This window comes from Phoxinus phoxinus, assembly GCF_949152265.1.
Source record: "Phoxinus phoxinus genome assembly, chromosome: 10".
Classification (NCBI taxonomy): Eukaryota; Metazoa; Chordata; class Actinopteri; order Cypriniformes; family Leuciscidae; genus Phoxinus; species Phoxinus phoxinus.
This window is the reverse complement of record NC_136885.1, coordinates 19,184,841-19,256,929: the sequence shown is the minus strand read 5'-3', so window position 1 is coordinate 19,256,929 and position 72,089 is coordinate 19,184,841. Positions and strand designations below refer to the sequence as shown.

General features: G+C 38.4%; 5 protein-coding genes and 1 long non-coding RNA gene across 9 annotated transcripts in view; 1 reads left to right on the top strand and 5 right to left on the bottom strand.

Moving 5' to 3' along the window:
- adar (adenosine deaminase RNA specific) overlaps window positions 1-11,218 on the bottom strand; it is a 21,527-nt gene extending 10,309 nt beyond the window's left edge. The window contains exons 1-4 of one of the 2 annotated variants that reach the window (XM_079625585.1): window positions 11,102-11,218; window positions 4,073-6,225; window positions 3,596-3,800; window positions 2,675-2,823 (exon numbers count right to left, since the gene is read on the bottom strand). In XM_079625585.1, the coding sequence (XP_079481711.1) occupies window positions 2,675-2,823; window positions 3,596-3,800; window positions 4,073-6,102 (2,384 nt within the window). In that variant the 5' untranslated portion in view covers window positions 6,103-6,225; window positions 11,102-11,218. Of the gene's footprint in view, window positions 1-2,674; window positions 2,824-3,595; window positions 3,801-4,072; window positions 6,226-9,167; window positions 9,509-11,101 lie in introns of those variants that run through there. The other variant, XM_079625586.1, reaches the window with a different exon arrangement.
- A 1,106-nt stretch (window positions 11,219-12,324) lies between these two features.
- On the bottom strand, window positions 12,325-29,926 carry snx27b (sorting nexin 27b). Of its 2 annotated transcripts, none has more exons than XM_079625588.1 (13): window positions 29,428-29,926; window positions 26,077-26,308; window positions 25,786-25,978; window positions 25,605-25,669; window positions 20,613-20,717; window positions 20,454-20,532; window positions 17,378-17,541; window positions 17,201-17,290; window positions 16,349-16,498; window positions 16,075-16,203; window positions 15,940-15,999; window positions 15,799-15,861; window positions 12,325-15,709 (listed from the first exon to the last, which is right to left on the bottom strand). In XM_079625588.1, the coding sequence occupies exons 1-13, from the start codon at window positions 29,751-29,753 to the stop codon at window positions 15,665-15,667; spliced, it is 1,701 nt and encodes a 566-aa protein (XP_079481714.1). In that variant the 5' UTR covers window positions 29,754-29,926; the 3' UTR covers window positions 12,325-15,664. The 2 variants fall into 2 exon arrangements, with proteins under 2 accessions (XP_079481714.1, XP_079481713.1); XM_079625587.1 differs by having other exon boundaries at window positions 15,813-15,861.
- A 5,482-nt stretch (window positions 29,927-35,408) lies between these two features.
- LOC307005430 lies at window positions 35,409-56,906 on the top strand. Its single transcript, XR_013799276.1, has 3 exons — window positions 35,409-35,515; window positions 35,955-36,048; window positions 56,778-56,906. It is a non-coding gene; the product is annotated as an uncharacterized lncRNA (long non-coding RNA).
- LOC307006220 (ictacalcin-like) lies at window positions 41,418-43,873 on the bottom strand. The gene is made up of 3 exons (XM_079626980.1): window positions 43,748-43,873; window positions 42,089-42,219; window positions 41,418-41,835 (listed from the first exon to the last, which is right to left on the bottom strand). Exons 1-3 carry the CDS (start codon window positions 43,752-43,754, stop codon window positions 41,692-41,694), a joined length of 282 nt encoding a protein of 93 aa, XP_079483106.1. The 5' UTR covers window positions 43,755-43,873; the 3' UTR covers window positions 41,418-41,691.
- LOC307005429 (ictacalcin-like) lies at window positions 53,335-54,865 on the bottom strand. Its single transcript, XM_079625589.1, has 3 exons — window positions 54,548-54,865; window positions 53,830-53,960; window positions 53,335-53,581 (listed from the first exon to the last, which is right to left on the bottom strand). Exons 1-3 carry the CDS (start codon window positions 54,552-54,554, stop codon window positions 53,438-53,440), a joined length of 282 nt encoding a protein of 93 aa, XP_079481715.1. The 5' UTR covers window positions 54,555-54,865; the 3' UTR covers window positions 53,335-53,437.
- Window positions 56,907-70,028: 13,122 nt separating the features above from the next.
- On the bottom strand, window positions 70,029-71,850 carry s100w (S100 calcium binding protein W). Of its 2 annotated transcripts, XM_079626071.1 has the most exons (4): window positions 71,502-71,838; window positions 71,059-71,103; window positions 70,789-70,931; window positions 70,029-70,441 (listed from the first exon to the last, which is right to left on the bottom strand). In XM_079626071.1, exons 3-4 carry the CDS (start codon window positions 70,927-70,929, stop codon window positions 70,262-70,264), a joined length of 321 nt encoding a protein of 106 aa, XP_079482197.1. In that variant the 5' UTR covers window positions 70,930-70,931; window positions 71,059-71,103; window positions 71,502-71,838; the 3' UTR covers window positions 70,029-70,261. The 2 variants fall into 2 exon arrangements, with proteins under 2 accessions (XP_079482197.1, XP_079482196.1); XM_079626070.1 differs by lacking the exon at window positions 71,059-71,103 and having other exon boundaries at window positions 71,502-71,850.
- Window positions 71,851-72,089: the final 239 nt, after the last annotated feature.

Below are 72,089 nucleotides of genomic sequence, written 5' to 3'. Positions count from 1 at the left end.
AGGCTAACTTGAAAATGAGGTCCGATGTCCAAAATCCTGAACCACCCCTTTAATCGTAATTTTTTTTGCAATATTGGTTTTAATTATTTTTGATCAATTAAATGCAGCCTTGGTGAGAATGAGCAAAAGACTTCTTTGAAAAACATAATAAATATTACGACCCAACTACAACCAACTACCTCTACCTTCTTCAGCTCTTCAAATGTACTAATATTTGTTACACTGATAAAAGCACATTGAAACTGAGAATGACAGAGAAACAAAAATATGCAATTATGCACATAAGCATGCTGTCAATTCCTGGTTTTGCCAACTAGAGCCAAAAAAAGTTGCCTAGTTCGGCTAGTTTGGCAGGCAGTGCTACATTTACATCAAGGCCAGTAATCAGAATCGCTCTTTTGCTAAAGGCCATGAATATCCACTGGCACATGAAAAAACTATACAAGTAGGTTTGTGGAGGCTGTCCTGTCCGAAACCGAACAATACTCCGATTTCTCATTTAATAAGTTAAACAAGAAATGTGGAGAAACTACATTCATCAACTTCATCAAGATATTATACTTGGTGTATAGCTTTATTACTGCAGATATCATACTGCATCTAATGAATTGTAACTTACTGCTCAGTCCTAAAGTAAAATAAAGCTTTTTTCCTCCACAGAGATCAAGTTTCTCTGATTTATCTGTTTTGTGTTGTTAAAGCGTGACTTCTTCCACACTTGTACACCCTTCTAGTAATGCATTTGTTTTGAAATCAAATTGTGTTTTGAAATGTGATTTAACATCTCATATTGCTGCTGCTTAGATACCAAGTGTATAAAACAGGATAAGATATAAAATCATATTGTATTAAAGACTACATTGCAACAGAAATGTCTCATTTTCAATAAGCACCTCATATCAAATCTGACTTAAACCAGTTCCTGAGATGGGGTTTGTGTTGAGCGCTCTGAGATCAATGAGAACACTCTGAAGTAGAGGTCGACCGATAGTGGATTTTACCGATAACGATAGCTAGGTTGGGCCATACTTGCCGATAACCGATTAATGAACCGATAGTTTTTAAAATTGATACTGGATAAAAACAAACATAACACTCCAAGTAAAACAGTGCTGAACTTTATTATAAAAATAAAAAAAACTGTATTGAACCATGAAAACATGCTAAATGAAATAAATATATAAATGTGAATAAATATTTAAGTCAATAAAAGACATTCATTCAAACTGAAACAAAAAGTAATACTCTAAATAACAAATAAAACCAGTTACATTCAAAATGTAACTATTTAACTGTTCTTTTCAAGCCAACTTAATTAATAAAAAAGTAACAAAATTTGTATTAAAGTGAAGATAAAAAAAAAAAAAAAAACGAAATCGAATGCTTTTCTGATTCGTTTATGTTTCTGTCGGCTGTATGAACATCAGTTTGCTTACGTCTCTAGCTTTAAATATGCAACTTCTCTGCATATTTAATGCATAAAAGTGACCAGCTGGATATGAACTAATGCAAATATAGAGGTAACAATTGTGACATTAAACATTCGGGTCGGACTTACGTTTATGTTTGTCAGTGTTTTAACCGCTTGAGGTACTACTAATGTTAGCGTCCTCTCGGCCTCGAAGGCAAACAAACAAACTGTTGTGCTGTTCTTTCTCTACTAATGCAGCATTTAGTCAACAAATTAATCACTTTATAATGATATGACAATGTAGCCTACTGTATACATACATTTGAGCTGTCGGTGCTTTAAACGCGCGTCTGATGTCAGCGCTCTCCACGCAGCATGTGCTCTCAGTGCAGCACGCAGAATCACGTGTCGAAATAAACAACACGAGGCGATAGTTTTTATTACACCTCTAGAGGCCGCTCTTGTACTGCATCATGCCAGCAGACCCTTCTCAGCTCTTACACTGTGTAATGAATGACAGCGCGCGCTTCTCAGCCGCTCCAGCAATGGACGCAACCAGGAAAAACTATCGGTATATATTTTTGCCGATAACGATAGTTCCACCAGTCAACAATCGGTGCCGATTAATCGGCAAAACCGATGAATCGGTCGACCTCTACTCTGAAGCACGCATGCAGACTTTATATTCATTTAATTAAATATTCAGTTTAATAATCACATTAGGCCATATCACGATTTCGATCTTATTTTGATAGTTTCTTTTAATTTGTCAATGCAACTTCCTTTGATGCAGACTATGTTAAATGCTAATGGACAATATCAATAAAAGTAATACGATCAAGAACCAGGACAAAATAAGAAAGACAGTATACAGATAAAAAAGCATTTCGGGCCAGGATCAGACAAAGCAGGCAGGCATTGTTTCACATCCAGCAAAAATCCCACTGTATGGGGCAAAACGAAGAAAGGACACAGTAAAACACAAAAGAAGAACAGTGCTACCAAAACGACAGAATAAAAGCTCAGTAGGTTCTGTAGAGGCAACAAAGTGATATGGGGAAAAGAGTCGAGGACTTTAAAAAGGAAGAGCAAGAATGAGAGGAGATAGTACAGAATGTCCTTGGAGTTGTGGAGAATGTGAGGAGAGCAAGGGGACAGAGGAGCCTTGCAAATAGAGAAACATCAGGATAAAAAGCATGTGACTTTCTGTAGCAGGATTAAAGGGATGTAACCTAAAGTTTTTTACTGTGGGACACATTTTACCGTGGATCATGGGGGGGCCCTTCCTGTCCTGTCTTGATAAACTGGATGGCATTCCCACTGCGCTGACTGTGCTCCATCAGGACAGAAACAGGATTCTTTCCTCCAGGTAGAGACCGAGAAAGAGCCTGGGGCGGAGTATCAGTGCCACCCTTTAGAATTGATATGAAGAGAGCGCGAGAGGATTAGTAAATAAACTAATTAATAAAATTAAAGGATTAGCTCACTTCAGAATTGAAAAATTTCCTTATAATTTACTCACCCCCACGTCATCCAAAATATTCACGTCTTTCTTTCTACAGTCGAAAAGAAATTTAGGTTTTTGAGGAAAATATTCCAGGATTGTTTGTTCTCCATATAGTGGACTTCAACGGTTATCATTTTCTATATATATAAAATAAAACATTTATATACTTTTTAACCACAAATGCTCGTCTTGCACGTCAATGACTTCAGGCATTACGTAATCACGTCGGAGCATCACAGCTAATGCAAGACGAGCATTTGTGGTTAAAAAGTATATAAATGTTGTTTTTTTTAGAAAATGACAGATCGTAGATAAAGCTTTATTCCTCGACTGGGATCACGTAGAGCCCTTTGAAGCTGCATTGAAACTGCAATTATATGGAGAAAAATCCTGGAACTTTTTCCACAAAAACTTTAATTTCTTTTCGACTGAAGAAAGACATGAATATCTTGGATGACGTGGGGGTGGGTAAATTAACAGGAAATTAAAATTCTGAGGTGAATCAATATTATATTTAAATAAATATTATTATATTATATGTAATATACAAGATGCATATATTTTATAAATGTACATATATTTAAATGAAAGGTAAAATAGGACATCAAAGACATATGTAGGAGAATAAATGATCAGGTTTCATGCAACTTTGATACATAAAAAGAAAACAAACATACTAGCATATCATCTGACAGGTCAGTGGTTGACTCAGCTCCCTCAATGCTCGGTTCTTCCTCTTCCTCTCCATCTCCACCTGCTCCCTTCATCTCCTTCCAAAGAATCTTCAGGGTTATGGCTGCAGCATCTTTTTTGGCCACTTTTTTGTTTGAACCGTCAGCTGGTGGAAACCTGCGACCATCTAACATGACCTGCATCCTAAACCTGGAGACAAAAAGAAAAAAATCTCAAGCTATAAACTGTGTTTAAATGTAAACAGTTTGTTTCAACCAATTCTTAATCATGCAATCTCATTTCACCAAAATTCACTAACAAGAGAACATTACTTCTGTAACATCTCCAAAAATACATTGGCTGTTGCACAAATTCTTAAATTAATCACAGCTGTGTATCTGCCTTCACATACACAGCCAAAAAAGACAGAGGCAAAAACTTATGCTGTCATGAAACTATAAACAAACTTTTCATCTACTAACCGGGGGTCATGTGAAGGTCCAGACTGCTCCAGAAGTAGGAATTCACAAGTGTGTCCAAGATGCTGAGCAAACTCCATCAGCCCGCTAACTGGGTTCTTACTGCGGGCCTCCTTGAGTTTCTGGAATCTGCTTGTCTCCAGACTTTGAGCTGGGGGAGGGGGAGCAGCCAACGAAACGGCGACCTCAGAGCGGATCGTGTTCAGGAATTCTGGAATATCATCAGATGCCCACTGTGAACGTTCTCCTCCATTACTGGCCGTATCCTGATAGTATGAGAACTGATGGGGAGGAGGTTGGAAGTAGCGGAAGGTGGAGGAGGAAAGGTCACTGGGTTTGGGGGGTATTGGCTCAAGGCCAGGCATGTCAAGCTCTGCGTTACCAAAAATGTTGTTGTTGTCCAACATCTCCACCAATGGATTTTCACCCCCATCCATCGGCACTGCTCCAATATCACCTGAAAAATCAAATACATCATCTGCTTCCAACTTGACCGAAGCTACGTCTGCAATCCCTTCAGCTGCTAAGTTCAACAACTCTGCACTGTTCACATCCCGATTTGCAGTCGCTGCAGCTTTTCGTTGGCGGTCCATCTTTTCCTGCCGGTGTGCACTTAGTGACCATGTAGGTGGAGTAACTTCGGTGTTGCGCCTTACATCACCTTGTTTCTCCAAGGCATAGAGTGTGGGATTAACCTGCTTGGCACTGCGCAGGCCGAGGTTCTTGGCGATCACAAGCGAATTACCCGTACCCACTTCATAGAGGTAATGTAGGATCTTCTCTTTGCCATCTTTAGAATCCGCCATTGTTGACAAGGTTACCAACTGGACTACAGGTAAAAGAGTCTGTTGATCCTGGACAGGAATCAACGTTTCACAGGTATCGTCACCTTCAGAGTCCTCCGACTGGTCACTGATATTGCCGTCAGCCTCTATGAGGATCTGTGATGCAGAGGGAGCGCTGGTGCTGGTAAGATGCTCTCTAGCCTCTTGTTTTATGGATGAACTCTGACCTGGCTCTTTCACCAAATCCTTTGAAGACTGCGATTGGTCTCTCCCTTTGATTGGCTCGCTGTCCTCTTCCTTGCAGAGTCTCCACAGAGGAGGAATCTCACCTTGCTTCACTGCTTGGTTTGTCCTTAAGAGGGCATATAAAGCCTTATTAACAATTGTTTTGGGAAGACCAAGCTTTTTGCCCAAGGCTCTTGCCTGAATGGTCTCGTCTGGCCCGAGTGATGTCAAAAAAGCAAAGACCTGTTGCTGGATCTCAGGGGTCAAATACAGAGACTCTCTGACCGAGCCAGGAGAACTGAAAACCTTGCTAGAAATGCTACTGCAGGACAAAATGTCAGAGTTGTCTACCCTTGTTATCCGGTCACTTACACTCAGACTATGAAGGCCAGAGGACACATCATCTGCCTGTGCATTCCAGTAATGCTTAGCCTGTTGATTCGGATAATACTGTCCCTTCTGATGAGGGTGATTCCACCCTGACTTTTTCTTAGGTCCAAAGTTATGCTCCTTTTGCCAGTTTCCTCTGCCTCTTGCGTAGCAGTCTCTTCTTCCGAAACTGTTACCACTTGTTTTGAAGTCTCGATAACCTGTCTGGTAGTGGAGAGAACCAGTCAAGATCTTTTCCCCTTGGCTGGGGGTTTGGGACCCTCGCTGCTGGGGTGCTTTGAACTGCGGAGCCTGTGCACTTTGCCCCCTGAGGAACTGCACCTGGTATTGTCGGAAACTTACACCATTTGGGTCGGCGATCTGATCACTGCTGTGGTGGGGGGATCCCCACAGGGGTGAATCAGAGGGACTAGGGGGAAAAGGATGACCACGTGGAGGCACGCCAGGAGCACCCGGGTAAGAGGAGTAAAGAGAAGGGTGCGGATAGCTGCCGGATACAGAGCCGGGGCTTGGGACACAAGGGCCCCGTTGGTGACCAGTGGTCGTGTGGGAATGAAACTGGGGTTTTCCCTGTTGGGGAGGGAGGGAGAATCGCTGGCAATCTTTGTTAAACCCTCCTCTACCTCTGCTCATAGCGCAGGGGTCGGGGGCGAGGAGGGAGTAGCGTTGGGCTTGATGGACGTGTTAGAATGAGACTCAGCTGTCTGGATGTAATGTCACAATGATAGCAAAGGCTTAATCTGTGCACTGCTTCTTCTGCAGAGAGACATAGAACAACAGAAAAATCTATTAAAGAATGCAAAAGTGAAAGCAAGCTTTTTGATGTTGCAGTGTCACTGTACAGACCAGTGTTTCTCCTACAATGTATTCAGCAGCGCCGCAGCAAAATCTTCACATGATCAGTAATATCACGACATTCACTTACACACCTAAAAACACTGAGACATGGCGACCGGCGGCGCTGCTAATGCGGTGGCTCTTAATCCACTTGTTGACAAGAAAGGAGGTAAGCCACATATGGAAATATTTTTGATTAGGCTAATGTCACGTTGACACAAGGAGCGCGTTTTTTAGCGCGTGCATTGCGAATTCTCGCGCCTCTGTGCGTGGTTGCATAGCAACAACAGACGCCACAGGAGAGCAGAGCAAGCGCTTGTGGAAAGGAGAAAGCGGTACGAACTGCGCTCTCCATGATGACAAGGAAGTATCAGCAAAGAAATAATTGATTTCTAGCCCTTGCATTAGCTTTACTACTAGATATATTTATGGAGATGAGAAATAAAAAGCCACCCAGTACAGCTATGATCAGCTGTTCGGCCGAGCTTTCGATGTTGTTATGGCCTTTTCAGATGAGATGTTTTAATCTCGCCACGCACCAACAATTGAAATAACGAATTTGCGCGCAATTTTTTTTTTATTGTTAGGTAATTTTATCTAATGTTATCTAACAAATGGAACCATATTGTAAAGTGTTTTTAATACTACAGTTTCCATCTTTGTAACCGTGATTTACATTTACATATTAAAGTGTATTCTAAATTAAACTTTGGTACCGAAATTGGTACAGAGAACCGTGGATTTTCACGGGTATTTGTACCGAATACTGAAAATTTGGTACCATGACAACACTATTAGCTAGTTATAAATAAGCTACAAATGTCCATTTCTTTCCACAAAACTTGCCAGAAGTCATGGTTTAAAAGGTAATTAAAAATAATAATATTCCGGAGGTGCATGCCCCCCTGCGCCGGCACGTAACAGCACCGCTGCTGGGAAAATTTCTAGGGGAAACACTGCAGACACACAAATTCTGTGGCAGATTTCTTGGCAACAGAGCAGACTGTAATTTGAACACTTGGTAAAAGGCTCACAGATTAATTATTCATGCTTATTTTGACACAATCAATTTATTTCTGGCTTAGCGAGTAATTTGCGGATCCTTATGGTGAGGGAAAGTGTTCATGGGTTTTAGAGGAAAGCATTTTCAAGGACATTCTCTCCCAATGTGAGCAACTATAGTAGCTAAAGCACAATGATGAGTAAATCTGTTTTTAAAGAGACTGGAAAAACATTGGAAGAAAAAAAGTGAACCTAACACTCGTTTACAAAATGCAGTACTCTCTACTACAGCATAGTATATGTCTGGTGAATTGCTGTGAGTGAGAGTTTAAAATAAGTTGCTTATTAAGATTCAACAGTCCTCACTCACAATACAGCAGGTCAATAGAGAGTTTAGCCAGCAAATTCATTATTTTTGATAGATTCAGGCAACAATAGCTCAGAAAAATAGCAAGGTTATCACACATTACATAAGACACAAAGTAAACCAAAATTAATGTGAGAGCATTTTTCTAACCACATAATTTTTGCATGTTAGCTACATTTTGTTACATTCCAGTGTACAATGAAAATTAATATTAAAAACACACATACCTGACATGAAATAATTCAGCACCTTGATGCAGTTTCACATTTAACTTCAGACATGACTAGCACACTCTCTAAATAAGCTTAAGCGAGAGGGAAAGTGATTCTGCTGCTCAATCTCTTTCCATGTGCTCCTCCATGAGTCACACTTGTCACTTTGATATCCAAAATACAAATCTGGCATTTTAGTGGCCATTCCTTTCTAAATACAATGAGGTAACAGTATGGAGATGGTACCAGATTGTAATTCCATCTTATATTTATATATACCCAGTACCACCAATACCACGGTACTAACATGTCACTCCAAGGTATTTTAAATAATACCATTTTCCTTTTACCAAGGAAAAGCCTATTGTAAGAGCAGAAAGTTTAGCAAATTAGCCATTTAAATAAATCAATGTCTTCAAAATTGAGAGTTGAGGTAGATAGGTTATTAAACACGTATTTAAATATTGGAAACAATGGGAAATGTTACATTTAATCTAGGGCTGTTAAACGATTAATCGCATCCAAAATAAAAGTTTGTGTTTACATAATAAATGTGTGTGTACTGTATAATTATTTTGTGTATATATATATATAAATAAATACACACGTTCATGTATACATTTAAGAAAAATGTGTTATATATAAAATATTTATAGCCTAATTGATATATAATATCAATTATATATAAATCTATATACAGTACATACATGCAAATATTTCTTAAATAAATACAAGCATGTGTGTGCATTTAAATTTAGAAAATAATTATACACAGTACACACACATTTATTGTGTAAACTACACAAACTTTTATTTTGGATGTGATTAATGGCAATTAATCGTTTAACAGCCCTAATTTAATCTCTTAACAAATGGATTTTCACATTATCATAATAATTAGTTTTGCATTCACACAAAGCAATTTCTAACAATATTTCTAAGAAAACAAGTGCATAGCCTATACGCTTGAGACAAATGACTTCTTAAGGTTTTATACATTACCATGAAATTCCCTGATCTAGCTAGGTGTTCTATGACCGTGGAAAGATGGGAGCCCACACATTTTGTATATTACCCAAAAGCATAAGTGGGGCCCTTATATGATGAAAATAATGGTGTTTATTACAATAATCTTGCATCTTAAAGCCTTCTTTAAAATGAATCACTGACTCTTAGTTTTAGCACATATTCTACAGTAATGGTTCAGTCACTTTGGCAACAATGGTGTTTACCTACACAAGTAAAAACCCATTCATACGAACCCAAAAAGTTATACATACCACAAAAACACCTGAAGATAAAAGACAGATTAACTTGACAGATAAACTAGACAGGCTAAGGCCCAGACTCGTGCACTGATTAAAAACTGTTCCGCATGCAAAATGAAAATGAAATAGACGGATTCAACTCCAGCAATACTCCTACGGTTCCCGTGTGGCCTCTGCAAATGGTTTAGATCCACAAACTCCACAAAACGAGATGATCCTGAAACTTGTCTACACTTTTGGAAAGTGTGTTGGAAAACGATACGAGCAATAAAAGAAAATAGAAACCATGCGTAAACGCAGAATGTTGCGAACTAGGCACAGACCACTTTAAGTTTCGTTTTCTATTCTTCTCCAAGCTCTCAAACTAGTCTCTAAAATTCATCAATAACCCGCATTTCGCTAAACTGACAGCAGGCGGCGCCCTTAGTCAGAAGCGCTTGAAAGTTTCATAGGCCTATTTTACAGTTTCACAAACTGTAATTACACCATTTAGTTATAACAACATCCCAATGGAGTAAAACGTACCTGAAAACACAGATACCAAGAAATCGTTCATAGGTTAATAAACTGTGAAACAACTCGTGCGGGGACGACTGTATTCATATTACTGCATATCAGTTAACAGCGCGACATATTAATACTGCATCGCACTACTCATTTTATCATAGCCGTTGAACTATTGGTTTCGTTTCAGATTTCACCAGCCAGCAGACGGAAAGCAAACCTCCACCTGCGACCCTCCCAGATGCATAATACATGAGGTTACAGTACTGTGACCGACATGAAACTGCACTGCAGTTTATAACCTCCTGCTGAAGCCTGAGGTGGCTGAACATCTTCGTGTAAAACAGTTCTGAGGATGCGCGTGCCTCGACTTAACTTCTCGAAAAGAAAAAGTGTGGAAAATACGGGTAATGTACAGACAAATGTACCCAAGAGGCGCTTAATAACACCGTTTATCCAATACACAGAGTCACCCAAAGTTGAAACTTAGTAGATCAGAGCTTTAGGCTACAGAGCATCACAGACAGAATGACAGCAACTGCTTTCAACACCATATTCAAGAGTTGATGTAACGTTAGCCTAACGTTATAGCCTAAGAGTATTCTTAAATTCATGCTAATATATTATTAATATTACTGTCATCTTCATTATTATTATTATTTTGCGTCACTACATTTATTGTGAGTTAAGCTGTGAAACGAATAACGTACTTTTTAATTTGACGTTACGTTAAATGGCTTCATACAGCAGTATTGTGGTGATAACAGTGTGAAGTGATTTTATAAATAATTATTATGGTAGTAACTTTTTTTTTGTTATTGACCGGAATACCTATTAGAATTTGAATTGTTTGATTTTTAAAATTGTATTTAGTAAGTTTAGTAACCGCAGAGATATTAGATTGCATACATCAAGGAGTAACGTTACATTTCAAGAGTCCCGTACAAAAAAGCAATGTGGTAACGTTACTATGTCTATGTGTTTGCATTATGGTAAAATCATGGTATTATTTTTGTTCTTACTCAACAAAAACATATATTTTTAAACTAATCCCAAATAATCGTCTTAGTCCAGTATCAACAAGCCCTTTAAGTTATGAAAACCGATAACTACTTACAAGGACATCGGAGGTTGCTCAGTTTGAATGAAAACATCGCTGCCTACGCAAGTAAGCAAATACAGCCCGCTATAAATCATTTGCTAAGCTATAATTCAACTGCAAGCATGCAACAGCATATAATTAGAGGTAACTAGGGCGAAAAGACTCAATGGACACGGTGTATGGACTATTCTTTCGACAGCCAACAAGAAACCGCGATCGGAGAAGCTTTTGAGGCATTTCTCTCACTCCAGGACAATCCAGTTCCCACTCCGTTCCAAAAACGCGTTGATATACTAAATAACATAAAGCTATGTAAGTTACATGGAGTAAATATACTTACATGCGCAGACGACGTAAACAATCCTGCAACGTCCCTGCAAGAGGCCACATGCAGATTGAAAACACAGCGCTGGTGAATGACAATGAAATGTGGCGCGTAGCTGCGACGGTGTTTTTGTCGCTCTCTGATGACGTATTCGCAAGAAACCGCAATGTGATCCTGAAAACACGATCGGTTATTAATGAAATCAAACGAAGTAGCGCTTTGTGTAATGCGTGATTTGAAATGGAATTTAATTTTAGTAAATAATGCTCGTTATGGTTTATAGCTAGGAATATTCCCAGTGTCGATGAATATGAAAGAATGTAGCCTAATATGACATATAAATAATGATTCAGTTGTCAGATTTTCCTGCCCTTTTCCTCACTCTGGAGCTTGATATTTCAAACTAGGGGGACCTTGGACAAGTTTAGAGAAATGCAGTGAAAACATGTAAAAATGAATAATAATTAGGCCTAGAATAGGATTAAACCAACCAATAGTTAAATATATAAATAAATGTAAAATAAATCAAGATGAATTAAAAGAAGAAGAAGAAGGAACAATGATGTAACATAATAGGAAAAATTATTTTACACATTTAAAATAGGCCTATATTTTTCCACAGTGTTAATTGGGTCTTTTACATAAAAATATGTTGCTGCCTTTAAAAATGTATATGAGGATCACTATAAGGATTGCAGGAGTCATAGCCTATTTGGCAGTTCATGGCATCTAAAAGATTCAAAGATAACCTGCTCTGGAGGTAGCGATATGTCCAGACTGTCCGCTGCAGCCTTGTTTTGTCTGATTTGGTGAGCAAACCTAACCAGACAGTTCTAAAGGTGTACATGACAGACTCTGTGACTACTTAATAGACCCGTATCAGCAGCTTCAGTGGCAGGTTGAACTTCCTCAGCTGGCAAAGGCAGTAGAAACTTGTACTAGGCCTGACGCTCACGCTGCTGCTGAAGTGACACACGCCGTCTTGTGTTTCAAGCCCCATTTGTTCTTTAATTGTTAAATGCCTGATAAAATCACTGGGGTGAAGGTCAGTGACATGACCCACAGAGAGCAACACTACTGTTACTAATCCCATTCACAATTTATACGGCTGCTAAATTATTCCTGCATTGGCACCTCTGCCCACATCTTTTCGATGTGTATAAGATACACTTTTCAGTGTATCTGTCACTGGTTCTCACCGAGAGGCCACCAAAAGGTCACACAAACAGAAGCTTTGGGTCAATTAAATCAATTTATTTAAAAGAATATGTTACATTTTATTATAATGCTATATGACCAAACATTTTGCTTTTACATTAATTCATGTCAACTTGAGATTTCGATTTCAAAACCTCCTCCATATTGTTTGTTTTGTTTTATTTGCAGTGTGTCCTACATTGCTTCTTTCGGTTTATACTAGTCACTTTGTGCCCAATTTTTTGAAAAGATTACCCAAAAACTCTCAGTGCTGAAAATACTGTACAGAGATATTTGAGTTTGAATTCCATATTCAAATAAATTAAAGTTTTAACCAATAGAGAAAAACAACCAGAGCAAACAAACGAAGAGAATGAAAGAGTAAAGAATGAGAGAGGGGAGAGACGAAGCTAAAAGTCTCATCTTAAATCTATAACAAGCCAGCTGACAAGAAAGAAGAGAGATTTGTTCCGTATGCTTGCACAAAGGCTCTGTGTGAATCTGTGAAATCCCATAACCAGCATAACTAAGACAGCTGTAGTAATCCAACACAACATAAATCCACTAATGGTTCTGTTCAAAGTCGTTGCTTACTCAATTTGTCTATTAAAGGAATATTCTTGGTTGAATACCAATTCATTTTGATTCACCTCTTTAGTAAAAAATAAAATAAAAAAGCTCCAATCAAGGATATGGTGGGGCCAATATTTAGAGGATTTAAAAGCAGAAATATGAAGCTTACAAAACATTAATTCTTCTGGTAAAACTTGTGTATTATTTGAACTGTTTAGAGGTTGTCATAGCCATGAAACTATAAAGTTGTATATAACATTACACAGAAAACAAACAATTTCTCTCTCTCACACACAAAAAGTGTTAATACACATTATGCCTTGTGACTGTATTAAAAGTCAGTATTTTACTTTTCCAGATTGGCCCCATTCGTTTCAATCATAAGTGCCTCATTGTAACCCAGATTTTTATTTTAAATTACTTTTCATGGTAATCAACATTGTGGCGATTGAGATTAATTTGTATTGAACCAGGAATATTCCTTTAAAGTCAATGAATGTGATGAAAAATTCAAAGGAACAATGCTAACACACATCACACGTTATTTAAAAAGTGCAAAACATGTCCCGACTGGTGTGGTCCGACAGATTTGTATGCGCCTGCGCTACAATAAGTAAAATTGGGGCGGGAGGGTAAGGGGAAAAAAAGAAAAGAAAGAAATGCTCACACACTCACGCATGGTTTGATGCAGACGGCTTCCTGTGCGGTCAGAGCCACCTACTGCTGGATGAAGGCATGACAGCCTAAAGCTCATAAAACAAGCAGCTCAATATTCACGATTGACACTATTGGCTTTCCAATTCAGTGCTTCACATTTATAACACTGTTAATACTTTTAAACTGAAGTTATATATGAGCTGAGTGAACACCCACAAAGCTATGTTACAGATGATTTGTGTGCAGCAGGTGTTCAAGATTGATGGCCAGATCCACACAGACTCTCTGCAGATTTACAGCACTCATAATTCACAAGTTTTTCAGCCCTTGATTGTTCACTTATTAATGTAATGTGTTTAGGTCAATGACATGCAAGAGTGTCCATGAGAAAAAGAAGAAAAAAAAATCCTATTAAAATAACTTAATTGAAATAAAATAATAAAATAAAACACAGACCCAAAAAAAATCCAACAACATTATTGTTTTTTTGAACATGTTTGTTTTTGAAAATTCTGGAATCATAAATTATTCTGGTTAATTTATTTAATATATGGACACACCCAGTTTTGACAAAAAAGTTTGAAAACAAAACATGGGCTTTGTAATTATAGCAAAATATATCAGTAAAAATATAGCAAATATGAGGGGCCTTTGAAAATTGTGTAAGGCAAGTCAAAAAAGTTGAGAACCACTCATTTAAAACTTTAAATGTCTTTACATTTTTAAAAAAGTATTGTTTTTTACCATCATCATCATCATGTTTTTTGGGGGGGAGGGGGGAGTTACACCACATGACTTTAAATCCAGAACCCCCCCCACCCAAAAATAAAATAAATAACAAATAAATAAATTAAACTTTTAAAAGATGTGTATTTAATATCTTTATATATGAATCACATTTTTAACATTTTGATTTGAATAAATAATAGATTTAAAAGGAGTGTCACGTCATTGACCCATTTAACACATTTTACCAGGAGAAAATTCCATTAAAATCTGCACAGAAATTCCATCTGGGCCTGGCGATAGCTAATGCAACCAAATACTGCTTTGAAGAATAAAAGACAGATGAGAGCACAAAAAAACGATTAAATTAAAAACCTCAATTCAGCTAAAGGGCTGACAATCTGTACAAACCTACTACCAACACAGTGGCAATAGTGAGGTAAGAGACAAAGTAACGTGGAAAAGCATGGAAAGTATTGATCTGTCTCTCTAGTCCTCGTTTCTACTCGCTCGAAAAGCCTTTTTTTCCTCTTTCTCTTTCCCTCTCTCACTCTGATTGTCCAAGTGGAAAATGTCATGTTTTATATTCTTTTTTTGTTTAAAGGTGCACTATGTAACTTTTTGGTTTTCAAAATGTATATAATGAGCGAGTACATCATGAACCCATCTTCCAAACCGTGTTGTTGTCTTATCCTGAATCACTTCGTTCCGCCTATAATAAGCACTTATATTCGGACTATTTTAGACCGAGCAGGATCCCATTACCTGCGTGACCTGTATAGACAAACTCCGGCCACAATGTTCTTCCGCAAGACTCACGTAGTTTTGTTTATTAACCGCTAGAGCGCTAAAAGTTACATAGTGTACCTTTAAATTGTCACATTCTGAGAGAGCATCTCTGCCCTCACAGGTGCATGTGTTAGTGTCAGGATGATACATTAGTCAGTTCGCAGACGTTTCCATGTCTTTACATCGACACACTCCCCAGAAGCACAGTTCAGTCTCTCAGTTGTCAGCATCTGAAGACCTCGTCTTGTGACCAGTCACATGACATGAATTAGTCACAATGCTGGTGCCATGTCAATGACCACGTCTGTCTCCTGGAGCATTACAGTCTTTGAGTGTCGTCTCTTCTGTCCTGAGCTGGCGGTCAACTCCAGTACGTCCAACGTAATTCTGTCCAGTCCAATGAAATGAAATGACGACGTAAGTCTTTAAAAGTCTCTTGTAGTTTCTTATTTTCATCATTGCACTGTGATTGTGTCATTTCCCGCTTCATATCTTGGTATTTCAGTATGTGTGTATCAGTGGTGGAGTGCATGTAAGCATATGGGACTGGTTTGAAATGTTTTCTGAGTCACTGTATGCAGCTTTTAGTGTACGTGTGCATGTCTTCGAGAATTCAAGAGGAGATGATCTCTTCATTCATGTGCCTCCATCCCTTCTGTGTCTCAACAGCTGGAAGATATTCTGTCAAAGATAGACAAGCTTCAGAAGAGCACACATTATCGATGGACATCAATGTCCACAATTCAACATGGAGGCAGGCAGAGCCTTACCTTACCGCACATACCATCTGTACTGCAGTTTTTATTGTCCTTGTCCGTGGCCTCCTCTTCAACCTGAAAAAAAATATATACATTTTATAATAACACAGAGCAAAAGACAAGCAAACACTCAATTAGAATATAAGTGCCCACCTCTTTTCTCCATTTGAGCTCACAGAAGACTCTCTCAAAGCACTCATGCATGTAGTTGAACTGGAAAAGAAAAGGCATCTTGAGTGCACAAGAATAAATGCAAGTTGCAAGATCACATGGACAGACGAGACTCACATAAGGAGTAAAGATTTTAACCCAGCGAGGTTTCTTCTCCCCTCGCGCGTACTCGAAACAGAAAGCCATTCCCTCTTCATCCGTGTCCCATCTCTGCATCTCGGACCATTCGAACGCTATCACCTGATTCTGTAAAGGGCAAATCATTAAAAAGCTGAACTGTTTTTTCTTACTCACAAACGTACGTTTCTGAGTGGTATCCACAACACGCACTACAATTAAATGATGACACCTAGCAAGCAACATTTCACTCCTTCAAAGCAAACACATTCACCTCTAGAGTGCCATCCTCTGTGCACGCATGGAGTTTAAAGTGGCGGATGCTTATCGCTGTGACGACGTGACCTTTCCTACGCGAGTCACAGGAGCAGTGCGGGAAAGTGATCTCATTGTAACCTTCACATGTCCTCAGAATACCTAAATACTACAGAGGAAGACGGTACAGGAAGATTAAGATTCATTTTTTCACAATCACTTCACTTTTCAATTAGGGATGTACTGATATTAATGATACAGCAATTATTTGAATTAGAAATCCTTAGTAATATTTTAAATGTCTTTATGGCCACTAAAAAAAAAAAAAAAAAAAAAAAAAAAAATTACTGACCCCAAACTTTTGCACAGATGTGTACATTCACATTACTTCCTGGGCAGTATTACAGTTATACACTACATTGTCTAAATATAAAAAAATATAAGTTTTATAGATCTGGAAATCTTACATTTAACAGCGTTATTAAATTATTACAGCTATTAAAGATTAACTTGACCAAGATGATCGTCTAAACATAATAGACAAAAATTACAAAAATCAATGAAATCCTATTTAAAAAATCAGTCATATACTTCTAATGTTGTTCCAAACCCATACACTTATTTTTTTTTCAAAAAATTTCAAAAAATCTTCTGAATCCATAAGTTATCTTTCACTATCAAATCAAATGATATTAAACTTATGCTATAGGTGCGATATTTGGATTCAAGAAGGATTTAAAGATTCAAAACTTTTTTTTTGCCTTCCACAGAAAACATAACAGCACACACACGTTTCATTTTTGGATGAACGCTCCCTTTAACCTCCAGACCTCGACTCATTTGAATAACTGTGAATTGTTTGGAGACTGACCATGGTCATTTTCCTCTGTTCAGTGAGCTTTTGGAGCTGGTAGGATGTCTCTCCCACTTTGATAAATCCCTTTTTCACATCATCCAGAGCCTGAGAGAGAGGAAACAAGTAAACACCAGTACACACTGAAAACGCATAGCCACAAACACACATTTTCTTGAAAACACACACACCGACCTGATGGAAGCAATAGTTGATAGCCAGCTCGTTGTCATTGAGAAGAATCTCTTCCTCTGTGGTGAAGAGCCACTTGCGGAGTGTGAGGCAGGTGCCTGGGATGGCAGATGTGTAGTTCTGCACATACAGCTTGTGTGGAAACTCATTAGGCGCCAGCTTGCGTGCTGAGAGATCGAGAGACAAAAATATAGAGGTATGTAAGCAGTAAGAAACCAGGACAGAGAGAAAGTGTGAAAAATGATGAGTCAGAGCATTTAGAAAATAATAGAAGGACTTTATTATACATTTCATTTATCATTATATATTACTTTATATCATAATATTATACATTGAGGTATGCAAGTTATATAAAACTAATCAATAAACATTGAGCTTGATTTGAACACAAGACCCTGCTAGTTAAACAGATGAGTTGAGACATGCTGGTCAAACATGTGCAAAGCTGCTCTATGAAACCATGTATTAAGTACAACACCAAATACAAAGCACCTACAAACTGTCCTATACATACTAACTAACTGTTTGGATATTTTGGGAGCAATTAAAGATTCAAGTACAGCAATTTTAAAACACATCAAATCATAAAATGTGGATGGGGTTTTGAAGATATTTTAGCATGAATCACACACGGGAAAACCACACATACTGGCCGAACACAGTTTGGCTTCATTAAGTGACTGGATAAGAAGATTAGTAAACAAAGAGGCTTGTATAATTCAAGAGCCATGAGCTAACAAACACCATACATACAGATACATATGTGTATGTGATGTTGACAAGTGTATTTGATTACAATTTAAAAAAAAAGGTAATTAATAAGGTTTAAAAGAAATACATTTACATTCTGCGAAATTAGGTCACAATTGTGAGATACAAAGTAAAAATTTTGTACAAAAGTAAAAATTTATTTCTTAATCTGTGAAATTGGTTTCCATTAAATTCCTAGTTTTATGAAAATTATATGAAAATATACAAAAATTAACAAGTAACTTCAAGTAATGACAGAAACAGTGTGATTGCATTTCATCTCATATCCTAGGGCGCATCTAAAAATATGAATATTAAATGTGAATGAATTGCAAAGCGTCCATTTTCAAGAGCAGCATAATTATTGTAATTCTGCATCAGTGAATTGTTGTACATTCACAGAGAAGAAAAAGAAACAACAAATCTGTGTACCAATGAACTATTCTGCTCTATGCCAGTGCGCTCTGCTTAATCACTCACGCGCAAGCGAATGCTCCACTCAAGTACTGCTCACCGGTAAAGCGACGTTCTCTCAAATCCCGCTCTGACATTACATTTGTTGGTTGTAATGAATTTCTTGAACAAATGTCTTAATTACAGTAGGCCTATAGATAACAGTTAAATTTGTGGCTTTAAAGCAATATTTTATAAAGTAGCCGACTATAAATAAATGTGATGTGCAAACATCCACATCACTATGATCAGATGATTTCTTAACTGCTGTTTTCTCATCTATTTTTGTTGTATGTTTATTTTGTTATTGAAAGGAAAGCATGTAGCACATATTTACATATTTGTCTAACCGGCGCTCCATCAGCGTGGACGTCGGGATGTTCGTTAACTTGAGTACACTTGATTTAACTTGAGGAGAGCAAACAAATGCTGATTTATTTTGATTCACAAATGCATCATTTTAAGTGATTTGCTTTACTGAAATACTTGAATATTACCTTGTATGCAGTGTGTACTATAGCTGTCTGTGAATGTAAACGGTCTGCAAAGTTTTAAAGATCAAAGTGCACAACAAATAAAGTTATTGTCTCCTAAAATAAATAATCGATTCGGAGCTGCCGAAACGAGTCGTCAGTAATTCCAGTCTCACTTCCTGTTACATACCTATGTAACAATGTAATAAATTTGCATAATACCAGCCTATGATCTTCAACTGCCTGTCTGCGAACAACGTCTACTTTGACCTGCCCTCAAACACAGTTGAAGATGCCTCAGATGCAGAATGTGTGAATGTGGACGAGCTCTCCCTGAACAACGCACTGAAGACGGCAACTAAACCCAATGCATTCACAACCATTTAATACAATAGTGTTCTCATGTTATGTAATATGTCAGTCCCAAATTATTCATCGTTATTATTAGTCGTGCATTTCTGTTTGAGCTGCGCGCGCTGAACGAAGGCTACCGTTAAACTAGAACACCCTAGCGCGTTATTTAACTCAAAGAAACGCATCCTATATGAGATTCATCAGATATATTCAAAATAAACATAATATTACAAATTATTTCTGCAGAAAATGACGCGAATGCACAAGTGAACTTGAACTAAGTTACGTGCCATTCATTCAGAATGATCATGTTGTGGACACGCTCTTCCTGGAGCAACGCGACACGGCAACTAAACAAAAAAATGCACAATGTTTTATTACAATATTGTTCTCTTTTTAATGTTATGTAATATGACAGTCCTCCCAATACTCATTAGTCGTGCAGTGCCGTTTGAGCCGCGCGCGCTGAAACTGATCACGTGCACTACAGCGTTCATTCAAGGGATGCATCCAATATAAGATAAATCAGATATACACACAAACTTAGTCATAATGAAGGTGTAAAATGGTCCCAAACAAAACGCACTCACTTTGTTTCGCGGTTGAGCAGCACGCACGCGCATGAACCTGCTTAATCGATGATCGAGAAGTTGTATCGATTAAATGTATTATCGACAATTAATCGATCGTCGATTAATCGTTGACATCCCTAGTTAGTGTTGTTCATGTCAAGGAGTAACTGTTTTCAGGGATGAAAAATGCACTTCAAAAGGATGAGGACTCAAGAATTGGTACGAAAAACCCGACGCCTTTGTTACTGTTCGTATCATTGTGTATCAAGTGCTGAGGAAGCCTTTGGAGCTGAAATTCAGATATGGTAATAGGCGTTCCCCCCCACCCCCGAAAACAAATTTAAACTGGAACGCAATCTCAACAAGGGGGGGCCACCCCCAAAATAAATAAAAAACGGGACGATTACACCCTTAGTTACTAGTAATACTTAACACGCATAACATTGCCATACAGGAAAAATTTTGAAGAGCTCTCACCAAAGGAGTGATTAATGACTTCAAACAGAGCAAAATAACTTGCAGTAATGCTGTCCATCCCAATCTTCGTTACTACAGCCTGGGGGGAAAAGAGTGAGCATTAATTAAATGTGTGGATTTAGAAACTAAATATAAACTCAAATGAGTTAAAAACATTACCTGGTAGACCTGGTCTGTTGTGCAATTCTTTCGCACCCGGACAGTAACTGTAGTTTTGTCTGGCATTGCTATCCTTAGCTCCACATCAGAAACACCATTATAGTTCTAGGAGAAATGAGAGAGGGACCTAAAAATACAGTCCAAAAAGATAGAGCAGCGCTGCAGGCTGCTTGTCCATCGTGTGCCTGAGAAATACCCTGACAAGGTACATAATCACATTCACAGCCGAGCAATGGAACTGCCACATTTTCAAATTTCAAAAAGGAAATTCAAAATTCCTCAACAAATTAAACCGATATAAGACAATATCCATCTGTTTTGAAAAGACATACAGGTCATTTTAAGCCCTGAGCGGACTGTTCATGAAGACTTTTTCTTTCTCTTTATCTCTCTCTCAAAAAACAACAACAACAATGTTCTATTATTGCCTGTAGCTGACTTGATAATGTTTTGGTATTATAAATGTAGAGTTGCTGTCATGTCAATCATGCCACTCATATGAACGACAGAAGGTGCGAGAAAACTAAGGGGAGAAGGATCAATTTAAGGCAGTGGTTCTTAACATTTTTGACTGCAAGGCCCCCCCCACTGTCAAAACCAATATTTGAAGGCCCCTCAAGATATTCTTATACTTCTGTTAAAGCTATTCATTTTTTTATTACAGGAAGTAAAAGTGCTCTTTATGCTTTATACTTTATTACAAATTCATTTACATTATTACTTTTCTTGTTTCTAACCAGCCCCAGTTTTTTGCGATTCCATGTTCGCTGAATACAACGCAAAATCAACTGTCGCATTTTTTTGCGAGCTTGCATAATTCACCATTTCATTAGAAAATAAATAGCAAAAATGAAAAGGTCTCACAAACAATAAATTATAATTATCTATTTGAATTATACCTAATTTAAATCAAGTTGTAATGCACTATTTTGAGGAGGATACAGATGTGTGCGTTATGTCAGTGCGTGGTCTGTGTGAAACAACAAAGCGAACCTTTCCACGCGAGTACTGAATTGTGTTCTCTTTCTAGACTCTTTGCGCTTGAATGGTCAAGTACACACATAATTATAGCAGTAATTAGTGGAAAAAAAGTTGGGTGGGGGTGGGTGCTGTTTGGTCAGTATTGCATCTGCACATTGCAGGTCTTAAAGTGACAGAAACCTAATATACCCTCTGCTGTCTGTGTCGTTAGTGCTGAACAACAATGACAGAAGATAGAAAAAAAAACACAGTACTTACAACATAAAGAAACAGATACAAATGGTGCTTTAAGTTGATTCATTTGTCCTATTGTTCTTATTTTATTACTGACTGTTTACTTAATTATTTGGGAACGTTTTACTTACATTATGCAAGTATTTGTTTAGCTGTGGAATGCTAATAAGATTTTGGTAATATTCACACACTAATGGATTATATTATTAAAGATGGATAGTAGGCCTACACCACTAGACTAGCTATATGATAGCCAAACAATTTTGAAAAAACATTATTTTTTATATTTGTGGAGACTGGGTAAGGACATGCACTACAATCAATATCAAATAAAAATTGATAGCAACCAACAGAAAAATGAATTGGAGTTGAATAGTCTGTAGTTGAATGCATTGTGATGTATGTGATCCTCTCTACCAGTTTGTCCTTTTTGAGAGTCAGAACATGTGTTAACAAAGGCATGTTTTCCTTGCTAACTTATCTATCACACTTTGTCTTTGTTGATCAGTGGCCATCGTCCATGATTCCATTTTTTCACTGAACAACATAATTGTATTTTGTAAATATAATCATTTTTTTTATATTGATGGCAACACTTTTGATTGAATTTATGAGGAATTTATGTCTTTCACCATCTTCCATATAATGTGAAAAGATTACATTGCAAGGCAGGAGACCTCTTGAATGTGCGTGACGTTTGAGCCCTCAGACGGCATTGCACAAGAAACCATCATGCAACTGTGTTCAATTCAGCCACATTGGCTCGGGAATATTTTGGAAAACCGTTTTCACTGAACAGTCTGACGCTGAATCATGGAATGCCACTTGAAGAGTGGAAAGCAAGGAGAAAGCAATACATCTATTCTATGTGGAGAATGGAGATGCTGGCGAGTTCTCTGGCACGAGCTCATCTCAGATGGTCTACTCTAGACACTAGAGGACAATGAAAATGTGTGCTGTGGTCAGATGAGTTCACGTTTCAGCTCGTTTTAGAAAAAATGGACATCGCGTTCTCAGTCGAAGACGAAAGGGACCAACCAGATTCACTGGGGTGAATCAGTGTAAGCGGTGTGGGTAACTTGCATTTGTGTGTAGGTACCACCACTGACATGGAGGCATACATTTGGATTACAGAGACAAACTGTCATCAAGATGACATCTCTCCTGGGAAGCAAGACAATGCCAGGCCTCATTCTGCACATGCTAAAACTGAGTGGTTTTTAGACACTCTGCACCATAGAAGGGATATGCCTGCAGTCCAGATTGGTCTCTATTGAAAATGTATGACCCATCATGAAAAGGAGAATCAGACAACAACGATGACCACAGACTGTTGAGCAGCTGTCTTGTATCAGACGAGATTGGGCAAAGATTACACTTGCAAAACTGCAACAATTAGTATCCTCAATTCAAGACAAAGGTGATGTGTTGCAGCCATCAAAAATTGTTTATATTTACAAAATAAAATTAAGTTGGTGAGTGAAAAGATAGGAAATATTTTTTTTGTACATTTGTCAGTTAAATAAAGGTGCAAGAACAAATCACAGATTCTTGATTTTATTGCATTTTACAAAAATGTCCCAACTTTTCTGGAAATGGGGTTGTACAAGATAAAATCGATTAGTAATACCCCCTTATGATTATTAAAAAGCTTTTACTTGTCTTGAAAAAGGCGGGTATTAACAAGTGGCTAAATGGGACTATTCGAACACTGAGCAGGACAATTATGTTTTCCCCCCAAACCATTTCAGCACAAACTCCACCCCTCAGCTGATTCTAAAGATTTATTTGGTCACATCAATCACAGTCCTGATGACTACGCAATGCTACAACAAATACTAAACCCTAAGCTACCCAATGAAATTGGCTGTGGGGTGGGATTTGCACTGAACTAGTTTTGGGGGAAAAACATGCCTTGCAGTTGCAAAATATTCTTACTCAAACTTTGAGTTCATTTGTGAAGTTCACAATAATCCAAAAGCCATTTTTGTCGAGGGAACCAGGGTGATGCTAACTTCAGGGTTGACCTACAAAAATACATCACTGCAGTCTGTTGCGCGTGAAATAGCAAAAATAGGGAATAAATGGAATAGAATAAAGCAGGGCAAGAAACATTTTAATAATCATAAGATGCTTAAAACCAGGCCTGGCCTCCCTGCCCCAGAAGACAAACTGTGCATGTCCAGACAGAATGCTCATGTGATTACTGAGGATGAATGGCACCAGACATTCCCCATGGTACACAGATAGGGTTGGGTATCGAGTTTGATACTTTTTAGGCACCAGCCGAATTGCCTCGATGCCAGAGTATCAATAAAATGCCTTGTCGTTTGGTACCAAATTTCGACACCTGAGGAGTTAATCTAGTCAACGTCAGTGAAACAATAAACATGCAGCAATTATGATGTGCACAAATCAAGTGCTGGTGATTGGCTGTGGCGAGACATCAAGGAAAAACACTAGTTTGCACCAGCTTGATGGTAACAGCATGCGATGCAACGAATGGTGCAAATGGTGCGTCATGCGGGCTGTGTAGTAAACAGAACAGCGTGTCTGCGCCATTCATTGACATAGAAACACATAGAACATGCAGGATTCAAATATAAATAGTCCTTTTGCAGTTTAATATTCTCACTTTGACAACATATCATTTAAGAGTAACTATCACCACATCACAGAAGAAGGTCTACACGGCAACCAGTCACTTAACTTAAAGAAACTTCGATAGAAATATATATCTCTTCTACAGTATAATGTACATCTTAATGTAAAACTACTACTACTAATAATAATAATACAATTATTATTAAAACAAATTATCTTCCATGTTATAATTTTAACAGTAAACCTCTGTTGTGTAGCACTTTTTTGTTAAAAACTTGAAGGGTGTGTGCACTTGCATTTGATTAAAAGATAATTTAATGTTTTATGTCTTCATTTGATTACCAGATAAATTAAAATACACACACATTTTCATAGGGCCCTATTATTGTTTACAAATTAATAAATTAAGCTGTTTTTATTAATTCAATTAATTAGACATGTTTTTGATTAAACCATTTTAATGGAATATAGACAAAATAAACGAGGAAGCACAGAACTGGTTAAAAATACATTTAAAAAAAATTGTGTAAACTGTTAATAAATTGCTGTTAAATAGAACAAGTTTAATGATTTCAATTAATAATTATTTGATTAGTAAAATTTTATTTAACCATCCTGCAAAAAAAAAACTAAACTAAACTAGGTATCTTGTAAAGTGTGCTTATGCTTATCCTTAAGGTTGGCTGCCAGTTTAGCTTTTTTGTTTTGTTCCCCCTCTTCACATTAATGTCACAGCCTCTGCTATAACATTTTCTGTTTATAAAATTGATATCGAAAAAAGTATTGTTCAGGAACCGGTATCGAAGTCATGGTATCGGTATAGAAAACTTTTGAACGATACGCAGCCCTACACACAGATACTTCCCTTTTCCGTTTGCAATCACCCATTGAATGACTGTAATCACACAAATCCACCTCTAAGCTATCCTTCCTCCTACTTTTCTTAAGATCGGATGACCCTAAGGGCAAACTTTGGATAAATGATATCAGAAGGAAAGGCACTGTTTGCCTTTTATACACAAGATACACCCCAGTCTGCATAAAGTGCCAATCAACAGTACGTTGTTTTTGTATGCTTTTATACAGTTGAAGTTACAAACTCGATTGCAATAATATCATTAGTCATTACTGTGATCTGATACTGTGACAGCCTTAATATAGACAATGCCTTACCTCATCAGACTCCGACAAAAACTCCTGCATGACGTCGCTCTCCCCGATTACCCGAACAGAACATACTGGTGAGATGAAGAGGGAACGGCAGAGAAACACAGAAAGAATGTTGGAAACATCTGTAAACAGTTATTTTCTAGATTTTCATCTCACGTCTCCTTCCTGTATCGTTCCCTATTACCTTTCTCCAAGTATTCCTCCAGCCCTCGTCTGCGAGCATCTAACTGCTGCTCAGACAGGGAGAAAGGCCATTTCCCTGGCAGCTTGGGAAATGCAAAGTTAGCAAATTCCCTCTTCAGATTCTGATGCAAGATGGCAAACTCTCGATAGCGCTTTGAGCACAACTGCCTGCCTGCCATGTACACGTTGTAGACCTGACACACACACACAATCCTTTTTTAAATAATACTGAAATCATCAGGGGGAAAAATACCAGACATGCGTCAGCAGGGACAGAGGATAAAACACTCACAACAAACTTCTCCCCGTTCTGCTCCACATGTTTGTAGGTGGGCACTGAGATGGGCACGGCCTGCTTGTCACTGTAGTCATAGCAGGACTGCGAAGAGCCATCGTCCCCGGGATCAAGACTGTCCGTCTCTGGCTGAGGAACCGACAGGATGGCCAAGACCAACTCTTTCTCTCCTGCTCGGATGAGATCTACCACCTGCTTATGAGTGGCCCCTTCCACATTCACCCCATTTCTGCAAATCGAAAAAGAAGAGAGAAGGATCTGGTTACAGATTTAAGCTTGTACTTTCAGCCAATACCTTATACCAACGTGACGTTAAATGGTTAATGCTTTAAATCTTGCCTTACCAGGACCTTTTAGAAGGTTAAGGTCAGATCAGATATCTCTTAATCCTGAATTACTACTTATGTGGAGTTCCTGGAGCTCCTATTTTATGGTCTAATCTTTACAGGACTCAACAATAAGGGTGTGAGAGTTTTGGTTCAGTTGACGGAACGTTTTTTTTGCTCCTTTCAAACCAGTGCTGTGATGCCACTGAAAGTTAGTTTATGCCTTGCCAGCAAGAAAACCAAACATCTCAATTTGACCAATCTAGCTGGTTAACGTAGACACCATCTCTCTCTTTATGACACAATCATGAGGGTTCTCAACTCTGGCCCTCGAGGTCCACTTTCTAGCAGAGTTTAGCTCCAACTCAAACACACCTGAACAAGCTAATTGAGATCTTCAAGATTACTAAAAAGCTACAGGCAGGAAATATCAAGAGGGATCAAAACTAAGTGGACTTTGAGGGCCAGAATTGAGAACCCATGCTGTATCAAATACAAGAGAGTACGTTAACCTGCTTCCAGACCGCCCAGTTCACTTTCTGAAAGCTGAGCCCTCCATTATATGTTTGACATGACATTCTTTTAGACGTTCATAACATGGTAACTGGGGAGCACAGAAGATTGAGCAATTTAAAGGTCTGGGTATTGATACAGATTTACAAACTAATTATACAAAGTTCTTGAATTGATTCTGATTCAATTGGGGCATATTTGAGGGGTTTTTTTTCCTCTCTCTCCGCTAAAGGTGCAGTCACATTGCAGAAGATGTTCAATGAATCTTCACAAATTCAGTTGTTTCAATATAGGAATCCATGGGATCTGGAATTTTGCATGAGGACGAAAAAAAAAAAAATCTCCACGAAATGTTCACAAGTTGGTAACGTAAATTCATCATGACGACCAACAGAAAGCTGCTTGGTTTGAAAGTGACTTCTGTTTCATACACCACTATGCTATGGACAACGGACATATTTTGGCCAAAGTTACAAAATGATCAAAACCCGGCAACTTGTCTTTTTGACCTGTTCATTAAAAGAACTGGCTCAGAGTCATTCGTTCCGAGAATCAAGACATATTTGTAATGTTAAACCTTTTTGGTTACATCAAAACGTACCGGCTCATAGTCATTTGTTTGTGAATCAGGAAAGAAAATACGTAAATCATGTCTCGCCATTATTTTGAAGTACACAGTCTTCTTTTTTTTTCACATAGAGAATGCAAACTCACATTCACAACTACATATATTACAAAACTATTAATATAATAAGGCTCAAATTATGCAGTTAAGTTAATTATTTCAGTGGAATGCAGGGCGAGCAGATTTGTACACGTTTTAATGCAGCCACTAAAAATAGGCATAGTGTAAACATTTTCTATTTGGAGTTTACGAATAGATGTCGGGATTATTCAAATGAAGAAAATGTATATGTAATGTATCCATTCCTATCGATTTGGGGTGCATGTCTCTGAGGGTGCTTTGCAAAACTTTGCGTTTTGTTTCTACTGCACATAGAACGTCAGGTGTAATATTAAAACATTCGCGAACAGTACAAAAGGAGGTGGAGTTTATAAGATAGATGAGAATGTTTTGCCTCCCTCTCTGTCTTAAGTTTACACTGGCTGATGCTGATGCTGAGCTCTGTCACCTTCAACGCCACGGAAACCACTCGTCACCATGGCAACCTATGCCAGCATCAATGAGGTGCCCTGTGAATATTAACATGCATCCGGAACCGCTCCAGTGCAGATTAGACACAATACCATGAACAAATAATAAATCGCAACAAAAAACAACCCAGACATATTCCTCCTAACAGACATCCTCTAATGTAGTCCACAGACAACAAGTCTGCAGTTACATAATCATGCTGCAAATGTTTTAGATCACCACGGTTATAAAAAGTATGTGCCGATCACTGAGGAGTGTGCGAATAAAAGCTATTGTTCGCCCAATTGTCCGCTGAGATTCATTTCGATTTTGACCCAGTATTGCTCAGAACAGTGCGCAGTCAAGATGAGAAGGAATGAGAGAGCTTGTCTGTTCATGGTGCTGTATGTGACCTGAATCTGCAATGAAGACAAACGCGTCCAAACACAAACCTCCTTTATCTGGTGGAAATGAAGCAGCCATTCACGCAGAGACATACACCGATGCATATGACAGGCAGAGATATTGTGTACAAAGACACGTTAAAGGGATGGTTTGGCCGGAAATTAAAAGGATGATCATTTACTCACCCTCATGTTGTTCCAAACCTGGATGAGTTATTTTCTTCAGAGGAACGTAACATAAGACAGCCTCCATTCACTTTTTTAATTCATCTTTATTTCCATACAGTAAATGAAAGTCAAGCTGTCGTTCTGGTCTATGAAAAAGTCATAAAGGTTTGGGAAAGCATGAGGGTCAGTGAATGATGACATAATGAATAATGGGGGCCTGCATTTGTGAAAACAAACAAAGCCAGTTCTGTGACTGTATGCAATTAGGTGGCCTTGAAATTAGTTAATAAAGTCAGGTTAATAATAACAATGTTTGCTAAAAACTTAAACGATATGGGATGATTGTGAATGCTAGATGTTTGAATGACAAGCTCTGATGTGTTTAGAATATGAAATCCTTCACCTAACTGTAATCAAGTGGACAGATATGTTTTGAGGGAAGCACTGTTGGATTTGTATGCCATATAAGTGTTATACATTTTGAATATACTGTATATTTCGAGACTTCACAGATGATATGTAGTACTGCAGTGACATGGCTGGCTAACTTTCAGCTACTCAATCCAATATACTTCAACCCACTTATTAGCCAGGTTAGCAGTTGTACTGGATTACAGCGTGATTTCTCTTATCGGAAGCCTTTAAGTGTCTCAAAAACACTGCTGCCTTTCGCCGCTGTTATTTTTTCAAACCGAATTAACGTTAGGTCCCTTTCAGTCTAATAAGGGGCGGCACTGGCGGTGGACAGCGCGGTTAAGCGGCTGCTCGCGCGCGTCCACAGATTATTTATATATAAACTTACACTTCAAGAATACGGTCCCCCTTTGAGATTCCAGCTCGATCTGCCGCACCGCCCGGTAACACGGCGCTGACGTGCTGCAGCGGGGCGTAAAGTTCGCCGTTGATGCTTCTCAGCTGCCCTCCTTCGCTCACTTGACCGCGGACGTTAAAGCCGTAGCCCGAATCCGACTTGACGATGCGGACCAGCTGAGGCCCGGAGGTGACCGTGGTCGCGACGAGGCCGCCGGCGCAAGTCGCCGAGCTCATGCCGGAGCCGTTACGAGCCGCCGAGTGAAGCGTGGAAGGGGCAGCGGAGCGAGTACCATCTCCTTCGACAACATCTGCCATCTTTATTTGAAGAAATCCTGCCTCCACAGCGGGTACGGGCGCCGAAGTGCTACATGAGCTTATTATTGGCTGGCGGAGTGCGTCAGACTCCAGACGGGAAAGACTGACGCCAAACCGCCCCCATCACGGGACACTGCTGCATTTGCGTGCCTTGAAAGTTACTTATGTCACGTAACAACAAAGCAGTGCACCATGGGATATGTAGTTTAATTTCACTGCATGTTTTGCATAGATTCCAGTTCTATTAATACTATATATTTCATATAGATTATATTCTTATAATAATATAATCATTTTTTATTAAATTAGTCAATTAGTCAAATTTCCAATTAGTCTAATTTATTCCAAACCAAATTTATTCAGTGCTTTTCCTTTACGAAATAAAAAAGTATTGCCAACAGTTACTTTTTGAAAGAATTTCGGCCCTTTAATGCGATTTTTTATTTTTATTTCAATGAATTGCACTTTTAATCCATTTTTTAATAACGGTCAGATAAATTAAACATTTATGTAAATATAACCCGTTACTGGATCACGCCCTTTTTATGTTGGAATTTTGCTATAAAATTATGTTTAACTAAAAGCTGCGTTTTAAATTTGAGGTCCTGTGAGAAAACGTGACACCCACAATTTGTTAAGCGTTCTCCTGTCACCTCACAAATTAATACATTTATGTCACAATAATTATTTCTCTTTCTATCTCAAAACAGTGGCCAAAATTATTACATTGATTCATTTGTAATTTACAAATTGTAATTTCTTTTTCATCAAAGTTACTCAGGCAGCAAGGATGTGCCCTGCAGAAGACGTTATTTTTAGCACCATCTAGCGTCTAGGCCTAGTATCTATATCAAAAGCAAAGTGTTGGTGGTATAAAAAAATACTGCCTTTGAGCATTTTAAGCACGTGTTCAAAGGAAATATGGGGCTTCAGTGATCGTAAAAACAACAATAAAAAAATCAGAAATGATAAAAGTGCCATAATTGTCCCACTATCACGTGCAGGAGTGGTAATTTGCACCTATGAAGGGGTCAGAACTTCAAAATGAGTTTTAAATGTATGATTTAATAAGGAGATTTTTATTCAAGTAAGGTTCTATGTTTGTAGATGCTGCGTGACTTTGACGCGTTTGTATGGGCGTGCGCGTGAACATCTACAGTCTATGGTGAACATTCGAGTCGACTTCAAACCATAGACTGTAAAAAAATATGGACGTAGTGTCCGTGACGTCACCCGTAGGTTTCTGAAGAGCATTTTTGAAGCCTAAAGTGGGCGGAGCCGGCCGTCGCCATCTTGGCCTCGCGTCACCGCTCGTCACTCCCGGATAACAGAATATGGGCAAAGAGGCGGAGCTGAGGAGCCGGGCTATCTGAAACCACACCCACCTAGCGCGACGTTATGGAGTTAGCAGGCTTGGGAGCTAATGCAATATGCTACTCACAATACCAAGTCTGCGACTGCACACGGGCTCGCGCTAAAGTGACACTGACAGTTGATGATTAAAATCTGAATGGCAATTAAAAGGTCCTGTTTTTGCCCTTCGAAATATTGTAATAGTTAAAAGACATAGCTACAAGTGAGACTGTGTATCGCGATTCTGTGCAGCTAAGTTATTCTGCTTGTTGAAAATGTATTATGCAGTAACTTTACAATATTAGGCTACTCTGAGAGTGTGTGTGACCGTGATTATGTGCATACATGTCAGTCACTCTTTATTACAGTCTATGGTCCGTCAGCGCGGCATCGCTCGTCAAGTTCGTAGAGAGCTTTATTATTCAGTCGATTTTAAATTCTGATTTTGGCCGCATCGCAATTCTCAAATGGGTCAAAACATAGATATACTACCTATGAAGTTAAAGTAAATGCGCTAGAAATACGCGCTCATTCAAGGATGTGCATTTATTGCATGAACGGAGAAACACAGACACCTGCAGGATTTCATCTGACGGTACATAAGCATGTTATAATCTGGTCCAGAGCAACAGCACCGCAGAACGAGTGTAGCCTTTATATCTATAGACGTTTTTAAATCTGAAAACTCCAAAAAGCAACGAAATTGTCAGACATCACATCCATTAGTGCATGTTCACAGAGGAGAACGACTGGAATACAGCGCTGGCCAGGCGCGCGGGAAGTCATTTTCGACAGGGGGTGGTGGCGGCGGCGGCGGGGTGGGGATACTGACACACAATCAAAGACAGTAGTTTATTCCCCGTGCTATACAGTTCTGCAGGCAGGGGCGTTTGTTTATAAAACAGGGTGGGTCGTTAGGCAGCTTAGGGGGGTTCGGGGGCATGCTCCCCCGAGAAATTTTGGATTTCTCGGACCTACATATGTGCATTTTAAGGTGTTTGAAGGCCAACAAATTGGAATACAATAGAAGCAAATAATGAATAAAAATACGTTTATTTGTATTATGTACAAACTTTTGTTTCGTCATGTTTTCATAGCTCAATAGCGTTTCGGTGTGCTCAGATGTGCGGTCGCTAGGAAACATGCACAGACGCGCGCGGACATGGATTTCTGTCGCGCAGGAATGTTTATTTTAAAACAACCACAAGTAGATTAAGTGTTCATAAACCGCATAACGGCCAAAAAAAGGCCTAAGTGCCACAAAGTAACAGACTATGCAAATCTGTCTTATCCGAGGGACATTCTTAACGCTTAACGATCCTTTATATAAATCTGGGCCTGCATGGCGGCAGGAAAAAGACGCAGAGATGTAAGACACCGTGTCTCTACCTTACGATGATTTCGGTACACGAAAGGTACCGGGAAGTTCGCCGGCGGGAACTACAGTAGCTTGTCCTGCTCGTAGTAGTTGCGCAACTTGTGTGTGGGCCCGTGAGTGTGCGTGCTGCGTAGGCGCGTCAAGGCACATCTGATTGGCTAATACTACACACTGAAGATAAATTAAATAATTTTTAATTAAATAATAACTAAAATGATCCATCTCTTCATCCCACACACCAAACGTGACATACAAAATGTCGTGGAACAGAAACAACAACCAGAAATATTTATAAGCTATCATTTTATTGTCATCACAGTTTGCCAAAGCGGGTGCTGCAGCACCCCTAGTTCCCGCGTCCATGGCGCTGGCTGTTCTCTCGAACGACACTCGACGAAAAACGGCGGAATCTAAAGCTGTGGGCGAGGTAATAATCCCGAATAAAAGCACAAACACGGCAGAGATGGCAAGTTCAGCAGCTGGAATTTGTTCGAACCAAGCGGCAACCTCCCTGTCTCTCTCTTGAAACCAACACGGAAGTGAATTAAACGGCAATTCATCGACTGGCCGCTTGAGGCTGGCTGCAGAAGAGAGTCAGGTCTGTATCTCCCCGCATGTTAAAATGCCCAACTTTACAGCAGAACAAAACATGTTTACAGCCTGGTTCTCTCTGTGGCTTTGGTCTATAAAGCTAACTTTGCCCTTCATAACAACTGTGAGGGGGGTGCATTTTTTTATAACTCGCCCGTGTAGTTGATTAATATTTAAAGTTCTGCAAAATTAAGGGTGTGTCCACTTTTGAGTGACAGGCGGATTCCCGCTGATGTAAATGCTAGCCGGTTAGCAGTCACTTCACTTCAGCAAATTCCAGCTGCTGAACTTGCCATCTCTGCCGTGTTTGTGCTTTTATTCGGGATTATTTCATATAATTTAATACACCCATTACCTCGCCCACAGCTTTAGATTCCGCCGTTTTTCGTCGAGTGTCGTTCGAGAGAACAGCCAGCGCCATGGACGCGGGAACTAGGGGTGCTGCAGCACCCGCTTTGGCAAACTGTGATGACAATAAAATGATAGCTTATAAATATTTCTGGTTGTTGTTTCTGTTCCACGACATTTTGTATGTCACGTTTGGTGTGTGGGATGAAGAGATGGATCATTTTAGTTATTATTTAATTAAAAATTATTTAATTTATCTTCAGTGTGTAGTATTAGCCAATCAGATGTGCCTTGACGCGCCTACGCAGCACGCACACTCACGGCCCACACACAAGTTGCGCAACTACTACGAGCAGGACAAGCTACTGTAGTTCCCGCCGGCGAACTTCCCGCTTCCCGGTACCTTTCGTGTACCGAAATCATCGTAAGGTAGAGACACGGTGTCTTACATCTCTGCGTCTTTTTCCTGCCGCCATGCAGGCCCAGATTTATATAAAGGATCGTTAAGCGTTAAGAATGTCCCTCGGATAAGACAGATTTGCATAGTCTGTTACTTTGTGGCACTTAGGCCTTTTTTTGGCCGTTATGCGGTTTATGAACACTTAATCTACTTGTGGTTGTTTTAAAATAAACATTCCTGCGCGACAGAAATCCATGTCCGCGCGCGTCTGTGCATGTTTCCTAGCGACCGCACATCTGAGCACACCGAAACGCTATTGAGCTATGAAAACATGACGAAACAAAAGTTTGTACATAATACAAATAAACGTATTTTTATTCATTATTTGCTTCTATTGTATTCCAATTTGTTGGCCTTCAAACACCTTAAAATGCACATATGTAGGTCCGAGAAATCCAAAATTTCTCGGGGGAGCATGCCCCCGAACCCCCCTAAGCTGCCTAACGACCCACCCTGTTTTATAAACAAACGCCCCTGCCTGCAGAACTGTATAGCACGGGGAATAAACTACTGTCTTTGATTGTGTGTCAGTATCCCCACCCCGCCGCCGCCGCCACCACCCCCTGTCGAAAATGACTTCCCGCGCGCCTGGCCAGCGCTGTATTCCAGTCGTTCTCCTCTGTGAACATGCACTAATGGATGTGATGTCTGACAATTTCGTTGCTTTTTGGAGTTTTCAGATTTAAAAACGTCTATAGATATAAAGGCTACACTCGTTCTGCGGTGCTGTTGCTCTGGACCAGATTATAACATGCTTATGTACCGTCAGATGAAATCCTGCAGGTGTCTGTGTTTCTCCGTTCATGCAATAAATGCACATCCTTGAATGAGCGCGTATTTCTAGCGCATTTACTTTAACTTCATAGGTAGTATATCTATGTTTTGACCCATTTGAGAATTGCGATGCGGCCAAAATCAGAATTTAAAATCGACTGAATAATAAAGCTCTCTACGAACTTGACGAGCGATGCCGCGCTGACGGACCATAGACTGTAATAAAGAGTGACTGACATGTATGCACATAATCACGGTCACACACACTCTCAGAGTAGCCTAATATTGTAAAGTTACTGCATAATACATTTTCAACAAGCAGAATAACTTAGCTGCACAGAATCGCGATACACAGTCTCACTTGTAGCTATGTCTTTTAACTATTACAATATTTCGAAGGGCAAAAACAGGACCTTTTAATTGCCATTCAGATTTTAATCATCAACTGTCAGTGTCACTTTAGCGCGAGCCCGTGTGCAGTCGCAGACTTGGTATTGTGAGTAGCATATTGCATTAGCTCCCAAGCCTGCTAACTCCATAACGTCGCGCTAGGTGGGTGTGGTTTCAGATAGCCCGGCTCCTCAGCTCCGCCTCTTTGCCCATATTCTGTTATCCGGGAGTGACGAGCGGTGACGCGAGGCCAAGATGGCGACGGCCGGCTCCGCCCACTTTAGGCTTCAAAAATGCTCTTCAGAAACCTACGGGTGACGTCACGGACACTACGTCCATATTTTTTTTACAGTCTATGCTTCAAACACTGGAGCGGAGATGAGTTGCCATGGAAACGGCGCGGCACCGCACCACTGCAACTGACAGCAGCAAAACTCCTTCTCTCGCTGTTGTTTTAACTGCTTCCAGGTGAGTTGAGTCTCTAAAATAAAATCACACAAATAATACACACAACTGTTCTTGACACTTTGTAATTGACACGCTTCTGTTGAATATTTACTTTATAGAAATGGTTTAGTGTTTTCGAAAAAGTCCTCTCTATAGCATCTCAATCGTTTTCAGAAGAGCTAACGTGTACTAACGTGTAGGGTAACTTTATAGCTTGAGCTATTGTTTATGAAAGTTTGGGCTTTTAATCACATCTTATGTGTAGATGAGAAGTTTTGATAGTTTTATAAAGATTTTGCTTGGAAGTGAGCTAATTTATTTATCATAAACGTAACTTTATGTATTTAACATAAACGTAGCCTACTGTTAATCGGTGACGTATCTTATATGGAGCAAGAAAATTGGCTGAAACTAGCACAATGGTAAACAAATATTGATAAAAATTGTTCTGTGATTTCAGCAGCAACAAAATAATCCTTCTACAACAGAGGGGAAGATTTCAACGATTTCAACATTTCTGAAGAAAGGTGCTGTCAGAGAAGTGGGAAACGCAGGTGAAGTGAGGAAGCTCATTAAATAACTTCATATCCATTTTCTCAAAATATTTTTTTAGAAAATTATTTCTTAATTAGAATAACATAATTTATGTTTGTATGTTTACTTATTCATTTAACCCTTGTGTTGTGTTCAAAACCCTATAACACTTGTGATGTTCCCGGTAAAAAATGACTGGCCTACAACAAATAGCTTATAAATCACTCATAATACTATATTATCACCCAATATTGGATTCAATCTTTTTGTCTACTTTTTCTCTTTCAATTGGGACTGGTTTTATATTTCTATTTGCATCTGATTAATCGTAGGCCTCATTTATCTGAGAATAGGCATCTAATTTTTTTTTGGTAAAAAAAAAAGAGCATTATTTATGAATAATTTTGGAATCGTATAATTATAAAGGTAATATGATGCCATACTACCCTACTAAATGCATACCTGTCAACACTCCCGTTTTTACCGGGAGTCTCCCGTATTTCACACCCATCTCTGCCCCCCTCCCATTTAGCTATTTTTCTTGTGAAAGTGAAACTCCCGTAATTTGCATGGCCCAAACCTCGTTATATGAATAATCACATCAATATATTATTCCAAGGTTGTCCAGTTGCCAAATATAATAAAAAAACGCACTTTTTTAAAAATTGTGATTAATCGTGATTAATCACAGAAAAAAAGTGTGATTAATCTAGTAATTTTTTGTATCTATTGACAGCACTAATAAAAATCTATTTAAAATGTAAAATTATGTATTTATTTATGTTGATATCTCCGCAATTAATGTGTTTTTAGCCGCCCTCTGCCATCCAGCAACCCCCCTCCCACCCATACAAATAAGTAGCTAGAGAGTATGTGATTTCGGACTCAGCCTGTGTGTAACCTTTGTTTGTTTTTTTGTATATTGAGGTGTTTGTAAGGCACTCTTCTTTAAAGGTGCCATGTGTAATTGTCTGGCAAAAAAAATCAATTCATACTCCACATTCCATACCAGATGGGGGCAGTATACCTCACATATCAAAATATGTGATGTAGGATATGGTATTTTATAAATCACACACTATAAATATGATAAAGAAGCAGAAACAGATATTTGCAGTAAAGTAAGATATTTTAATAAGTTGAAGAAACAATAATGATTTGTGACACACACACACACTCGATTTGCGCATCGCCATCATGTGTGTATTACAGGTAACGTTATTACATTGCTTCCTGATATCACGTGCACAAACACAAATAATCTATATTTATATATAAATATACTACAGGGCAGTTGAATGCTTGTATCTGATAACCGTGAAGCTCTTGTAATTATTACTTTACCCAACCTCTCCATGCCGAGTGATGCAGTAAACATCAGACAGCGCACGTGAACCTGATCTGATTTGTGCTTCAGAGCGCGGTGGTTGTAGGGGTCTCTTGCCAAAGGCTTCAGCCATCCTTCCGCTCTCTTCCCTGAATTGAAATGAAGTAGTGGGCTGTACTTTCCACACGATAGACATCAGGTTCAAGTACGCCCACAAGCCGTGCGAGTTATTCGTGTATTGCAGGTTGGCTGGTGGTTATGTGCCCCGCATACCGCCTCCCATGGCCGAAACTGGTATTACGACACCTGTCGGGCCGTGGCTAGTAATGCTAATGCTAATTAAGGTTGATATCTCTGCAGCACTATAACTTGACATTTTTTTAATGACATCATTGCCCTTATTTCTTCTCATTCTTTTGATGCGTGTAGCTCATTTTTTGGATATTTTTACCTCAATTTTTACACATGGCTTCTTTAAAAAACTGCAAAACACAATTACATCGAGTGAAAAAAATGTGTCTAAAATATACAAATTTCAGGCACTGTATACATTATTCTTTGTAAATCAGCTTTGAAAACAATGTGGTGTTTCTACCTGGTTAATAATACACAAATATAGTAAGTAACCTGAAATTGAAATGAATACAACTTTTTATGCTATAACAACAAATTAATTCGTTAAGATTAAAGTTCTGAACGGAACATGAGAACTCAAAGATCCCTTATAAGAGCCACCACAAGATGGAGACATTTTCTCTCAAATATTGCATGAGCTGCCTGCAGTGAAGATTAAAGTCCGCGTGAACCGGAAGTTGCAAACGACTTTTCTCAACTGTTGTGACGCATTTCCGAGTGAAACGGAATATTGAACAGAGGGCAGGGTTTTACTTTAGCGCTCCTCCTCTCCATCTCTCGCCCATATCAGAGTAACGGTTTGAGGGGAGTGGTTAAGCGTTTAACCAACCCAAGCCGTCAAACCTACGTCATCAGAAAAGAACGCCATTCCAGACCCGGAAGTAACTTTTCAGACTTTGATCTAACTTTAAAGATAACTTTGGCAAACAATTTTTTTTCGTGTATTAACTTGCACGGATTAATTGTTCACCACGAGACTAGTAATATTGGCTAACAAAGTAAATAGGGTCAATTTTGATTTCATGCCGACTTTAATGTTAGGCTTTTTTCTTCTTTTTTTTCTTGCATTTTCAAAACATTACAGAATGCAGTATCAAGTTCTTGCCATTTCTTTTACACATTTTCACATTTGGTAAGAACTATTTGAAACAACAATAATAATAAAAAAAACTTAAAAATAAAGGGCATCACAAACATATTAAATTAATTTAGCACAGATACAGATCTTTGGGCTTTTCCATTTTTAAAAAATTTACAGATTCTACACCGTAAAAAATGTGGCTGCGATTAGTTAAAATTTGTTGAGATAACTTAAATATCCAACTTACCCAAACTAAACTTAAGTTAACTAAACTTAATATTTTAAGTCAAGCTTGAACACATACTTTTTAAAGTTGAAACAATGTTGGATTTTAAGTTGTGCTAAATAATCGCAGCAATTTTTTTTACAGTGTAAATACATTTTAAAGGCTGCTTTAAAATTAGCAAACTTGGGTTTTGAGTTACTCCATTTAGTTTGATGAATATAACATTTTCCTATTACAAAAACAAATCGATAACATATTTTACTTTTGGAAAAGTCATATTCATTTGTATGAAGTAAAACAGATGGCAAATTTAAGACTATAGGTTTCAGTTAATTTTAACACCTAAATTGACATCTCATACCAAAAGATTGATGAACAGACATTCAAAAAATAAGTGCACAATAGACTCTCTTTCACAATTACAAAAACAGCAGTTGTAATCAATATCCAGATGAAAACTCGAATGAAACAATTTTAAATGACACTCCTTTGGTTTTATTTGTTACACAATACAGACTAAGAACTCCCTCAAAATTGTCCCACTCAAAAGAAGGAAACATATTAACCCAAACAAATTTAGATGGAGGAGAAGAGATATTAACAAAAAGAGATCTGATCGATTGGTTATGCATTTATCATTAATTAAATGAAATTTATCTAAAAACAAATGTTTGGAGACTTTACTTCCTAGTGTTACACCAAGTGCCCTGATTTCTGAATAGAGATACAATTTTGGGAGAACTAGAATTTATGACAATACAATATTCTTTAACAGAAATATGACACTTACATTTCAGACATAGTTCAGTAATACTCAAACTGACCATCAGAATTCAACAACTGACCAACTAATGCTATATCAGACTCAAACCAATGTCTAAAAAATAAAGTTTTTCTTTGGTGTGTAATATAGGCCTACTTATTATTCCAAATAAAAAAGGAGTGAGGAGAGAAGTTATGTTCAAAAGCCAAACACCATGTCAAAAGGACTTGCTTGTGAAAATTAGATAAACAATGATTTTGCTAATATCAAAACTGCATGTAAGGAAAAAAATTATACCACCAAGATTAATTAAATGGTTAGGGAAAATATAAAACATTTTAGCCAATTTATTTTAAAAGAGCTGTTCAAAGTTGTAAAATCCACAACATTCAAACCACCCTGATCGATATGGATTGCATATATATTTTTCTTTAAATAATGAGGTTTGTTTTTCCAAACAAAATCAAATAACAACATGTCAAATTCTTTGGTAAATGTCTTGGGTACAAATAGAGATTGGAAGATATATGCAGCAGACCTTGAAAAACCTTCAGATTTAGACAATAAGACACGACCATAAATGGATAAATCTCTCTGCAACCAAGAGTCAAACTTTATTTTTGTATTGTTGATAATCGGATTAAAGTTAAGAGAAGCACGATATGATTAATCTTTATAAAATATATGTGACACCGCCTTGACAGGGATTCCATCAATTTCTTCAAGGTTAACACCCCTAAGTGGAAATATCTCACATTTGCTAATATTAAGGTTGAGACCAGATTCTTTAGAGAAAATATTTATGGGATATTCGCAACTTGTCAGATCACTGAATTGGTGAACTTGTGCTAAAAAGCACTAAACAAAGTCTATAAATGACCGGTTTCCCAGAAAAAAACCCAATATGTGTTGATGTAACGGGAATGGAACGTATTCTTCACGTTTAATATATCGAATTACACAAAAATGTTTAAATGTATACATGACCATATGTGTGCAATGCATCTTCCCCTTTAACTTCCCGACTGCATGTTAATCTTAATTTCCTGTCTTTGCTCCTGCTCTTTCCTGCATTGATTGTGTTTGCATAGTGGTAGGTTTCTAATAAGCTCTGATTAATTTAATTTAATCTTTGCCTTAAAAATCACTTTTATACTTACAATCTTCTTATAAATCATAGTTATGACATTATTTTCCATGTTTGATTATTTTTTTAGGCTTCCGCTTTAAGTTTAATGAATTTTCTGCATTGTGTTTGCATGGGAGAGAAATGTAAAGGGCGAAGGAAGACAAACATTGACTGTTTTTTATCTCATTATCAGAGTAAATGAAGGGTCAACCCTGTTGCCGTCAGTTTATTTATTTAATCCAGAAAAAACCCACAACGCAGACAATAAACCAGTTACACTAAAACACTCCATAATATAATTTATTTATATATGTGTGTGTGTGTGTGTGTGTGTGTGTGTGTGTGTGTGTGTGTGTGTGTGTGTGTGTGTGTGTGTGTGTGTGTGTGTACTCTCATCAGCTGCTCACACTCAAAGCAATGGGCTGGGATTCAGGAATGATGCACAAAGACTGTTGGCCGGTTTCACAGACAAGGCTTAAGCTAGTCTCAGACTAAAATGCAAGTTTGAACTGTCTGAACTGAAAGCAACTTGCACTGACACATCTTAAAATATGTCAGTTGTTTTGTCTCAAGATGTACACCAGTAATGTTTTTTTTTTTTTTCACATTTATAAAATCTACTTTAATTTCCTAATTGAACTAAGGCCTTATTCCGGCTTAATCTAAGCCCTATCTGCAGCCACAAACACACATTTCCAGAGATGAATACTCACGCCCACAAATTGTCAGTTATTTAAAAACATTAAAAAACTTTATTCTTTTTTTTCCAGATGTGCCATAAATTTACAGACAAAAAAATTCTGTAAGGACAAAGTGTAGCACTTTATTTTACAGTCCTGTTCCCCATGTACATGCACTCATTATAGAAACTGCAAATAACTAATTACCCTGAACCTACAACTAAAACCTAACCTTAACCCATGTAGTTATATTAACCTTATATTACCCAGTACTTCCTTAGGTAAGTGCACGTACTGTAAAATAAAGTGCAACCGGACAAAGTTATTTACTCTTTTTAAAGGATTCATTGCAAAGCATAGTGACGGAGGCGATCAGGGTGACGTACTCCTGGAAGTCCACAACACCATCAGCATTTACATCCAGATCCTTAAATATTTTGTCCAGAGCTGCCTTGTCTTGGGTTTTCTTTAACAAACACAACACAAAAGCGTAATCAGAGACACGATCAGTGCAGTGATGAATCAAACGGCCCATATTTATTCGCTCAAAAATATATTATGAAAATTAAGAATGAACCTTAATTAAATTTACAATGAAATACAATTAATTTTTTTAATTATAGAAAAGAGCCATTTTAATACCTAACTTTTATCAAAAATGTCTATGAGAAATTATATTTCAAATGTTCAATGTATGAAACAATTACGCAGAGACTCACTCCAAATACGTCTCCCAGCTCTGCGGTGAGCAGGTTCTTCAGCTCGCCTTTGCTCAGGGTGTGCTTATCTCCCTCCTTTCCTGAGTATTTATGAAAGACTGAAGTCAGCTGAGCCATTGCTTGCTGTGTTTCTGTGAAATTAGAGTGATACAAAATAGGTTCGCCATTAATAACAATAATCAAACAAAGGTGTCCACAACATCCAGAATTATTAATAGTGGAGATGTCAAAAATACACATATATGAAATGTCATGCCCAGCATAACAAATGGTTAAAGTTACACCCCTCTGGAGTTAAACATCAGAAGGAGGAGAGAAGGGATGGACCAGTAATTGTCTAAAGAGTGGGAGTTGTCAGAAAAGGGGGGATTAAAAACAACAGTTTTGATCACGGCCAACACACACACTCTTTAATTAAGACAGAAGTGAAAGATATAAGAAAGAAGGAAGGAAAGAGATCTACTCGATTTTGTCATTTGATCCACCACCAACATGCTTCCTCTTCCCAACACACAAACTCTTATATTGCGTTAAAATTGACAAAAGACATATCTACCAAACAATTAATGGTTGAAAAATATTTAACATAGGGTACAACAGGGCTAAATGTGCACCGGGTTAAAAAGGCACATTTGAGTCTTTTAAACCCAGAATTCAGCTCAGCACTTTTCTTAACAACCGCTTTTGATGAGGCACGTGAAATTTGGCTGATCCTTGATGCCATCCTGGGGCGGGACAGCAACGCAGTTTTTTTTTTTTTTTTTTTTTTGTGCTGATTTGATCTAATATTTATTGTTTTTCAAAATGTTGTAGATTTATGTAGCAAAAGAGAATTGATCAAATTGAGTATTTTTTTAATGATTTTTCAATTTTGTTCAAGGTACAACAGTTTGTCAATAACGGAAGAATATGTAAAAGTATGGTATTTAGAGTAAAAGGCGCCCCTGCTGTTGGGGCGAAAGGCACAATGATTAGCCTAACATGATAATAAATAGCTGGCGGACTTATCCATTTCTTGACATGACATGGAAATATTCAGATGTTTAGTCTTTATCAAGGTGGGTGTCCATTTTAGAGAGAATCACCATATAATGAAACCATCATATTTAAAAATATGATATTAATCATATTATATAATAAAATGCCATATTTATTTTTTACTGTAAAGGTATATTAAATTGTTATGGGATCTCATTCAGTGCTTTCAGAATCTTAAATTTTTAAAAATACAAGTTGTGCCATGGTTTTACCCCGTGTCTGTGGCAAAAGGCCCACCTTGCCACCTCATTTATTTATACGATTTTTAAACAAACAAACAAACACACACACACACAAACAAACAAACAAGCAAACAAACCACTTTTATGATTTATTTTCATACAAAATCTCAGTTACTCCATCAATGTTAAATAAAAAACATATATATTTTTTCTGCTATCATACACTATGGGAGTAGTGAAAAGCAAATTTTTCTTAAGATGTGCCTTTAGCCCAATTGTACTCTATAAACTGAACTAGCCAATAACTCAATATCAGAAAATGAAGGCTGCAAGAATGCTTAACACATCAAATACAGCAATAGTGCAGCAGTGCACTACATTACAGTGCAGATAATTGGTTCACTTTAAGGCAGCAGAGAAAAAATATAAAGTCTCTTACGTGACATGGTGTTCCAGAAGTTCACGGTGAGCAAGAAGTGAAAGAAAAGGAGATCAAGCGAGTGAGGACTGAAGGGACAGATTGAGTGTTATATGCAAAATGCCACACCCCCGAATTCACCCTCTCACCATCCCAACCCTTTACACACAAACACACCTACATTCATCTACATTCAGTAAATGAAATAAAAAATTTAGGCGTCATCATTGACCACAAAATCAGTTGGAAATCCCATAACCTATATAAAATCAAACATTTCTAAAACTCTGGCTATTCTGTCTAAAACAAAACACATTCTTGATTTAAAGGCCCTAAACATACTGTACCAGTCTCTAATAGTGCCATACATGACTTATTGCGTAGAGATCTGGGGAAATACATACAAAACAATAATAAAACCAATTGTTAGTCTGCAAAAACGTGCCATACGAATTATAAATAAAACAGATTATTATCAGCCAACAAACAAGTTATTTATGAATTCCAACCTATTACAATTTAATGACTTGGAATTCAGAATAGCCAAAATAATGTTTAAAATAATAAATAATCAATTTCCAGACTGTGTCCAGAACCTGTTTCAGATGAAATCTGCTTCTTATGATCTCAGAGGAAAACTTATGTTCAGTAAACCACAAATCAGAACCAATGTCAAACAGAGATGTCTGTCTGTTCAAGGGGTTAAACTGTGGAATAGTCTCGATGATGAACTAAAAACATGTAAATCCATTAGTTTTAAGAAATTATTTTAAAAAAAAGATTACATTATACAAAGCAGAATGAATCTAGCTTCTTTTTCTTTAGTCATTGAACACAAGATGATTTTGGGATGTGTTGTGTGCTAAATAAATGATATGTAAAAAGGATCGGCGCAATAAGCATAAGCTTCAGCCGACACCTTTTCGGTCGATCAAAAAAAAAAAATATTTTAAATATAGTTTTCATTGTAATTTAAATTTTGTTTTTATGTTTGCTTGTAAATTGTTTTTCTTTATTTTTTTGTTTTTCTTTTGAAGTCGACTGAAATAAACTTTAACTAACTAACTAACTAATTTATTGTTCATCCCCTTAAACCGTTGAAATGCATGTTTGCTTAATTATAGAGTTTGCAAAAAATGAAACAGGTTGGCTTGGTATCTCTTGTCCTTGTAAAGTCTCTAACTCAGGTTAAACCAGCTTCTAATGCAAATAAAATGACAAAACCTTAGGAGCCTTTAGGCAAATCCATAATTGCCTCTAACTGTCAATGTTACCTGGGCGTATCTGAGAACCACTTTAGTGAAACAGGAATCACTGAAATAATCTTATCCTACAGAAATTAAATCTAATAGTAATTACGTTGAAACTCCATTCGTGAAATAATTGTAAGGCCTACGAGCTTGTATATGTTGCTGGTATACAAAACTGCTCAACTTGTCATCTGTATTCATCATAATGGCAAAGCCCATTATTTATTTTCTTTTAGACTGGTAATAACTTTTACATAAAACATAGATAGACACAAATATATTGAATGACCTGAAGGAGAAATTAATACAACTTTTGAATGTTATTACAACAAATTAATTCTTTGAGATTTAAGTTCTGAACATGAGATAAAGTTAATTCAAGTATCAGTTCAAAGATCCCTTATGAGGGCCACCACAAGATGGAGACATTTACTTGAAAAATTGCATTCCATGAGCTGCAGTGAAGATTAATGTTTAGTACGTAGTTATTTGCAACTTGTCTGATCACTAAATTGGGAAAACACTTAGAAAAAATCAATATGTGAAATATTATAAAGTATCAGTGGTTAAAGCTAAAACGTATGATAAAACTTTGGTGTTAGCTTAATATTACAAGTAGGGATGGACAATAAGTTGTTTTGTTTTAAAACATAATTTCAACATCATAATAATAGCAGTAAAAGAGAATGATAGGAATATTTAAAATAAAAAATTACAGTTTCATGAAATATGATTTTGACACTAACATGCTAACGACTCAGTTACTAACATAACATCGGTTCCATGAGATAAGGAAATTAGTAGGCCTATTCCGTCTGCTAGACGCGATGGGGAAAACTCCCTTTTCTCTGATTACTGAAGCCCTTTATAAAATAACGCAGTGGTACTGCACAGCCATAACAGTGCAGTGATCTACACGCATGCTTATTGTCTGGTCAGTGGGAACTGCACAAACCTATGGCGAAGCGACGTAACTGCACGAACAAATCAGTGCACAGCCTGCCGATCCGAGCGCAGATCCTGCCAGAAGGGGCGGGGCATCTGCCAATAAAAGCAGCTAATTTCGCCATATGATTCAGGTTAAATCGACTGAAGCGACAAACGCTGAGTCGTAGTCAGGCCCGGATTGGCTAATCGGGTGCACCGGTGGGCCGGTCTGTTTTATTGGCCAGGAGGGCCGGTGTTGTCATGGCCCTGGGTTGAATGCTTTCCCTATATAGGCTCCAGTCAGCCAGCGCTGCCCCACTATTTTTTCATTATTATTTTCTCGCAGCCCCACAAAAAATAAGAGATACAAAACATGGATAATAAGCGCAAAGGCCAGATTAATAAAAAATCTCTAGAAACTCAAGCAGCCAAATAGCCTACGAGTCAGAGCCGGACCTCTGTAATTTTTCTGAGTGTATAACGTTGTGAAATAATTGCCTAATATTAACTCTAATTTGGTGCTGCAATGACTCGCATATCGCGACGATAACCGACCTCATCATCTGAGCTGATTCAGCACTCAAACACCGCTCGTCGGCAATGGCAAAATGTTTGAGATGACCAATCAAAGCAAGCGGGATTTATGTTCACAGAAGCACAGAATCCCAACGTGACGCTTCACGAGATAAGATGCAAGTGGCTAAACTAAACAGCTGTTTTACGATAGAAGTTTTAAACAACCAACATAAATAATCAGTTTGGAAAGACTGTGTCAATCAAAGCACAGCTTCGGCAAGGGGAGATTTTCAGGTAGCCTAAAGATAAAGAGACTGAGAGAAGAAGAATGAGAGAAGGAGATGGAGATGAGAGAGGAGAGCAGGTAGAGGAATAGCCTATTGCATACTGTGCTCAGAATGAGAATAACTTTATAACACAGATATACATTTGACAATGGCATCGGAAAAATAATATGCCCCCGAACCCCCTAGCCAGATCACTTTTGGGACCTTTGTATTTATAAAACCCTGTGTACAGCTAGCCTACTACTGAATAGAAAATTATATTTTTGAAAAATACAATGAATTACAAGGCTGTACAGAACAGTGCACTATTGCAGACTTATATACTGAGGATTTAATTACATTATTTTAAAATAGTCAGTCGAGAACTAAAGTGGGCCGGTCTAAGGCATGTCTCCAGGGCTGTTAGTCCCATTAGTCCTACTCCGACCCTGGTCATAGTACATTTCGTATTGCTTCTGCTAGACGTGATGGGCAACCAATCCAATCACGGCGTACTATGTTCAAGCAGAACGACATGTTCTATGGTCCCAGCCTGGGACACACATATGTAGCAGACACAGTGGAAGTACCGCCAATGCGGAGGCCATGAGGCTTAGCATCCTTTGAAAGGTTCTGAGGGGGCGATGGGCCCCTACTCTGAAAGAGGTCACAAGCTGCCAAATAGTCTGGGCACGCTCGTGTGTCAGCCTTCAACTTCATTGAGTCTAAAACTGCAAACAGGAAGGAGATCCTCTGACTGAGGGACAGTGAGCTCTTGGCTATGTTGATTCTGAGTCCTAGGCATTCCAAATGGCTGAGGAGCACAGATCTGTGGGAATTCAATTCCACCTCTGACTGGGCCAGAACGAACCAGTCGTCAAGGTAGTTGTGATTGCGCATTTCCTTTTGTCTCGGGGGGAAAGTGCTCCATCCATGCACTTCGTAAAAGTGCGTGGAGCCAGAGACAGTCCGAATGGTAGGACCGCGAATCTCAAAAACTGTCTGTGACGGGGCGGCTATTTGGATATGAAAGTATGCATCTTTCAGATCCACTGAGAAAAACAAATCCCCCGGGTGCACTAGCCGAGGGTTTGTTTCAGGGTTAGTATCTTGAACGGCCGTTTCACGAGGGCCTTGTTCAGATGTCTGCCATCGTTTGGAACAAGGAAGTTGTGGCTGTAGAAGGCTGACTCTCTGTGGGGCGGAGGAACTGTTTCCACAGCACCTTTTGCCAGTAAGCTCATTACTTCGGTGCGGAGTACATGAGCCACATTGCTCTTCACCGAAGTATCGACTATGGCCGCAAAGCGGCGTGGTTTGCGCCAAATTGGAACGAGTAACCTCGCTCTATTGTGTTCAGTACCCGTTTTGACACACCAGGGACGGTATTCCATGCCTTGGCCCGGCCGGCTATCGGCTGAATAATATGCACTGCATTTGCGCAGGGTGCCGAGACCCATGGGGTGTGGAAGAGGAAAAGTGCTCTTATGCCAAGTATTTTTGATATTTATTTTGTTTGCTATAACAGCGATCAATTGCAAGGGTGTGTGAACGTGAACGGGCCCATAGCCTGCAATTGCAACATCTGCTCTGCAACAGAGCTGGAACTGAACGGGGTGTTTGGAGGAAAACTCTGGGCATTTTCGAGGGTAGTCTGGCCGCAGCGATACTTAACCCTCCCCTCTTACTGTCTGGATGATTAGGACTGCTTCGATGGCTCAGGGTCCAGCACAATCTTGGGCCGGGGACCCTGACGCTTAGGCCGGAAGCATTTCGCCTGCTGAGGGCCCTGATGTCGCTTAGGCGCTGGTGGTGGCTGAGTGACTGCAGGCGCTGGTTTGGCTGGCTGCTGAGTCGGCATAGACTTCTGGTGACTCCAAGCTGCGGAGCTGGAGTGCTTAGGCAGAAAGTGTCGCATAGCCTGCGATGCTTTCTATACTGTCTTGAACTGCTCAGCGAAGCTGTCCACCACAGTGCCACAGAGACCAGTGGAGGAAATTGGTGAGTCGAGTAAGGTGGTTCTATCCGCGTCCTTGATCTCGGTCAGATTAAGCCATAAGTGGCGCTCCAGCACCACTAAACTGGCCATGGCTCTTCCAATAGCCTGGGCGGTGGCTTTAGTGGCGCACAGGGCCAGGTCCGTAGTGCTGCGGAGGTCGCGAAATGCAGCTGGGTCCGGTCCAGACTCATCCATAGACCGGAGGAGCTTTGCCTTGAACACCTGGAGGACCGTCATGATGGATGAGCCACCTTGGATTTCCATCCAATAGCAGTGGGCAATGGTGCACATCCTCGGCTTCCTCTAGGGGGGGGCAGCTTCTCATATCCCTTTTCCACAGCGTCATCGATGGTCAGGAGCGTGACGGAAGTAGAAGTGCGCAGGCGGGCCAAGTAGGGGGCGCGCCACGACTTTGTAAGTTCTTCATGAACTTCAGGGAAGAAAGGTGCAGATCGCTGACGAGGGGCCTGTTGGAGCCAATCGTCCAGACGGCTGGGTTTTACCGCATCAGGGGCTCCAGCTCTGGCGTCGCTGCATTCTCAGTCTAGATGGCAAGGGGTTGGGGGCATCACACGAGGGCGCTGATCTGGACGGGTGAAAGGTGAAATTTCTCTCTGTGGAGAATGTGAGGCACCGGGGTCTGAGCTGGCATAAGCTCAATAACATCCAGTTGCTCAACCCTGTATTTTATAAAAGGCTTCAGTAATCGGAGAAAAGGGAGTTTTCCCCATCGCGTCTAGCAGACGTAATACGAAGTGACCATTCGAAAGGGAATATTTTACGGTCTCCTCACTTTTGGACTAAAAGCCCTGAGCGATTATTTTTCTCAGCATTTTTCTTATACATAAGAGTTTTTGGTCCCACTTTATATTAAGTGGCTTTAAGTACTATGTACTTACATTGAAATTACTAATTTGATACAATGGACTTATTGTGTACATACATGTTTTTACATTGTACTTATATTTTTTAAATACCTGCATGTAATTACAGCTGTAATTAATGTATGTAATTACATTTGTAATTACACTGTTGACCCTTCCCTTACACCTTAACCCATCCTTAAACTTAACCATACCACCACACCTGTCCCTAACCTTACCCGTATCACACAGCAATAGCAGCAAAAGTGTTTTACAATAAAACATGAACACAATAAGTACATTGTACTTATTTTTTGATATAAGTAAATAGTACTTAAAGCCACTTAATATAAAGTGGGACCGAGTTTTTTTAGCCATTCCTTAATTTATTTTAAATAATAAAACAGAAGTCAAACATTTAACTTAGGCTACGTTTACACGTGGCCGGTTATTTTCATAAACGGACATTTCACCCTCTCCGTTTTCAGAAAAGTGTTTGTTTACACGAGCCCGTGTATATGCCGTCAAGAGCATGCCAAACCTATAGGTGGCAGTGTAACGAGAAGCTCAAGCCCACGTTAGCCAATCAGAATCCCGAAAATATAGGTCGCACTTTTGACGCAGTGCAAGTTCTGTCGCATACTGTGACGTCGACTGCCTCAAACTCAGTTTTTCTCAGTTTACATGCAAACGTGCAAACAGAGTTTTCCAAAATCTCCACTCTGGCCGGAGTGTTTAGAAAGAATCGTTTTCAGAGGAGAATTCTCCATTTGCGTTTAAACGAGGCGCACAACCGAAGGGAAATGTCTCCGTTTTTCAAAATAACCATGTACGTGTAAACGGGCCTTAAAGGATCACAAAACCCCAAAACAGATATGTACAGGCTGCACATCACTGAAATTTTTTCCAGAATGTGAGGTAGAAACGTGCTTTCAGAGTGTGTAATTTGCCAGCACCGTGTTGCGCACTGCACCGTACATGTCTTATTCAATTGAATTAAAAAATATATATAACGACAGTGATACAGCCGTAGCCTACGTCTGATAATGAAATGATGTAGACCAAAAATTCAAAGAACAATGGACATAAAATTAACTATGCCTTTATTCTGTTAAACTGACACTTGTCATTTGTTCAGTGACTATTGCTGGTAAATGTATGAATATTATAATTGGACCTTTTAAATGTTCTTTCGTGTTTCTCCCTCGTTCTTGTGAGTTTGTTACGCCTATTTAGGGTTCCATCCATCCATCCATCTTCTTCCGCTTATCCGGGGCCGGGTCGCGGGGGCAGCAGTCTAAGCAGAGACACCCAGACTTCCCTCTCCCTAGACACTTCCTCCAGCTCTTCCGGGGGGACACCGAGGCGTTCCCAGGCCAGCCGGGAGACATAGTCTCTCCAGCGTGTCCTAGGTCTTCCTCGGGGTCTCCTCCCGGTGGGACGTGCCCGGAACACCTTCCCAGGAAGGCGTTCAGGAGGCATCCGGAACAGATGCCCGAGCCACCTCAGCTGACCCCTCTCGATGTGGAGGAGCAGCGGCTCTACTCTGAGCTCCTCCCGAGTGACCGAGCTCCTCACCCTATCTCTAAGGGATCGCCCAGCCACTCTGCGGAGAAAGCTCATTTCGGCCGCCTGTATCCGGGATCTTGTTCTTTCGGTCATGACCCAAAGCTCATGACCATAGGTGAGAGTAGGAACGTAGATTGACCGGTAAATCGAGAGCTTCGCCTTGCGGCTCAGCTCTTTCTTCACCACGACAGACCGGTACATCGTCCGCATTACTGTGGAAGCTGCACCGATCCGTCTGTCAATCTCCCGTTCCATCCTTCCCTCACTCGTGAACAAGACCCCAAGATACTTAAACTCCTCCACTTGAGGCAGGAACTCTCCACCAACCTGAAGTGAGCAAGCCACCCTTTTCCGACTGAGGACCATGGCCTCAGATTTGGAGGTGCTGATTGGTGCCTATTTAGGGTTATATTTTTTAAATGCACCATGGTGTCCTAAATATTTTTTACTTTTTCCCACCCTCTACACTCAAACTTTTCCACAGCTTATATATAGCTTATATTTTTCCATAGCTCATATATATTACACCATTTCTTGAAACGTTTTGAACTCTGAGTTGTGAACGACCCGGCTAAAAAAAGGGGGGTTTCATTATTGCTAATAATGAAATTGGAATAGAACTGGGACAAATAAATGAGCCACAGCCATATCACACTGTAGCCCAAGACTGGTGCCCATTAAAGCTACAGTAAGCAGGGTTGAGCCTGTTCAGTATCAGGATAGGGTTGCTGCTGGAAGAGGTGTTAGTGAGGCCAGCCGGGGGCGTTGCTTACCCTGTGGTTTGTGTGGGTCCTAATTCCCCAGTACAGTGATGGGGACACTATAATGTAACAAGCACTGACATAAACTGAGGTCCCAACTCTCTGTGGTCATCAAAACTCCCATGGTACTTCTCAAAAGAGTAGGGGTGTAACCCTGGTGGCCTGGCCAAAATCCCTCCACTGGCCTTTATCAATTATGGCCTCCTAATAATCCCCATCATTTGAATTGGCTCTATCCATATAGCTGGTGTGTGGTGAACTCACTGGCGCCGCTGTTCTGTGGCTGCCATCACATCATTCAGGTGGATGCTGCACACTGGTGATGGTTATGATGGTAAAGAACTTTGGGTGTAAAGTAGTATATAGTAGAACGCTATATAAGTGCCTTCGTTCATTTAAATGAGTCACTGAACACTTGCATTATATTTGTTCAGTTCTAGAACAATTATCACGGAACTGAGATAAACAGAGGTGAATAGCCTACATCACCAATATAATATAATATAATATAATAAGCTCACTAATCTTCCATTATTGAAACAAATTGCTTTAGCATTGTTTAGACAATAAAAGGTAGTGACCACAAGAATACAAGTAGGCCTATAGATAAAGAGGGTGACAATCACATTTTTCTACTGAGGCCACTATAGGGGAGTGGGAGAAAGACATGAGTTTGGCTTCAGCCTTCCCTGGCACTGCTCTCAACAGCAGCAGACCACATAGCAGTCAGTGTTCAGAGACAATAGGCTGGGATTCAGGAATGATGCACAAGGCCTGTTGGCCGCTTTCACAGACAAGGCTTAAAGGGATAGTTCACTTTAAAATTCTGTCATCATAGTCACCCTAAAGTTGTTTCAAACCTGTATGCATTTCTTTCTTCTGCTGAACACAAATAAAGATATTTTGAAGAATGTCAGTAACCAAACAGTCAACTGGTCCCATTGACTTCCATAGTAGGACAAAAAATAAATACTATGGCAATCAACGGGACCAGTTAACTGTTTGGTTACTGACATTCTTCAAAATATCTTACTTTGTGTTCAGCAGAAGAAAGAAATTCATACAGGTTTGAAACAACTTGAGGGTGAGTAAATGATGACAGAATTTTCATTTTAAAGTGAACTATCCCTTTAAGCTAGTCCCAGACTAAAATATTTGAGCTGTCTGAACTGAAAGCAACTTGCACTGACATATCTTAAAACATGCCATTGTTTTGTCTCAAAATAGTATTGTTTTCACATTTAAATGATCAGTCCATATATGTCACTCTTATTTTAGAGTGTAATTTGACAATTCATTGTATGTTATTATGCTAGCAGTGTCAATGGAAGGTGAACATTTCCATAGGAAAGTGCAAGCATAGTTTTAATATATCCATATGGATTGAACGGTTTAATTAAACCGCAGACACAAACACAATAAACACAAATTTACAGATGAGAACACTCACACCCACATATTGTAAGAATACAGTTTTAATTCAAAACATTAAAAACATTTATTCTTTTTTTTCCAGATGTACCATAACTTTACAGACAAAACCTTTCTGTAAGGACAAAGTTATTTACCCTTAGTAAAAAATTCATTGCAAAGCATAGTGATGCAGGCGATCAGGGTGACGTACTCCTGGAAGTCCACAGCACCATCAGCATTTGCATCCAGATCCTTAAATATCTTGTCCAGAGCTGTCTTGTCTTGGGTTTTCTTTAACAAACACAACACAAAAGTGTAATCAGAGACACAATCAGTGTAGTGATGAATCAAACGGCCCATATTTATTAACTTAAATATATTATGAGAATTAATACAAAAGAATGAATCTTATTTATTTTTAAATAATGTTATTTATTTAATCAAAATATTATTTAATTATAGAAAGGAGCGATTTATGTCATAATGAAAAGAGAAATTATATTTTAAATGGTCAATGAGACGATTACGCAGAGACTCACTCCAAATATGTCTCCCAGCTCTGCGGTGAGCAGGTCCTTCAGCTCGCCTTTGCTCAGGGTGAGCTTATCTCCCTCCTTTCCTGAGTATTTATGGAAGACTGCAATCAGCTGAGCCATTGCTTGCTGTGTTTCTGTGAAATTAGAGTGATACAAAATAGGTTCGCCATTAATAACAATAATCAAACAAAGGCTATGTGTCCACAACATCCAAAATTATTAGTAGTGGAGATGTCAAAAATACACATATATGAAATGTCATGCCCAGCATAACAAACGGTTAAAGTTACACCCCTCTGGAGTTAAACATAAGGCATGGAAGAAGAAGGAGAGAAGGGGTGGACCAGTAATTGTCTAAAGAGTGGGAGTTGTCAGAAAAGGGGGGATTAAAAACGTCATATTTAGTCACGGCCAACACCCTGCACACACTCTTTAATTAAGACAGAAGTGAAATATAGAAAGAAAGAAGAAAGGAAAGAGATCTACTCGATTTTGTTATTTGATCTACCACCAACTGCGAAAATGGTAAAATTGACAAAAGACAAATCTACCAAAAAATGAATGGTTGAAAAACATACAACAAAATACTGAACTAGCCTTCAAATCAATATCAGAAAATAAAGGATGCAAGAATGCTTAACACATCAAATACAGCAGAAGTGCACTACATTACACTTAGTTCACTTTAAGCAGATAGTAAAACAAATATAAAGTCTCTTACGTGACATGGTGGAGCAGAAGTTCACGGTGAGCAAGAAGTGAAAGAAAAGGAGATCAAGCGAGTGAGGACTGAAGGGACAGACTGAGCGTTATATGCAGTAAAATGCCACACCCCCCGAATTCACCCTCCCACCATCCCAACCCTTTACACACAAACACACCTACATTCACATCCCTCTCTCTTTTACTCTGCCCTATATGCTCTCTTATTGTTCACCGCCTTAAACCATTGAAACTCTTGTTTACATTGAGCTAGTAAAAAAAAATGAAGCAGGTGTGTTTGGCATCTCTTGTCCTTTTGAAGACTCAACAGGTTAAACCAGCTCCCAACTGCACACAAACAGCTTAAACCTTATTGAAGCCTTTGGACAAATCCATTGTCATTGCCTTCCACTGACTGTCAGTGTAAGATGGGCGTATCTGAGAACAACTTTAGTGAAACTGGAATCACTGAAATAATCTTCTAATGCAGAAATTATATCTAATAGTGATTATGTTGAAAATTTGTTTTAAGACCTACTCGCTTATGCATGCCTATTCATGTTTGGTGGTTTACAAAACTGCCCAAGTTGAATGAAAATGTGGCAAAGTCTTTAGCAAAATGAATACAGATGTATTCATCAAAATGACCATGTCCATTTTTTTTTCTTTACGGCTGGTATTAACTTTACATTACATTTTAATACATTAAAACATAAATTGGTATTTGAATCTGAAAAGTAAGGCTGATTACCCCTGGTCTATCTGCTAGTTGGTCAGACTAGTCTTAACAATGGCTGGATTTATGCAACTGGTCTCATTTTTCACAGCTAAAGGGCACAAGTTTAAACCATTATTAGGTAATGAAACTACACACTGTATTTGTCATTAATCAGAAAAAGATGTCATGAATAACTGCTTTAAGTTGTGTTGCAATCATAGTTGGTTTTGCTCCAGCAGTTTTAACCAGCCCCGCATGGTTTAAGCGCAGGATTATTGTCTATTATTCTAAGAAAGGCAACAACACAAAGAGACTATATGCCTGCTTATTGCAATCAAAAGCTGCTTATGTGTCAAAAATTGCATATCTCACATTGCAGTGCTTCATGGGAAGCATATGCCACAAAGCAGTGATTTTAAAAAAATTTTCTTTTGTGAAGTACATTTTGCAAGAGCATTTTAGATTACTAGAATTCAATATGCATCTTAAAGTGGAATATCAACAACAACAACAATTATTCGGGACAGAATCCTCAAATGTACAATCTTAGAGTCTTAAAGGGACAGTACTTCCAAAAAATGTAATTCTGTCATAATTGACTCAAAAATGTTGACTTATTTTCTTCTGTAGAGCATACAAGGAAATATTTGTAATTCTTTTTGTAGATACAGTGAAAGTCAGTGAGGGCCAATGTTGTTTTGGACCCCATTAACTCTCATTGAATGAACAAAAACAGTTCTCTAATCTGTACTATCCGTTTAAGATACTAAAATCAACACTTTAGGAGTAGATAAGGTACAAATGTGTTCCTTTGTGGGTACTGCAAGATGTTGTTGAACCCCTAAAGAGACAATAATGTACTTTTTTCCCCTGACAGTGCACTGCACAGCAAAACAAAACTAGTCTAATACTAAATAAGAGGAGAAATCAGGAATATTGTATTTTTAAAAAAAAAGAAGCAAAAAAAGCATTCATTCTGATTTGTATGAATGCTACTGGGTGGCACAATAATGTGTGTCCTGTTTTACAGCTGTGATGCAGAAGCGTGGGCTTAGTTGTACACTAGCTGCAACTTTTATTAATAGCAACGCACTGCTGAAAAGGTGAAAAAAGAAATAGATGGGAATATAGAGAAAAAAAAAAAAAAAAGGAAAGTGACATTGCATGTCAAACAACATAGTGAAAGTCTGTGTGAAAAGCATTCAAAAGTACTGGTATTTCAGGACTAGTGACCGTTTTAAAGACAGAGAAATAAGAGAAGTCAGGGAGGGAGAAAGGAAGAGGGGGAGGAGATGACTGGCCTTATTTACCCTCTGTGTTTATGTAATAGTGATGGTGACTCATTCGAGTAGAATTTCAGCTTTTTTTTCTCTTTTTTTTTTTTTACCACAGTTGTTCTTTGTGCACGTTAATGCATTTAACATTTTTGGTGCGCTGTTTATTTCACTTAAAGGAATAGTCCACTAAAAAACAGCAATTTTGTCATCATCTTCTCACCATTCTTTAAAATATCTTCTTTTGTGTTCTGCAGAAGAAAGTCATACATGGTTTAGGACGACAAGAAAGAGTTGATAAAGAATTTTCATGGGTGGATCTGTTCCTTAAAATGAGTGAGAAACACGCACACCTATGTGTTCATACAAAGGCAAGTTTGATGCAGCAGCTGGGAGAAGACAAACAAGAGCTCATGATTAAATCTCATCTCTGTGGCCAGTTTCCTCGTGAGTCACCATCAAAAACAGTCTCTGAGTAAGTGGGACCTCCCCGGCGCCATTTTGACCACGAGTGTTAGTTAGGGTCGGCTTCAGACTCAGTGTATCACAGTGTGCAAGCGTGGATGAGAACATGAAATAAACAGGACATGGCGGAAATACTAGTTGTGGCAGGAGGTTTGCCTTTCTTTGAACATATGCTTGTACAGACATCTGCGTCACTAATGAGAACTTTAAGCAAAATTGTTAACAGAAGACACATTTATCTTTTTTTTCGTGCCATAATGAACAAGCAGTCTTGTTTCTATATGTCATACACAACACAACATGTGGAAACAATTTTTTTTAAAGCTCACACTAATTTGCATAATATAAGCTGCCTTTAAGAGAGACCTGAACAAGTTGGCACACAAGGAAGTTGGCAAAATGCCCTTTAAAAAAAAAAAAAAGTCAGGTTGAGGCAAGTTATCATGTTATTTAAATGTAAAAAAAAATATTATATTATTATATTTTTTGGGACAAAAATGGTTTGATTCTTTAGTTTGCTATCTTCTATGATGTTGCTGTTTTGTGAATTATTTTGTATTTTATCATTGTTTTAGGTTTGAAAGGAAGGGTTATGTTCTCTTTTGTGCATTTCCTTTGTTCTAGTTTTCCTGCCTGTTTGATTACCGTGTTTGTTGCCCTGATTGCTGATTTGAGTCACACCTGTTTGGCGTTTCTTTGATTATCTCCATGTGTTTCAGGCCCCGTTTATATGTACATGGTTATTTTGAAAAAACGGAGACATTTCCCTTCGTTTGTGACCTTCGTTTACACACAAACGGAGAATTCTCCCCTGAAACCGATTCTTTCTAAAAACTAGGCAGCCGACGTCACAGTATGTGACTATTTTCGGGATTCTGATTTGCTAACGTGGGCTTGAGCTTCTCGTTACGCTGCCACCTACTGGTTTGGCATGCTCTAGACGGCATATACATGGGTTCATGTAAGAACACTTTTCTGAAAACAGTCAGGTGTGCACAATGTTATTTTTGAAAATGGAGAGGGGTGAAATGTCCTTTTATGAAAATAGCCGTCCACGTGTAAATGTAGCCTCATTTGCCCTTTGTTTTCATCATTGTTTGGGTTGTTTATTACCCGTGTTTTGTTTCCAGAGTATATGAAGTGTTATTTTGAGTTTTGTAGAATTAAAGAATATTCTGCTGCTTAAATCCTGCCTTATATTTTCAGTGTTTGCAACCCAGCGTGACATAAGGTTTGTGCCTAAACACAACCACCTTGACGAATATTCAGTATAACAACTAGTCAACACTTCTCTTTCTTAGCCTGTAGTTCTCTTCATTGAGAGCCATTTTCCAGAGTACCAACTATAAGGAGATCATTGCATGAATTCAGATCAGCCTAACAATTCAAACTATGATGATTGCCAAAGAAAAAGACACTACCATCTGATCAGCTGCTAAGGGAAGCACAGAGTGACTTCTTTCATCACAAGTTAATTACAGAGGGCCTGCTTGTGTGACTCAGACAGACAGAATCTAAAACATTTCTAATATTGCCCTATGAAGGGAAGCATCCAACCATGTCATGCGTGTGTGTGTGTGTGTGTGTGTGTGTGTGTGTGTGTGTGTGTGTGTGTGTGTGTGTGTGTGTGTGTGTGTGTGTGTGTGTGTGTGACATTCCTATAATACTCACAAAATGATAAAAGAAAACATTCCCTTAATGTTTTTTCTAACGTTCATATAACCAAGAAAAAAATACATTCTTAAAACAATTTAAAACCTGGATGCTTTGAACTCTCTAAAATTTTCAGAAATAATATTTTAATAAAAAGGTTGGTCTCTAGACGGCACACTGATAGGTCCTTATTAACTTGATCTGCTTGCAATCACATCATTCTCATCACTCTTAAGGCACAGCTGATTGGTTCCTGCTGTATCAGTAGCCAATGAGCTTGCTGCTCAACCTTCAAATACTTGGCCAGCACTGCAGCACGCTTTCAGAAACCCTACATCTTCCCCAGTGCCACCTGTATAATGATGAAAAGTCTGTTTAATTGTTTGCGAACCAGTTCTTTCGGACAGTTCGTTTCAATTAACTGGTTCAAAATAACGATTCATCGGTTCCTTACATCATTAGCAATTATGTAACAACGCATTTCTTTTCTAAGAACTCAGTGTCATGTTATATCAAGGAAACATTCAAATTAAGTAATTTGTGTCAATGCATATTGAAACATCCAAATAATTTGTTTATTTATTTATTCAAAGTTATTTGTGTGAACACATATTGCTTCTTATTGCCTTTCATTCACTTCAGGGGCTGTTTACACAACACAACGTCTGACCAATATTGAAGAGTCTACATCTTGGATAAGATTCCTAAAAGTTACACACTACAGCACACATTGATGCACAAACGTGGAAATGATCTACATGTCTAAAGTATACAGAAAGACTAAACAATAATAAATAATAATTTTATTATAATAATAATAAATCCAGTCTTATAAACTCCTTGATTTCACAAACACAACTTAAAATATAATCTGCATGCACAATAAACTATAGTAAAATGTATCTCTCAACAGAAGGTTTATGCAGGTTTTTAGCATATTTCCAGTATGTGCCTCAGGCTGGCATATCATAAACTCACTTATCATCATTAGCTCTTCGGTAATCCTCGGCAAACTTCAACAGTTGGTTGAACCGGCTCAGTTGGTTCTTTTTGAGTTGGACGTGCTACTTTGGCTGTGCGACTTGCGTCTTCAACCTGGAACTAAAGTTCTATTCAGTTAAATCAGTGCAACTCGATTGGTTACTTCCTGAGAACGGGCTCAAAGGAACGATTTGTTTAAGAATCAAACATCATTACACCTACACATAAGATCTGCTATGATAATTTATGTATGCTGTTTTGTACAGCAGCATGTCTTATTTGCTCTGCAGCAGCAGTAATAACCAACAGCAGCAGCAGTGTAGCAGATCTATTTAGACCAAACATATCAACATTGTCATATCCATTCCCATGCCAAACACTCAGAGAGTTGTCATGACAGAAATAACCTTATGGGAATGTTAGAAAACCATTCCCAGAACATATTTTTGTTAGCTAAGTAGTGTTTGTGTGCATGTATTGATGTTTCCTGTAGGAAACGCTTTATGTTTTGTTATTTAACTTCTATTCTTTTGTACATCAGAATGGAAAATCCCACACAATGTTCACACTGGCCTCCACCTCATGTCTCTCTTTGTCTCTCTGTGTTCCCTCCTCTCTCACCCTTTCTTTCTCTCTCTGTGGGCTGATAAAAGAAAATGTTTTCCTGCTGCCAGCTTCTCCACTCTGGCACACTGGCATGGTATACTTTACAGAGGAAATCCTCCAGGTTTAAGTTGCTTGTCCTGTGCTGTTTTCTACTCTCTTGTGTGCTTCCATTATGTGTTCTCTGCTCTTATACACTACATATGAGGTTTGTCTCAAGTGAAGTAAAGTCAAATGAAGTTTTGCTTAGTTGTATTTGCACATCTTATACAGGTGCTGCCTGGAACTGAAATGCTGCATTACAATCAGATTGAGACAAATAAAGCTACACACTGTACAGAGTATAATGACACATAAGACATAGCAACATATCTATCAATATAAAATATAAATCAAGTATGGTATATAGAATACAATCTGATTAGCCTTGTATCAGATTTTAAATGGGAGAATCAATGAATTGATGAATTTTATTGAATCATTGAAATATTTTAACAGTATTATGTGAATGTCGATACAATTAACATAGGACTTAAATGTCCACTACAACAATCCTATGAAGACCTGAGCCCTAGCACCACCCACTACACAGAGCATCCTCACATGGTGAGGAACGTTTCCAGTTATATTTCTACGTGAACATAGTTTAGCACAGTATAATTACCTTTATGTATAATGCAATCATCCTTCATAGATCATCCTCTAAACTCTTGCGTCACCAATTTTACGTACAACCTAATCCTGATTTTGTTGCATCACGCTGGAAATACAAACTGAAACTGGTCTGCGCTATATGGTGATAAAGAATACTGAATAACATTCTAATCATTTGGAATAAAAAAAGTCAGATTAGGACAGTTTAATTGCCTTTGTTCAGAAACATTTACCTGCAACAAACTGTCCAATTTGTCCCCCAAACAAATTAAATTAAGGTATTATTTCACTTTAAAAAAATGTTTTGCTGATAATTTACTCACCCCCATGTCATCCAAGATATCCATGTCTTTCTTCAGTCGAAAAGAAGATTTTTTAGGAAAACATTCCAGGATTTGTCTCCATTTAATGGACTTCAATGACAACCAAATATTCCAATGTTCAAAGAAGGTTCATATGTCCGTCTCAATACAGCTTCAAATGCTCGACACAATCCCAGTCGAGAAATAAGGGTCTTATCTAGCGAAACGATCGGTTATTTTCACGCAAAAAAAATGAATTCTATACTTTTTAACCACAAATGCTCGTCGTGTACCATCTCTGAGATGCGGCACGCATTGCGTCATCACGTTGGGAAGGTCACACGTCATCTATCTAAGTCATTTGTCTGTGTACTCTGGTTCAAAAAGGTATGAAAAAATCCATCTCATTTTCTCCTCGAACTTCAAAATCGTGACCTTTCCAACGTGATGACGTAATAGAGGATTTTCACTACACGTCATCAATCCGGAAGTCAGCCATTTTGGAGGCACTGAACGTAAACAATGCCACTGAATTGAACGGACTCGCAAATTTGGCTGATTATAGCTGCTGAAAAATTGTCGAGTTTTGTTCTTTACTAATCGGACGCACCGGGAAAAAACATTTCGAGTTCTAATAGACTGCCAAAAGTTAAAGAGAAGAGTGCAAAAAAACTGATAAAAGAAGGCGTTTGTGGTTGAGAGAGGTAACGTAGCATCAGCCACATGTGTAAATAGCGTTGACTATGACTAAAATGTTGACATAGTTAACTTTGGCTACATTCACACTGTCAGTCCAAATCCGATTATCTTTGTATCCGATTGGAATCTGATCTAAAATTATGTCCACACTGTGTATCGCAACTGTTCAGATCCGGTTTGTGTGTCCATGCAGCTCTTTGGCAATATGGCAATAAAGTTGCGTTGATGGAGGGCTTTGCATTTGCAATAGAGATGTTGTCTTATTAAAATTGTACAACATGGAAATGTGTAGCCGCCGCGCTGGACTACTGTGTCTTAAGCCTGCGGCAGAACTGTAGGAGGCTGTTATGTACAGATTTTTTTCCGCGCTCTTGTCTGCACCGGTTTCAAAATAGGTTTCAAAAATAATAATGTTCTGCTCGTCTGGCACTTTGCAACAACACATAATTGTTTCGGCAGCGACTTTTAGCATGTTCCCTATAACAACGTCTGACGTTTACATTTTACGTGGCGTGAGAAAGTCACATACCACGCGCAATCTGGTCAGAGCGTTAATTCAGACTGAAGCTGATGTCCTGATATGTGATTTGAATAGGATTTCAACCCACGTATGGATGTAGCTTGAAACGGATTTCATGTGCTTTTTTGGACTGACAATCTGAACGTATACTATGTCGGGATAAGAAATAGAAGGGCTAGAGAAGCTAGCTCATTCGGATCTTTACCACATATTAACTTTAGTTAGTCGAAATTTCGCGCTCTTTCCTGCTTACTAAGTCCTTCTCTATATGATTTTGCAGCTTCCACGTGTTTTTTCCAAGGTTTATTAGTGTAACAATGTGTTCAGTAGTAGGCTACATAAACAGTGCAATCCATGCTGTTTTTTACATCCGAATGCCTTCATAATGGCCGCGCATCTGGGTTACCGCCCAGAACGTGACGTTGGTGAAAACCCTCTATACGTGGAGCATCTCAGAGATGGTAAAAGACGGGCATTTGTGGTTAAAAAGTATATATTTAAAAAAAAAATTTTTTTTAAATAACCGATCGTTTCGCTAGATAAGACCCTTATTTATCGACTGGGATCGTGTAGAGACTTTGAAGCAGCATTGAGACGGACATTTGAAACTTCTTTTGAACATTGGGATGGTTGCCATTTAAGTCTATTCTGTGTAGAACAATCTGTGTGTTTTGAGTGTTTTCCTCAAAAAACTTAATTTCTTTTCGACTGAAGAAAGAAAGGCATGGATATCTTGGATGACATCGGGGTGAGAAAATTATCAGCAACATTTTTTTTTAAAGTGAACTAATCTTTTAACCACATTTATTCCCTCTTATCTAAAATAATATCTATTTGGAAAGCAGTTGACTACCAATCACGCTTTTTAGAGAACAGCCAAAAGTGTGAGTGTGTGTTGTTTGTGAGTCTGACTGAGGTAGTGTGGTATTGAGGTTTCTGTTTCTCACCTCCACCATTGTCCCTGGCTAAGGTAACTATGACCATCCAGTCATCTTTCACTAAACATACCGCAAGGTCAGCAACCCATTTTAAACTTTCCACAGGACGTATGTTTTTTTTTTTTTTGGTTTGCTATACCATTTGAGCCATTTTTACACAGTGTAAGTCAGTATGTTTCTAAAGTACACCGACATTGTCAAGTCACCTTCATTTATATAGCGCTTTAAATACAGATTGTTTCAAAGCATCTTTAATAAACAGGAAAGTAATGATCAATGATGCAAACTGAATTCAATTCTTCTGTAATGCAGCTCTAAAGAGACACTAGTGTTATTGTTCTGCATGCTGAGCTCAGTGCAGCGTTGATTCGGTTCAGTTTAATAACGGTGTAAAGTGAATTAATAATTAACTGAGTTCAATTCCGCTTTAAAGCAGCTCTACAGAAAACAGTGATGTCATCGTTTAGCTCAGTTCAGTTCTCATCCAATAGTGTCGGTGCATTCAAGTCAATAATATTGCAGAATATTAAGTATCCCTAACTAAGCAAGCTAAAGGTGACATTGGCAAGGAACCCAAACATCATTTAACAGAAATGGAGAAAAAACCTTGGGAGAAAACAGGCTCAATCGGGAGACCAATTCTCATCTGGCAAACCGAACAGACATGGTGTGATGATTACAGTCTGCATCACAATTTTATTTACTGTAGAAGCACCTACATTTGGAAATTTAGTTTTTTTGCATTTAATTCTGCATTAATAGAAATACATGTGCAATAGGTCTCTGCAGAGTCTGCAAAATGAAGGTGTGTCGGACCCCTACGAGACCAATAGCCCTGGGGTCTCTGTAAGTCTTAATAGGGCTTTTCACACTGTGCTTAAACCCGGTTTTCATCGTTCTAAACATCGCTTTTAACCCCGGGTAAAGGAACGTTTCACACTTTAATATAGAAGGGGGGTTAGCACCGTTTTTTACCCGGGGTTATGAAACTTTTGCGGTGTTAGCATTGTGGTGCCAAACTTGTACAGTGTGAAACGATGCAGTGTTAGAATGTTACAGCTAGACACTTAGACAACCGACAGACAACCAATCGCGTACATATTTGTGTGCTTTGGACAGTCAAGGAAACACTTCGTACATAGTAAATTCAGCGTTTGAAAGGAAAAATGTCAAATGCTAACAGAAAATGCAACAATTTGAGTGAAGAAGAGACCGTTTCATTCTTACCTTTATAATCCGAAATGTCCATTTGTTATAAACTCGATAGTACAGTCGCCAATACAAGGATGCACAATGCTAGAGCTTTTATGTAAACAGGTTGCGTGCTGCGTTCATCCAAACAATGACACTGACATCACAAATAAGACTGTTAACCCATGGTTTAGGAATGTACAATGTGAAACGTCAGCTTATGAGTGCCCTGGATTAATTGTTAACCCTGGGTAAATTGTGAACAGTGTGAAACGTGAAGCAAGATAACCCTGAATTCCGTTTACCCGGGGTTTAGAATGACCCAGGGTTTACTATTTCAATATGAAAAGCCCTAGCCCTGCTTGAACAGTCACTCTGTGCATCAGTTACCTCCATTCACTTCTCCAAATCTATGTTCCAGTCAGAAGCCTGCGGTCAGTGTCCGATCTGTATATGTAATACTTTTCCCATTGCAGCTCTGAAACTTTATATTACAGCATTATTACAGTGACATTCTTTCTAGGGTAAATCCCTTTTGTTGTTGTAGGTGTATTCTTTTTTGCTACATGGATTTATGTAAATGTGCATTTTAAACTCTTACTTGTATTTAACACCTTACTTGTATTTATCACCAGAACATATGAGTTTTATGCTTATATTTGTCTGTCTTTGTTCTGTGTCTTTGTTTGCATTTAGTTGGCTTTTCTTTCGTTCGTTCTTGAAGTTGAACAATTGAAACTGTCACCATGTCACCACACCTAAATCATTCCAAAGGAATGACATGGGTGGGACAGTAAAGTCTTCAGTGACTGGATTTAAGCTCTGAATTTTGTTCTCTTCTTAATTTAAATAATTGATTTATGGAAATGCACCAAAGGGAAATTATTTCCTGTAAGTTATCATGCATCTAAACGGGCAAAAGTTAAGTCGCCGCCAGACAGTATTTGAATGCAGTTTAAAGTCATGTCTGTACACCTCATGCAATCCTCTATTCTAGACTGTTTCACATCTTAAACAATCAGTCTCTTGCAGACCCAGTGTGTTCTGACACTGAGTTACAGCAAATGACCTTCCAGTAAGAGATGAATGACTTTATAACTTTAATACTTGAATTTGCAATGGACTACAAGTCGAAAGATTAGACACACCTCAATTTCGTCACCAACAACACAGTAAATACACTTATGTATTTGCTAAGAATATACTTTTAAATAAATGTAATACAATTGTACTGTTATGGTGCTATAGGTGAATTTTTTTTTATGCATTATATGAATTTTTTTCCAGGTTTCATTATGTGGGGTGCAGATTATTTCTTCCAAGCAAATGCCATCTGTCCTGTGTAAACAAGCCAAATCGAGATGCTGTTTGTGTGCTTTGTGTGTTTAGGAACATGTGGGTGTGTTCACTCTTACATTAGACTGCTATACAGGTGTGGAGGACAGGGACTGCACTCAGGGAAAAACAATATATACTGCAGAGAGAGAGGTGTCCCTGCAGGAAGCTTCCATGCAGCATGTTTCATGAATTTATTGATATAATACATATAGTGTGGCTTAATATGTCCGTGAACACACTGAAAAGTAAAAAAAAAAAAAAAAAAAGATTTAAAATGAACTATTTAAGATCCTGCACTTTTTTAATTAATAAAATAAATTAGTGACACTGATTATGTTAACTCTATTGTACAAATTGTCACATGTTCTTGATGTTCTTTGAATCTTTTCAAATCATGCTAGAGAACATGATCATCAGGTTTAACAACATCATGCTGCTTCCATTAAAGACATACTGAAATTCTTGTCCATTTTTAATGTTTTTTTTTTATCAAATTTATACTAATAATTGTTTTAATGTATTTTTTAATGCAAAAAATAAGCATTTACAACCTAATTTCTAGGGCTGCCCCGACTAAAGATTTTCTAGTCGACTAGTTGTTAATTTAAGCCATTAGTAAGTTCAAGTTTTATTGTCCTTTCGGAAATTATTTTTGTGTCTGTGGCACCCTTCAGTCATTACCAACATCAAATGACAAATACAGACAAACATAACAAATACAAAAGTACCTTACAAAATACAACAGGCTTCAACAACATCCGGAAGTCCATAATAATGGCACCCTATACCTTCGACCAGTAACAACTCATATGCCCCACAAAGAGTGTGATTCATCCTGAAGAATTACATGGCTTTTCCTCACAACTCGAGATTCATAATGTTGTCATACCATATTGCTGTTTACCTGCAATTGTACTAGCCATATTAACAATCTTATTTATTTTGTTCTTATTTGCAACAGACAGTAAGTACCAAGCAATAAAGCAAAAAGCTTTACACAAATGAACGATAGAAAATAACCAGTTATATGTGTATCCACATCAAACTGCCAAAGTCGTTGAAGCCCTTTAGTCGACTAATTGCACGTTTATATTAATTGAATTACTTAAATATATTCTGTGTGTGTAGGGGGTGGGGGTGGGGGGGGTGTTGGATTAGAAATGTAAAAGATATCGTTAAATATATCGGTAAAAGAAGCACACATTGGCTTAAGTAGCGTTTTCTCGAAGAAAGCAGCGGAGCTTAAGTAGCGTTTTCTCGAAGAAAGCAGCGGAGCTTAAGTAGCGTTTTCTCGAAGAAAGCAGCGGAGCTTAAGTAGCGTTTTCTCGAAGAAAGCAGCGGAGCTTAAGTAGCGTTTTCTCGTAGAAAGCAGCGGAGCTTAAGTAGTGTTTTCTCGAAGAAAGCAGCAGAGCTTAAGTAGCGTTTTCTCGAAGAAAGCAGCGGAGCTTAAGTAGCGATTAGAAATGTAAAAGATATCGGTAAATATATCGGTAAAAGAAGCACACATTGGCTTAAGTAGCGTTTTCTCGAAGAAAGCAGCGGAGCTTAAGTAGTGTTTTCTCGAAGAAAGCAGCGGAGCTTAAGTAGTGTTTTCTCGAAGAAAGCAGCGGAGCTTAAGTAGCGTTTTCTCGAAGAAAGCAGCGGATCTTAAGTAGCGTTTTCTCAAAGAAAGCAGCGGAGCTTATAGCTTAAGTTAACATTTGGTTTTCAAAATTGTAACTGTGCAATATAGGTTGCACTTATTCATTTGTGGATGTTAACTGAATCTGTTAGTCAGCTACACTGTTTATTTCTAAATTTTATTCTGGTGAACTTAATGTTATCGCTACTGTGTAATAGTAGCCTATGCTATTCACCAACTAAACATCCTATTCAATGCGTTCACAGTCTCTTTCACGGCCATCATTTGTAGTAGCCTATTCACAAACTGTTTGCTCAAATGTTCACTGTGTAGTCTTCATGTCATGCAGAAAACGTTAGGTTAACGTTAGACCGAGCGGCCAAGTTACTTACGTGTTTCAAATGATAAACCATATTTGAGGTCGATGGATGATAGGTGAATGTTTGGATTTCCTGCCCGACATAGACTGCTGTAACGGGGACCCACAGTTAACTATATGCGTGACTTCACCACTTCCTGTGGAGTGTTTTTTTTTTTAAGTGAGCAACTAAAATATTCACGACTAAGCCTCTTTTCGTCAACTAATGATCAGTCGACTATTAGGGGGCATTTCACATAGATTTTCTCTGTGCAGGTACATGTTGTAATGTTTTGGTATAGCCTACGTATACACAAATGTGAGAAAAGGATTAGTAGCAGTTGGCTGAAACAGGTTTAAACCTGCTCCTGGAATACACCTAGGCATTCTAAAGCTGCTATTATGTAACAATCTATTATCTTGCTCTCTTTGACTGTTATATTGGGAATTTGAATATAGATTTTTTTATTACAGTCCTAAATTTCATCTTGGGTCTGTAAATGTGACATATAACTGACTGATCGCCTGACAACCCAAGGCGAATCAGCTAAGCTGGATTGCATATAATCAAAATGGGTGAGTTATTTGCCTTTGCATTGCTGCAGAAACGTCAATTTGAATAAGTCAATGAGATACTTATTGAGTGTCAGCACACCTCTGTTTGATCTAGGCCTTTATGAAATACATGCACGGTAGGGCAAGGCAGGTTAATTGTGTTTGTGCATACATGTGTGTTTTTTTATTTTTTATGAATTTGATTAAAATATAGCATATAGCATGTAAATTTAAGAAAGTATTTAAAATGGTATAGGCCTACTTTACCTGAAACATTTTGTGAGGTTTTTTAAGGTTACTGCACATTCACAGAGGATGACAGCATTTGTAAAAAAAGAGGTGTGACAGAATAATTTCAAATAATGTTCCAATGCGATTCTCCTATTAGAAAATATTTGCATGCATGTTTGCATGGAGCAAGTAGGTCAACTGCCATAGAGTACAAAAGGTCCTATTAGAAGGGGAATTTTGTTGTTGTTGCATTCTTATAACGTTTTTATATACACTCAAACATGTATTTATTGATGAACTGAAATGAGTAAACTCAACTAAACATGCAGCAGACCTCTGCACAGACCCCAATGGCCAGCTTCGACTCCTCCCCAATATATGCCAATCTTCAAGCAGAACGAACTGGATGGAATATTCTGAATGATACCAATCCACAATCTGACTTGGGATGCAGCCTGGAACTATGTTGGTTCATTTGGCCAGATGAGAACTTGTCCCCCGATTGAGCCTGCTTTCTCCAAAGTTTTTTCTCCATTTCTCTCACAGATGGAGTTTGTGTTCCTTGCCACTCCCACCTTTGGCGTGCTTAGTTGGGGACACTTAATATTCAGCAATATTTTTTGTCTTGGATGCTTTATATCTGAACTGTTTGTTTCCACATTTGATGATCTTTATTGACTGACCTGTCTTTGTATGGCTCTTTTACAGCAGAATTGAACTCTGTTTTCATCACTCATTATTTTTCTGCTGATGTATTGTATGTGTAAAGCACTATATAGGCCTAAAATAAGGTGACTTAATCTTAAGGCCCATTCACACCAAGAACAATAACTATAAAGATGTCATTCTGTTCAGGGTGCGAACTATGGAGGTACGTCTGTATATATACCTCTTAATTTGTTAATTAGCTTTGATTATCTGAATGCGCTCCACAGGTGTTTAATTACGTGTAATTATCTGAACGTGCTCCTCCTGAACTTTGTTAATAAAACATAATTTAATGATTCACTTGTGTGTTTTTGAGTGTAGGGTGAATTCCATTTTTTTTTTTTTCACAAGAAGCATAACATGCAATAACTGACATAATACATATTTATATAATGTATATTACCCTCCAAAATGTGATATAATGTAAATAAATAATATAACTAATAACTAATATAAATAAATTATTTTATTATTTAATAATATATTTTATTATATTATTATAAAATATAATATAATAAATATTTTTTATTATTATTACCCCCCTCCCCCCACACACAAATAATTTCATATAAAATATAACATACACTCTAAAAAATAATTAGCCTACGTGATACAAATAAATGCAATAATTGGTAGGCCTATGTCATATAAAAACTAAATGAAGAGAAAAAAAGTGAGAAGTACACATGAGTGATCACAAGGGGGTTTTATTAGTGTCCACAGAACTATAAATTACACTTTTGCAAAATGTCTATAAGTAAATACTGTTCGTTAGAGAGGACAAGCATTTTGCACAACTCTTGTCATAACACCATTTTTTATTGTGCCATACTTTCTTACACCATATAAAACATTGAGAGACTGAGAGGTACTTTGGGACCTTATAGGATGCATGTGAGAAAAGTGTGTGAAGGACGTGTGTGTTCATTTATCCTGACCCCCTCTGGCCCTCCCTCTGCTCTTTTCCTTGCCGTGCTTCTTCATATAGTAGGCCTTGGCTAGACCAGAAATACACTGACTGAATTCACGGAAGTTCACTTCTCCATCATGGTTCTTATCCAGTTCTTCCATCACCTCCTTAATATTCTCTGGATCCACTTTATCCTGAGACAGACATAGAGGGAGGAATGTCAATCCTGTTATTACTTACATACCACTCATAGCTGCAAAAAATGATGAAGGGCAGCAGTGCATGAGATACTAAAAATGTTAGCAAAGGAACAAGAGCAGGAATGAAGAGCAGGAATATTTTCGAGTTTCCATCATGCGTGTTACGACTTATTTGGGTAAATGCTTCACATGGTTGCCATAATAAGCCTTTACAGCACAGTAATTGCATAACATTATGCAATAGATTTGTTGCAACATGTTGGAGGTGTTCACTTCCCCCAACCAATGACTATCTTTCTCAAAACGTCATCTTTTTTTCTATGCATCTCTCTCATTCTAACCTTAAATTCAGGACTGCTCAGTTGGGCTTTAATAAGCTCTCCGAGTTCAGCATTACTGAGCTGGGACTTCTTCTCATCTGTTCCTGCATACTCCTCAAACACCTCCACTATGGCCACGATGGCTTTCTCCAGCTTAGACATGTCTATGAGAAAGAGATCAAGAGAGAGAATTCATGAAGTTCAGCCAGTCAGGACCTTTTATCATCCTTAAGTCACATAAAGAAGGTCTATGGCCAATGCAAAACAAACAACATTTGCTGCAAGACATACCCACAAAATGATGGTCTGTAACTCAGGAATGCAATGTAAGCTGCACTGTGAAATTACAAAGGGTCTGAATGAAATGGGATTTTGAAGAATGTTTTTATCAGTACAATAATAGTCAGTGGGTTCCAATGTTGCTTTATTTTGGACCCAATTGACTTTCATTGAACGGACACAAATAATTGACATTTCAAAAATATCCTCTTCCGTGTCCCACTAAAGAAAGAATATCATACAGGTTTGGAATGACATGATGGTGAGTAAATAATGACAGAACTTTAGACTTGAGGTAAATAACAAGAGTCATGCATTAAATCCATCATATTGTGCTGTAAATTCCTCTAGACTGTTTGTAAAATCTTCTTCTGTCCTGCCCTATTTTTGTATCTCTATTTCCTGATTTGGGCACGTTTTTTTTTCTCTCTCTCTTCTTATTTTCTTGCACTTACCTCAGTGTTGCGGTTCCAGAGAAGTTATGCAGATGTTTTGTTGGAGTGAATCGTCTGCTGCTTTTAAAGCACAGATTTTACTCTCCACAGCACACACACGCACACACACAGCGGCAAGAGTGATTCATTCTTGGGCTATGTAGGATTCGTAGCACACCCAATCCAGTCTGACGAGTTTAATGGTCTGTATAATCTGCACTTTTTAGATTCAAATATGATATTCTGCTGTGTTTTACTATGGTTATGCAATTTGAGTATAGTAAATAAACAAAAAAATGTATTGGGGATTTCCCAAGTCAGACTGCACGGGGAATCTGAGTCACACTAGGACTCTTTCGCTCTCTCTTCTGGGTGTTGCCCATTGTCCTTCCTTCCACGTAGAAAATTGCGGAAGCCTGAACTAACAGGTCGCATGCACCCTGAACGCCATAGTTACATGTTTTTTTTTTTCTGAAGTGACTGCATGCCCTTTCTTTAAACATTCTTTTAATAATGTTTCATCTTCAACATTTAGGAAAAAGCTGAAAGACTCATTGTGTAGCCATGACGTTGTTGGCTATATTTTTGTGGAGGCTTGAATCACAAGCT

Bases quoted from the DNA above. Each gene is read 5' to 3' on its own strand.
- snx27b (XM_079625587.1), bottom strand. From the start codon at position 29,753: ATGGCAGATGTTGTCGAAGGAGATGGTACTCGCTCCGCTGCCCCTTCC. The intron at 17,542-20,453 runs GTGAGAGCTCTT...TCGATCTCTCAG, and splicing joins AGTCATTAATCACTCCTTTG to CACGCAAGCTGGCGCCTAAT. The intron at 15,862-15,939 runs GTGGGCACTTAT...ATTTTTTTTCAG, and splicing joins AGCTCAAATGGAGAAAAGAG to GTTGAAGAGGAGGCCACGGA.
- LOC307006220 (XM_079626980.1), bottom strand. The intron at 41,836-42,088 runs GTGAGTCTCTGC...TGTTTGTTAAAG, and splicing joins AGCTGGGAGACGTATTTGGA to AAAACCCAAGACAAGGCAGC.
- LOC307005429 (XM_079625589.1), bottom strand. The intron at 53,582-53,829 runs GTGAGTCTCTGC...TGTTTGTTAAAG, and splicing joins AGCTGGGAGACATATTTGGA to AAAACCCAAGACAAGACAGC.
- s100w (XM_079626070.1), bottom strand. From the start codon at position 70,929: ATGTCTAAGCTGGAGAAAGCCATCGTGGCCATAGTGGAGGTGTTTGAG. The intron at 70,442-70,788 runs GTTAGAATGAGA...TGTCTGTCTCAG, and splicing joins TGAGCAGTCCTGAATTTAAG to GATAAAGTGGATCCAGAGAA.